Here is a 71,771-nt window from a genome sequence, read left to right as displayed (position 1 = left end):
AAGATACTACACTACACAAACAAACACCAAAACTAATGCTGGGCAAACTACAAAACAGGTAGAAGTCTAATCTAGCTACACTAATGGCAAAAAACAGATACTTAGCCCACACGTGGTCAAGAAGAAAACATTACATTGTTGAAGAAGGAATCAGGGCATTTCTGTTTACAGATCATTTCCTTTATAAATAAAACATAAGAGGAAGTTGTTCAATGCTTTTGTAAGTTACTAAATTGATTAAATTGAGGAAGAGAATGCATTTGAGTCATGTTGTAAACAATGACATTTATCTGACTGAGAATGCGGAAATTGTGCTTACTAGCTCAACAGGAATTGTGTTTCTCTGAGCCTTCTAACAAAGAATAAAACCAGATATGATAAAAACCACATCCTTGTTGATATCATCAACCTTTGTTGAAAATTAAAATGTAGTTAAGACTAAGTGTTGACTAAGACTCAGGGTTGCAGCTGGGTCAGTATCTCTGAGAGGGAATGTGATATTTATTAATTTATTAAAGTATTAATATTTATTAAATATAATAATAGAATTATAGCAGACTTTTAATTTTGTAAACTAGTAAAAGACTGAATTTATTTAATAACGTTAATAAACAAGGAGTTTAAAAACAATTGAAATGGTGCAGGGCCAAAATGCTGGGATCCAGCAATACCTGGATATGGCCTGCAAGAACAAGTTAGATAATGTTGCTTGGCACCCGCCTATTCCGTAAGGAAATTATTCCATCTGATGTACTCTGAAATAAAATAGCCTTTATGTCTCAAGCTGCATCATGTTGACACTGCGGGAAGCATACTGCTTTTATAAAAGCTTTGGCAGGCATGTGGAACCTCATTACTGTCTTTTTAATGAGTTGTCAGCCCATTAGCATAGTTTTATGAGTGTACCTCTGATCAGTTCTAACATCTCAAATACAAAGTGACAAGAGATTAGGTAATAGTTGTCTTCATTGTTGACATACTCTTTGAATGTCAGACGTAGTGTGTGTGTGTGCGTGCGTGTGTCTCTTTGAGTGTGCGTCTGTGTGTAGATACTTCTCTCTAAAGTAGAACAAGCTCAGGATACAATAAATCACTGGTGAAACACTATACATTAAACTTAGACTGTTTCAGGTCACTGTATCCCAGCTCAACAAAGATGAGAAAACATAATAATTTACCATTTGAAATGTGAAAGACATAATAATGATCTGCCATCTGTAATTCTGTTTCCTGTTGTTTTATGTGAGAGCACTTGCAAAAGTTTTGGATAGTAAATATGCCATCCACCATGTTAGGGGTTAGTGGGTGATTCTCCTTTTCCCACAGAAATAACTACAACGACCACAGGCTGTAGCTCAAATCAAGTTTGCACAACCACACAACAAAAAAACCATACATGAGTTATTTTATATTTCTTCCCCTTCTTCCTCTGTTAAATTTTCCTGCTGACTACATCACCAGAACCACACCAGTACAACTTTATTCAATGGGGAGAGTTAACTTCATTAAATCTTCTCATTGATCAATACCTACTTCAGCCTATAAATGAAATCTTTTCCTGTTAGCTCCAATCAATAACAACATCTGTTCATTGAAACCACAGATTTGTGGACATATCAAATGATATTTGACCATTCCTCGATGCAGAATATTTTAAGATGAGTACTTGTGGACTGCCCTCGTCAATTCAAACAGCACATTTTTGAATGGTCTGATTTTAAAAATGATGGCCACTACAACACAGTAATTTTATGGTCAGTTTGCCATTTCTTTTGTTTGTTTTTTGAGATACGTGTTGGATCATTGTCTTGATTTATTTTATTTTTATTTTTTGCCTCCCAAGCCATCTGCCTCATTTTTCATGGGGGCAAAAATTGATAGGTTTATGACTGTTCTGATTGTATAACTGTTCCAAGTTTTAAACTAATGAACTATTGACCTAATAATGGAGAGTGGTATCTTTTGTTTTTATTCATTCGTTTGAAAATCATCTAATGACTGGGGAAAGTCAGCAACCGTTTATCTTGCCCAGTTCTTTTCCATTCCCCCTGGTGATAAATGAGACATGGGTTTTACATGTGTCACAGTATTAAGGTATGTAACTAAATGAAGGGAACACTAAAGAGAGTATTCCTCTCTGTGAAGTCCTTCACAGATGTCCTTGATGTAACTGCCCACTCTCACCCTAGATTGACATTTGCAGTCAACTAAGGCTCGTTATGTTTGGCCTTGTATCATGAACCAATGCACGGACATCATGATCAAGGAATATGCACTTTCAAACACATTAGCTCCTAGTTCATGTCACTCTCTCTGACTTCCATTCCAACATCACCTTAGCCACTGTACCCTGTAAAACATCAGCAAGTCAAGAGTCTTAGCCACTGACTTGCCAAACATGCCCCAACAACCACTCTCTTTCAAAGTCACTGAGATCTCTTCTTTTAGTCATGGTAGCCAAAATAATGGCCAACTGGGCATACCCAGCACTTTTGTATACAAACATGAGAATTCTGGAATGATAACTGCATAATTAACTCACTGTGTGGATGCACCTGAATTCAATATGTTTTGTTTCCCTCATTTATTCAAGTACTTCCTTTATTTTTGCAGTTATCGGGGGCTCATTAACTGCTTATTTTATATAGCTGTCTTTGCTAATCTGGTGTGAATACCTTTGGAGGGCACTATAAGCTTTGTCTGTATAACATTTCTTTGCTGAAAAGAAAGTTGCTTAGATTTTTGCTAAGACTCCATATATACCTTTGGAAAATGTTCATGGGAGTTGACTGGATGAAGCAATTACTGTAATTATGGGTCCATAAGCCATAGCCATAGTCTTAGCTGTAATTTAAAAGGAAGCCTTTAGCCCTGGGCTGTGTCAGCTGCACAAAAGAGTATGTTGTCTTCAGCTTCTTCAGGGTTTGGTTCTCTCACTCTCTAGCCAGGTCCCATGTCCATTCCAGTCAAACTACAGTACAGTCAGTATCCTGTTGACTCAGGGGTGTCAACCTCTGTATTTCAGTAGGGCTTACTGTCATTCACATACCAAACCCCATCCCAGAGCATTCCCTATCTAAAAACACTTTTATTCTCTGATCAAATAAGGTAGTCATACCAATCCATGAGTAAGATATTGTAAGATAAAGTGTCTTTTTATCCAAAATGAGGGGTACACCACATGCCACTTTATAGAATACACTGTTACCCCCACAGAAAAACAGACTATACTGAAGGACAAGGGGATGTGATTTAAACTGCTGAACAGAGCTGTTACAATATGATAATAATCCTAAAAATGTATTTTTTTCTGTTGAATCTATAGTCTCTAAGCCCGGAGTGTCCAATCTTACCCGAAAAGGGTTGGTGTGGGTGCAGGTTTTTGTTTTATCCCAGCACTATGACACCAGATTTTAATAATTAACTAATAATCTTGAATCAATTGATACATTGACATTGATACGGTTAATAGAATCAGGTGTCTTGGTGCTGGGCTAGAACAAAAACCTCTACCCACACTGGCCCTTTCTGGATAACGTTGGACACCCATGTTCTAAGCTGACAGTGATATGCTTTTCATCTGTCTCTGGATAAGACTACGAGACTAATACATAAAACACCATTGCTAAATTAAAAAGATATTCACACAGTTTAGTAATAATTTTACTATTAAGTGCAATTTTTCTCTTAAATAAGAGACCAGTGTACAGAAGGGAAAGTAATATGCATTATCAGACTTGTATTTGGAGCTTTGAGGAACTATGCTCAAAGTCTGGAATAAATTATAAATAACTCTTGCATGATGTGAGAGCTTTTATACAGTCTATGTGTGAGAGCCTCTCCCCAAAAGCATGAAAAAATGTTCCATTTCGTGAATTCAAGAATATGGAAGGAGTTATTTACATTTTATTGCATTGTATTAGAATTTAATTCCAATCCATGTTTTAAAAAGGGGACTGTTTACAAATCATTACTGCACTTGCCATTCTCCACAATGGCGTTAGTAAAGTTATTAATAGGTCAGGCAAGTTTCCACAATAGAGACTCTAATGCCCACATTCCTGAGAATAAAGTAGGAAATATTGGCGTGGGAGTTTGTATCATTCCAGTGGGAGTCTACAGAGAACATTTCACATGTCGGTACAGAACAAGGCCCTCGGCAACATCAATTGGTGTTGCTATACGAACGCGAATGGCTACACAGCAAACAATCACACAACTCTGTCACATTAAATCTGTGTCAAACACAAACATATTGGTCCTCAACTGGTTGGACCCCCCAGCAAAGGGGCGCGGGAAGGTATTTTGAAAGGCGGAGATGAACATTTCACAAGGTAATGGTGAATTTCATCATTTTTTAGTTCCTTCTCAAAGTGTGGCCACTGCAGGGACCCTTAATCTTTTTTTAATGAGGCCAAATTAAGAGAGAAAGGACAGACTGAGAGACGAACGGCATATTTCCTGCTGCATCTTTTGCCACTGTTTCTAGACCGCGCCAGGACTGCCCGCTGGTTCACCAGCTCCTGTAGCCTGGTGCTAAATGACAACATATGAGGACCAGACTCAGACAAAGCCCACAGGGCCTCAAACAAACAAACAGACAAACAAACCCGGCAGTGCTGGTGAGTGATGACTGCGCGAAGCTGTGGATACGGAACTTTCCGAGCCAGTTTAATTACTCAAGACGCCGTGGCTCTGTTAGTTTCGCAAACGACCCCATGTTTGCCTGCCCTGGTTATTTATGTTGAGCATAAAGTAATTGGTCTCAAGCAAAGAAGTGCTACTTCACAAGCGACCGTGAGGTTCCCAACAAGCCCTTTACAATGTGATCATAATCCGGAAATGAACTCCCTCGCACTAGTGACTAGCATTTCATTTAGTCAACCAGTACAATCATAGGGCTGTAGCACTGAAGGCGTGACTAAACCACAAAAGTTACCAGGTCAAATAATAAACAAACATTCACTCTATTTGAAGCGGCCTATCTGTCTCACTGTTAAAGAGAGCCTGGAGGAAGACACTGAAGGAGTCCTGCCAGCTCATTTTTTGAATGAAAGAAACTAAGCAGTGCCCTAGGCATGCTTACTCAACACAACGGCTATGAAATGAGCCTACTCTTCACTGTTCAGTGGTATGGAGGTCAGCGAGTTAGTACTTGGGCCCTCACAGCGTCAGTGAAACACAGAATCTCTTTATTACAACCTTCCGACCGCTTCCAGGAACTGAAACAGCAGGCGTAATCATCGCCGTGTTATTAAACGTGTGCATCACCCTCGACAGCCCCACCGCAGGATGTAGACCTGAAACCACGGTAACTTCATCCCATGGCATAACAGGCGGGGGGGGGGGGGGGGGGCGGTCTCACAGAACTGACAATGGAATTAGAGTGTGCATTCTAGATTGATACAGAGTCAAAACAGAGTGCTCCCTACTGATCTGGAAACATACTGTTTGCAGTGAAGGCAAGCCTAATATAGTTTCATTGTGAATGCATTTGTGTTTGGATTGTACAGTAGCAACATAGCATTAAGGCTGTGTTATCATTGCTCCCCTTTTTCTGTGCCAGTTCTTTATTTAGCAGTAATATTGCGTACAATTCAGCTTCAGCTTATACCAGAACATGTGAAAACATTAAAGGTACCAGCTGAGTTAGACAATATTAACTATCAACAAAAAAAAAAAAAAATCAAAAGCCGTGCATATAACTTTTTTTGTCTCACAGGCTCTGTGACCACATGACCTTGCAATGGAAATGTGTCTCCTGTAGGTTTCACTGGACATGGATGTGAGTAAGGCCATGGCAGGAGAAACACACACACACACACACACACACATATGCACACATGCATGCACAAATTTGCAAACACACACATGCATGCATGCAAACACAGACACTCATGCACACACACATGCACACACACAATCAGATTACAGAGAGACTATTTTAACAGATTGATAATTGCTGTTTTTATTCAAAGTAGAATGAGCGAACAAAGCAGAAGCTTGGCTGTCCTGTCACTGCAAGCCTGCCAATTTTCTATTGTAAAATGCCTCCTAAAAAGCTTTGTGCAAGCTGTATCTGAAAACAGCAAATAGTGAATTGGCATGCTCAAAACTGACAGAGAGGGGAACCAAAAGGAAGAAGCATGTTTTTTACGCCTTCACTGATCATTCCTACTCACTGAACACTTCGATGACCTCTGTTAGAGAAACTGATAGCTTTTCAGCATCGTTTAAGCCTCATGATAAATCCACTCATTGAAACTGGCTCTTCGGCAGTGTTCAGTTGTCTGTCTTTTGCCCACCTAACAAAGGCTACAGATTAAGTAAAGACAGCCTGAGAGAGGTCATAGAAAGTAATGGAACCGTTTTAGCCTTTCAATCGGTGAGACAAAGCAACTTTATGACTGAAAGCAAATTCAGATTAGCTGCCAGCCAGTAGACGCACCAGAGGATGCACATGCTCTTGTCAATTATAAGGAAATGAGAGTCATTTTTGTCCCTCGTGTGAGAAACATTGTTCCAGTTTCACCTCAGGGTGTGTGCATTAACATTTTTAAGCATTTCTTACAGGCCATCTGTTATTGGAGTGGAAATAAACAACAGTCTGCTTGTTTATTGTTTTCCACACCAGGCTCGCATTGTGTTGTTAATTTGCAGAATTATATTTCCTCTTATTGAAAGAGCCCCTTTCTGGGTTCAGCTCAGAGCCACTCACAGTCTCACAACCAATCAAGTGCATGGGTCAATGAGGGAATTCTGAGAGCCAAATGTAAATATCTGCTTATGACTGGAGGGGCAGCTGAAAACGTAGCAGGGGGATCAATCGAATGGGATACCTTGTCCATTGATTGATTTTTCCATTCTGCAAAGCTGTGCAAAGCCATCAGCTTCAGGAACCACAGGCTTTGGCTTGATGCAGTAGTTTAGTGAACACTGCTGCAACATTCTGAGGCTCTCCGGAGACCTTGTTGCCCTTTCCTGGGGTAGTCTCAGGGCAGCTCCGGCATCAGCCAACAGAAAGCCCCATCTAGCTCTAATGAGCGTGTCAGCTCTTTGTGTTTCTCTCATTAGTGTGGAATTCCGGCGCGTACGTATTCCGTGAGTCTCGCCCACCGGCCCGCTGTTCGAGGCACGGAAACCCTCCCGCCTCGCTTCGTTCTCCCAACCGGCTCCAAAGCAGAGCGCCGTCAGCTGCCAAGCGGTGTACGGATGGCACGGCACCGCTGTTGCTGCCTGTTCCTTCGGCTCTAATGAGCACTTTGATCTCCCACAGGTGCAGGCTTTAAGACCAGCATCCTCTGCCGGTCCACAAACTGCCCGTTTCCACGATCGGAACAGAACAGTCCACCAAGGCTGCGTTTATGTTCTGAGACATTTGGGGATAAAGAACCAGATACATTACACCAGTAAGTGCTCAAGGTCGAATTGCGTCACGTGACACAGTCAAGGTGTTCAGAGTGCGGTGGTCAGTTTAGCCTAATTCTCGCAACGTACTGAGAACTCCAGGCAGGCCTAGTTCATACTTAAGCAATAAAGAACGAGAGGCAGTGCTGTATCGTGAATACAGTCACGGCTACAGGGGAGTATTTAGGCATGACGCAAAGTGGAATGCCGGCAACCCCCTGTAGCTGTGATTGTATTCATGACAGCCCAAGGCCTTTTATAAAACAATTACAAAGTATAGAAACAATTAATTGATGAGACATTATTTATTTTGTAATTTTATTGCATAGAGTGATAGGGTTTACAAACAGGCTGTTTGAATAACTGTGACTGTATCGGATTTAAAATCACTGTAGAGCGCAGCCAATCAGCATCCAGGATCGAAACAACCTATTTTATAAATCGGAAATATTACATACATACACCCATACTCGCACATGCCACACCTGGCATCCTATCTGCCAAATCAACCTTTGTCCACTGTTCATGGAAACGAAATGTGCTGCTTTCTGAGTCTCTTATGTTGGCCAGTTGAAGCGAAGCTTTGGCATACGTGCTTTGACAGTCCAGAATTAGTTATATAGAACCAGACATTTTACACTAAATATGGAGAAATTATTTGACTGGACCTGACTAAAGCAATTATTCAAATACATAACAGCAAATAATATGGAATATGGATTGCTCAGATACAATGTATTAACCCAGAGCCTTACCAGATCTGCTGGGAAAACATTAAATCTTTGCCAAAAGCAAAAGTCCGGAGACCCTATTACTGAGTACAGGGGGAGGATGGGGAAAATGTTTGCATGTTGGTTTTGCAGCCGATAGTGTCAGTGTCTCCTTGTAATTGAGCATCTCTGCAGGGTGCTGTACCTCTGAGCCCACAGACCCAAAAAAAGTATAATCAATCTCTCCATACTGTGTCACCACCATTTGGTTTACCCTTGAATGTCATTTCATCTACTGCCTGGGGGTCAGAAACATGGCTGTTTCATTTTTTCAACACTGAGATATTCTTCTGAGACTGGGTGTTGACCACAGAGGCTGAATGACATAATTGCGCTTTACGTAAGTACTGCTTATTTTAGAGCCGACGCACTTCCTGCAAAGAATGGGATGGGTGCGATAATACAAATTCAGGAGATACGGTTCTTATTAGTCTCGGAACATGTATTCCATATAAATAGGTGATATCTGAAAAGCCAGAAAGATTCTGATACCGACTTAATTATGCAAAATTGATGTTTGTAGTATTCAAACTTGAGCTTTGCTTAAGATATAGTTCACAAAATAGGCCAGCCAAAGATATACATCTGGAACACTCTGTGAAATGATGGATGTGGCCAAGAAAACCGGATTGGCGGGCAAAGCGTGTCACGATTCTGGATCTCAACACTTTTCACACTCTACTGACAAGCTCAAGAAGTCCCTTGTGGCAGAAATATCCCCGAAGGCAAGATCCAATAAATTTAAATGCTTTGGTGTACTTAGGTTGTCCAGTTTACTCAGTTCAGCCCAAAATAGCACCCCCAATTAATCTAATTACAGCTCAAACAGCTGGGATATTAAATGTTAATTGGATTTTGTGCAAAGTGTTTGTGTATTTGAGGAGGTGAGGGGGTCACGCAAATTCCTCTGCAGCCTGAATCAGCAACCAAGAAGTGTGGATGAATGTGGAGAGCCACTAAGATAAGAAAGCCTAATTTGATTATAGTCCCACTGCCCTTAAAAAGGACAAAAAAAAAAACACTCCAGTACCTGTCTCCTTTGCCACATAAGAGCTTTTTGCATTTGGCGAATAAATTCTAATCTAATGTAACATTTTGGTTTGAGACATGCTTTTCCTTTCGTTTTGTTTGACATTGGTTGAATGCAATCCCTATCTTTGAGATGCTGCTTCCATATTGAACTATAAATCCCAAAATTCTTACCAGTTAGTGCACAAACTAATATTTGCAATGGCTTTATACCAATGACACATTTTTAGGACAAAATTTCACATTTTAGTAGTAACAGGAAAATGTACAGGAGTCTTTTGTAGCATCGATTTTTTATTCATTGCAAATTTATTGGAGGTTCTATAATGCAACTTTACACCAATCTTGAGCAGGCTGGACTGCAATGCTCCCTGTCCCGAACATGATTGCTTTTTGATTGCCAAGATACTTCTCTGGGAGCGAGCTAGAATTCACATTAGTCCCTGTATCTGCATTCTGAGTGCAAATGGAGGCCTATTTGAATTCTGACAATACATGTGAAAGGCCACTTGCTCCCTAACTATGCTGATGCATGAATTAACAAAATAACAATTGCAATGACGGACTATAGTCATGTTGCTTAAGGGCATCTTGCATGCAATCAGTCATGTATCTCAGCAACCCAAAGTTATCTCATCATCTTCACCCAGTAAAGAACAAGGCTAACACTTTCAGCCATGGAATGAATAGTCATAGTACTATTTATTTTACAGCAAGCCTGTTCTCAATAGTAGAATACTGTGGCATACAATATGGAGCATTAAGGTACGCTGTCATGCCCCCATTACCATTACCTCCTTTAGCATTCATAGATTTGCACAGCTATGTTCCTATGGTGTTTTACTTGTTTGCATTATGTGAAGGTCCACACACTTGATAATAGCTCACAAGGTCATCTGTTTTTATGAGTTTAGGTTAGAATAGTCTCTTCTTGGTCACAATGAATCGCAGCAGGGCATCACATAAGCACAATTGTTTTTAATTTCATAAGAAAATGAAAAACAGCTCTAAAGATATATTGATTTCTTCTACTGTGACGGGGGGGGGGGGGGGGTGTTCAGTTACAATAGGGCCCTTGGCAATGCTGATTCTGACTCCAAACTGAATGTTATGTATTTGATTTATAAGTATGTTTTGCTCTGTAAATCCCCAGACAGAAATAATCCCAAAACTCTTTCAGAGGATTAATCCCGTTGATAAAAAAATGCCACCAGCAATGTCCATGTATGAATTTTAAACAATAAAATAATAAAAGACAGTATGAGAATTATCACAGCAAATATAGACTCATGAGGAGTCATTAAATTAGATTACATGGAAGCAGACTTGTAAATAGTACTTATGAATCTGAAAATGTCCATCTACCACAAATATCCCCCACCAAATGAACGTGTGCTGTGTTTCTTTGGGTTTTGCGTGCAAGATACACTCAACTGTATAGCAATATAGATCTCAATGGAGGCTCTATTCTAGGCAGCTTGAGGTCAAACACGCAGTTATTTAGCCCTGCCATGGGGTAACAACCAAGAGCAATCTACTTTATGTTAGAGGTGCTCCTGGGTTGAGTTTTATTTTTGTTCTGATTCAAATTCTGCATTACTTTCTTACGCTGTTAAAAGAAAACATTCTTTCTGGGATATACAAGGATGCAGTCACCATTCTTGTTGACACATAATTCAATGCACAGCTTTGAAGGGAAGGCTACATCTAGTCATCGCTGGAGGACATATTAATAATGGGAAACACATTTAAAATGAAAATGAAATCATATTTCTGGCTGGAGGGAAAATGTTTACTTCCTTTATTGTAAAATGCAAAGGATTACATGAAACTGCTATTGATACATCAAGCATACTTCCCATGGTGAAACTATATGCTTTATACTTTTGGTTAGAAAGAAATATAAAGTGATAAGAAGATATGAATGTCAAAGATGTAATATAGCATAGAATATGCTGTTTTAAATCATTCTTCTTAATGCTTTGGTGTTTTTTCAGTGAGTTTCCATTGTGATTTATTCTGATTTAAACAACTTGCCCAACTATCTTTTTTACCCATTGGTGAGCTGTCCTTCAAAACTACTGTCGACTCAACAGCAATGAGTTTAGCCTCATCCTCATTTGCGCCATTAACCTACATGTGTATGAGTGTGCCTATATCTAGAAATAACTGCCAAATGATATTTCAAGTGGTACTTATGTCAAAGGCTTCAATAATTTATTTATTCATAAGCATTACAAAATATTTACAGATTGTAAAAACAGTTGGCTATCTTAAATACAACTCAAGCTGTGACTGGACAGGATTTTACCTCTGGCATTAAGTCCACATCTACAACAACAAACAGTACCTTGGTGGCGGCTCACATTATACACCAGTGCTGGCATTCAGCCTCAAACCAATGAGTTGTGTTATCTTTTCAGACAGCCAAGGGAACTGACGTGGTTTTATTATTCTTGTGATTCTGCAAAACCATTATCTCTCTAAGCTATTATCCTCAATGCAGCTGTTTGGTAGAAAGGAAAATAAAATAAGTCTGTCAGACTTGTTGGTGCTGGGCTAACTTCTGTTGATGCTACAGCCTATTCGAGCATTCACATATTCCTTAGATACAAAGAACGGCTGCACCGCAAACACTAGCTACAGAAGAAGGAGGTTCAATACTGCATGTCACATAAAGGACAAATCCATTTCTCCTGACCCTGGGGTCATCTGAAAGTGTTCCTTTGTTTGGCCACTTGCACCAGATTCCCTCTTTCTGAAAGGAACCTTAGCTGGGCTTCGACAGTTTTAAAAAAAGGTTGACTCTGCAGGTATCCCTGCCCATAGAAGATAGTTCATCTCTTCTTCTTGCTGTGTCTGACCATCTTCTTTCTCTTCAGAATCATTTCGTACAGTTTCTCTAGGCCGTGCTGCAGGCCCTGGCCGTCGACTGCGCTGCAGCCCTGCGTGTGGTGCAGGGTGGAGGCGCTCAGTTCGTGGAGGGCGAGCACCTTTTCCACCTCCGCCACCGACAGCGCAGACGTCAAATCCTGCTTGTTGGCCAGCAGGAGCACCGGAACCCCCTGGTTCTCCGAAGTGCGGGTGATCTTGTGCAGCTCCACCTTGGCCTCTTCCATGCGCTCGGCCTCGGTGGAGTCCACCACGAAGACCATGCCGTCCGTCCGCCGCGTGTACGACTTCCACAGCGGGCGGAGCTTCTCCTGGCCGCCCACGTCCCACACCTGGAAGGTGATGGCGCGCGAGTTGCCCACCGCGACCTTGATTTTCTCTGTGTTGAAGCCCTTGGTGGGGATTGTCTTCACAAACTCGCTCAGCTTCAGACGGTACAGCAGGGAGGTCTTGCCTGCGGCGTCGAGGCCGATGACCACCACATGCAAGCACTGGAAGTTTGGCAGGAAGGGAGTGTTAGGAGCAATTTCCGTCAGCTGGTTCCCCATGGCAGACAGGGTCTTCTGGCCTTGTTAGCAGTGAGGTGGCAGCTTCTTTTGAGGAAGGTGATTCTATTTATTGGCTCATGGCATTCACACCTACTTCAAAGGTTGTGCTGGCAGACAGGGGGTTAGCTGGCCGGAGTCACCGCAGACCTTATCAAAACATAAACAAAACATTTGGTTACACATTTCTAATATAGATTAAATGTAATCATTTCAATTTGTTGGGAGGGTGTTATCGTTAAATTAACAACTAATCAACATAACACAGATTTGCCTGAAATGTACTAAACATGAAAAAAAAATGGTAGAATTATAAATGGGAGCTGATGGTTATATACAAATGTGAGATAATTAGCAAACAGTATCTCTATAGAATAAAGTTATATTGCACTGGCATCCTATATTATCAAATGTAGCCTAGTCAATGGCTGACGGTCTGACAATTAGACACCGTTATTACAGTATCTTAGGGATTGTATTGTTACAGAACAAGTGGGCATCTGCAGTGAACATACCACTCCGCTAATGTCAAGCCCCTTCACATTAATGCATTGAAAGGACAGATAACATTACAATACGAAACACCCTAGTTCTAACATCTGCGAAAATATAATAAGCCTTTGCCCACCCGTCATGGGTACTAGCACAGAAGATTAACAACCTGCTGGTATGCGCAACTGCACCACTTTGATTATTTAATAAAATATTTATTAACTTAAGAAAATATGTTTACAGTTCTTGACATCGTAAAATTTGCGCTATTTTAGATTAGTAGTTTGATTGTTTACATTTAGAAGACCCTTAGTTGCTGTTGTCGCTTTTAAATTCAGGGGAATCCGCTTAGAACACTAAATCGTGAGGGATTTATTGCGGGAGGAGACTGATGTCAAGACAATGGTTTAAACTGCAAGGATAGACCTTGTCTCCGAATACTCATAACTGATTTTGGGTAGGCTACCATTTGTCACACAATGCTCTGTCTGGGTGCATTTAATTGCCTTTGAGAACACTGGAGCGATGATAGGATGTATCACTACATCTGTACGCAGTGAACGCAGAAAACATAAACATATTACCACTCAAGACGTCACCACAAATGATAGTTAAAGCATACTGATCATGCGTTATTTCACGCCTTGGCTGCCTGGCAGTGCAGGCTACAAATAGTTCTTCACTTCATATTATTATTTCGCACAATCCGAGTTTCAGTAGATCAGTCCTCAAAATTGAACAGATTTGTAACTTTATTAAAGCATCTGTATCCCATCTATACACACGACAACATATTTTAAGCCAGGGACCGGATAACATAATGTTAGTGCTTTTATATTTTCGAAAATGATGCTGGCTGATCATAATTAAACTGAATTTACCTTAAGATGTATCTCGTCTTGACCAACACAACATCGTCTTCTACAACGCGATTAAATATCCATGTATGTCCACGTTCACAAGTAAATCCAAATTCGAGTTCGGCCGATATTGCGCTCGCATCCTGTCCCCGTTATCTTCTGGTGAGGTGTGAAGCGGAGAAGAGAGGACACAACATTTAGAGCACAACCCCCTAAGTGACGTGACCCAACACGCTACAAAGAATCCTCCGCCACCTCCAGCACCTAGGCGGGATGTTAAAGGGGACGCAAGATGTTTATCTAAAGTCAACCTTTGTCATATCTACTTCCAAAAATAGCCTTGCAAAAGATGTTTTGCTTTGCATAATTAATGGAAAGATCTCTCCAGGACATAACAGTAATATCATCGAGCAGTTTAAAGATAGGCCTACTGACAGTGTGAAACAAATATAGGCATACAATATGTAAATATTTTTTTCGAAAAAGTTAAAAAGTTTATGTAGTTTTATTAGTAAAAAAAACAAATAAAACTACATAACGCAGCTCAGATTTGCTTGTTATAATATTGCAGAGCTGCCATGGCTACACTTCAAATTTGTATTTTATCTGGTGATTTAGGATAATTCTAATAATGCAACAATGCATGTCCAAATTGAACATTCTGAGCGTCCTAATCTTGAGGCTTAAAGTCTCATGTAGTTGCCCAGCTGTAATTGAAATTAGGAAATTAGGCGTCCTGCTTAAAAATAGCCTACCACTGATGTAGCAAGGCTGTAAGTATCTGATGAATTTTATATGGTATTGAAAATATTCGGTGTATCTCAGTGATGTGCACTTGTGGGCACATCACATAGTGCCATTTTAGTGTATGGGCTACCCAGATAACAAGCTACTCCGGACCGAGATCTGCGCCAAATCTGACCCGAAGTCAGCACTGCCGGCCAGGTAGTAATCGGTGGAAATCTGGGCCGGAGTCACTTACTATCTGGGTGAGGAACAGGGAGAAGTAGTGAAGTGCCCAGTAGTGTGAAAAGACGAGATGTAGGCTTTATAGCACACGTTTTGTTCACTTTTATCAGATTTTCTCAAGCATGCCTAGTAGACAGGCAGCAGAAATGTAGCTTTTAATTAAAAAATTTTGTTTCCGATATTCTATTCAAATAGACTGTCACTACTGTGGAACAGAAGCAAGCTCAAGAAAGTGCCGCAGTTTCCTAACCACTGAAGACATACGAATAACCAATGACGTGCCAAACTACAACAGTTATACATAGGTAAAGCTTTTCCTCACCTCAGCTGGATGCAATTTGAAATAGCCTATAAAAGAGAAAAAAAAATTGTCATAAAAATCAACACGATAAAGCATCTAAATTTATTTTGTATGATTATTTAGTGGTGACATCACCTCTAAAGTTCGCTGCGCTTCTGCACCCCCCTGTGGTCTTGAAAGTGGTTGTCCCATTATTTTTAGTGAATAAATAGCCAGCATACCTGGATGCATTCTGTTTTTTAATGCTGCATTTTACGCTTTCAAGTATTAGTTCACATTAGAATATATGGTGACTACTGTAAACTGAGAATAAAAAGCATTTAAATGTCAAGTTAATATTTAGTACCAGTAGGCGTAATAGATTTTAAAAATCTGATTTTAAAATCTGGCTGACGTAAAATAGTAGGCCTACCTATCCTATATTTAATGTCAGCGTATCCCCACAGTTTACAGTTATACTTTTAAAATTCAATTATGTACTTATGTCCAAAGGTCTTTTAAATTTTTTATTTGTTGCATTTCCCTCCCAATTTGGAGGACATCAGTTGTGACTCTAACATTTCATATTATGCAGATAATGCTGTTCTGAAAGGCTACAGCATAATTTGTACCATTTCTTTTGTCTTAAACAGTAACTATTTTTCAGTTCAAACTGGAAGGGCCTTCCTGGAATCCTCCAGGACAGTGGGTTTGATGGTGGGATCATTCACCATCAGCCCAATTAACGCTAGACTCAAGTCCCTCTTGAAGCCCTTGAATGTTTCAAGGACACTCCGTCACATTCAGTTCTCAGCAGAGAGGACTGAAACAATTAGGGCAGCAGTGCTGACTATTGTTTAGTATCTGTCGTGCCAGGCTGAGATGGGTGCTTAGTGTAATGACTGGAATGTGGTGGCATTTATCTGGGGGTGTATAATTGTCCACAGGTCTGTGGAACAGTTTGCTGACAAAATGTAGAACCCCCCCCCCACTCCTCAAGACATGCTCCAGTGTCAGTCATGGCATGACATAACAGTCAACCTCAGAGAGACTGTATGGCATTCATTTTGTCCTCACTGTGGCTGTCCATGTCCCACAAAGAAAGACTTTGGCACAAAAGTTACCTAGGCAATGTGCAGGCAACACACTGAGCTTAAGGTATGATTTCACCACAACAGCCAAATGGAACAGAAATAAAGGCTTCAGGCATACTCTTATACACAATCACAAGACATGAGTGTTTGTGATGTTTTCCTTCTGTGCAGTTGAGCATCTTACAAGTCTGTACTGGTCTGTGAGCTGTGCTCAGAGATATCCCCTGAAACTCCCAAAACCAGCAACCAGCTCCCTTTCATACAATAATTAAATGTAACAGTAATAGAAATAACAGGAAATGTGACTGATCATCCCCTAATAGAGATTAGGCTCCAGGCTCGTTTGCACCATCTTGCTGCAGGTGGTTTTACAGTGCTAATTATAACACCTATAGCATTATTCTGTAAATACGAAACAGGCCCTGAATAACATTTCTGGATTTGGGAACTTGTTAATTATTTCCTGTAAATTGATGTGAGTCTCCCTCTTGCCTATGTGAGAAGTTCAATAGCAGCCCTACACAAAATGAATGGTTAGCTTCCTTTGAGCATGCTTCTCGTCTTATCGCCATGGGGAAAGGAAACCGGATGAGAGGTTGGTGAAATGCAAATGGCCTCGTTAGGCCAATTAGGATCCTTTTCCAGCAATTCCGGCTGCAATTCCTAAATGATGAAACCAAAATGTATAAAAATACCAATTCATAAAAGCTGAGAACCTACACTTTAACCGCATGTAAATTGTTTAATTATAAATCTACAATTGTTGAGTACTAAGCCAAATCAAGAAGAAGAAAAAATACATTTTTTTGTCCTAAACATTATGGGGAATCTGTATATGTTCCAATGAGATCCCAATTACTGGTTAGGATTAGTTTTGATTAATTGGTGTTATACATATAGCTACAAATTGAGATTTGCTTTTAAAATAAGGCCATTGTAATGTGAGTAACAATTCAAATAAATAAAGAATACAGATTCTAAAAGGTATATTCTTTAAAATCATGGCATTAATTACCATTCAAAAAGCTGTACTGAAAATAGCATGAGTTAGCCTACTTAAGGTTCTCTTTCTCTCAGAGGACCTCAGAGGAACAGAAGCAGCCTATTGCATCTATTGAGACACCAGGTGCATGCACTTTTCCAAATCAAGCATAGGTAATTTGTTATCAAACAAACTCCTGTCTGGAAGATAAAGATAATGTCAGTGTAATAATTCAGTGTCTCCCTCCATGTTATTTTGTATTTGCACGTGAAGATTAAACACACAATGCATGTGTGGGTAGCAGCTGAGATCTAAAGTCCAGTTGAGAATCTCACTGGGTCTTAAGATCTTACACTGTTAAATTGAATAGGCTTAAATTTAGTGGAGAAATCACTTGGCTGTATATTGATGACAAAGTATGCGGGGAAAAACTGAAGTAATATAAAGATTTTATTCTGAATAACTAAAGTTGCTAGTAATATATAGTCTCTGAATTAGCCTTTCGGATATTTATTCTTTATGGTATGATAATCCATTATTAACATAATGAAAACAGTTTGGAGTCATAGCAATTGCACTCCAAACCCTTGGAAGTGTGTGTAAAGTATTGATGCATATTGTTTGTGGAATTTTAACTGCTTGTTCAAGCTGGCTTTGTCATACCATCATTCCATAAAGAGAAAGTGATTAACCCACTGTTTGTATAAGTACCATTCATCTATTTGCTAATTCGGCTTTGTAATCTAACAACAGCCAATAACTACTTGACTACATAACTGCATCAGCAATTCTCATTTACAAAGTCAACAATGGGTTAGCCCCAATGGACACATGCCAATGCTTTCCTCAAATGGCAATCGGTTAACCTGAGCTAAACCTGCACTTCTGATTGGCTCTTCTCCTTTTGAGCAAGACATTCATTAAAAGCTGGCTGCAGTTAGGCAGCGTTCAACTCCACTGCAGCAGAACCTGTCACACCCAGCTGCTTACGGATTAAAGAGGCGGGATGTTAAATATTGAAGACTCCCAAGGCTACTCTAGGGCTGCTATTCAGATTTAACGTGAGAGTCTGGGATTGGAACACTGAGGTTGTAGAAAGGAACAGCCAAGGACACAATTTTTATACTGTTACATGGATTCTGAAAAGTCCTTCAAGTCTAAGCACTTGGCATACCTCTTACGTGACATTCTGTGAGCTGGAACCGGTTTGGAGGCATTTTGTGACTAGAACGTTTGCTCCGCAGAATGACATCAGCCCTAACGCAGATGTCAGACAACACCACACTTAACCAATACAGATCAACACAGAAGACTGGTTAGCATGAGTTTGTATTGTATGACAAATAAGATTAATTTCCTCATAGAAAACCTTGATTACTGTCAAACAGTTAAAGAGCTGCTATTATTGAAGGATAACTGTATTGAACACAACATACTGGTTTAATGCCTACCCAATAGCCATTCATAAACAAGGAAATCAATCATTCATTTAAGTGGCATATTTGTTTGCTTATAGAACAAATATAACACTACCATATAACCATCTACCATTTGTAGAAAAATGCTATGAAATGGTATTTAATACAACAGACACAGAAATGCCCTGATTTACACCCTCAGTACTATGTTTGAATTAAATAACAAAAAATCCAACAAATTCAGTTGGAATAATGTCTAATTAAACCTAGTGCAGATTTTGTGTTAATCCCGCTAAAAGTTATTTGATAAGGGAATATTTTTTCTGCTCGCCTCTGTTCAAAGTGTAGGCCAAATCTGGAACTGGTCAATGAACTTCCATGAACTGGTCAATGCTTACATAGAATTTGGTTAAGGAAGAGATTGCAATAGGGTGTGATAGTTGGAGGATGTATGCAGGATATCACATAGTCTACCATCTGTGAATTCCCATCCATGCTTGGTGCTGCTGTCGTGACTTCCAAAGGCACACAATTCAGTCCACTGGAAGTATGACTTACATGGCAGTGACTGCTACAATGGCAAGATCAAGAGCAATGAGCATTCCAGAAGGAACATCTGAGCTGCCACTGGAATCAGATACAAGTTATGCAGCCTGTCCATTCTAGTACTTTCCACCTCTGATAAATCTTATTTTAAAGAATCCTTGATTCATCCCAAACATATATTCCATGTATTCCAAGTCATATGCTCCAGACATATCCTCTGTACCTGTTTGAGTTTGGGTGGAGTGCCTGCAGCAGCAACACAAAACAAGTGCTACTTCACCATTTCATTCGCTTCAATAACCTACAATCCTAGGGATGTTCTTACTGTGAGATAACTGTTCTGTACAGTGGACCACTATCCTGCCCTGAGAAGGAAAGCCTGCTTGATTGCAGATTGTTGCAGTTTTCATGTTCTTCCCGTGTCTGCGTGGGTTTCCTCCCAGTACTCCGGTTTCCTCCCACAGTCCAAAGACATGCAGGTAGGCTAAATGGAGTCTAAATTATAGGTATAGGTATGAGTGTGAGTGAATGACGTGTGTGCCCTGTGATAGATTGGTGACCTGTTGTAAGTGTACTCCTACCTCTCACCCAATGCATGCTGGGATAGACTCCAGCCGGCCCCTCTGCTACCTTCAACAGGAACAAGCGGGTTTGATAATGGATGGATGGATTGATAGATGGAGGAACTGAATTCGCTCAAAGGTGACAGTCACAAAAGTGAGAGGAGATCAACAGTAACATTTTTAATGGATGCCCGTTCATTGTTTTCCCTTCTTAAATAGCGCCTATAGCACCTGTGATGGCACAGAACAGCTCTTCCGGCACACAGGCATTCAGGAATTTGCGCTCAATGCAGCCTCGCAAGAACAGGCCCGAGTAACCTCACAGCAAATGTAAGTGGCAGGTTTAATGTCTACTGGGGAATGAACAAATCAACATTCATGGGCTGCTGGAAGGCTAACCCTGCTAAGACAATGGGTTACGTGTGTGGATGCACCCAATCAGACTGCAACAATGCTAACATCAACCGCGACCCTACAAGGCAGCGCATAACAGTCCGTTGCATCAGCCCGGGAGAGAGGATTTCAGACGGCACGCTTGCCCTCCTCTCACTGCACATCAGTAATGACTATTCTGGTCAATCGGGTGTGACCACAGTGGATCTGCACCAGCTGCTCATTAAGCGTACTTCTCTGAGCAACAATTAAAACTCCGCCCAGTAGGTCGTGGAGAGAAAAGAAGCAGTACCTGGCAGCCCGCACATCATGTTATTAGTAGAAAAAAAACATGAGCACTCCAGCACTGATAGCAGACATATCAGCAATGAGACCTAAAAATGTAACAGGGCATTGCAAATTGAGAGAAAATAAGAAAACAACAGGGTGAACAATTGGTTTAAAAAGAAAGGAAGTCAATACATAGAATTATTATGTTATTATAACATAGTGACTATGTTCCTAAGACATCTACCTGACATCAACATTACAACTTCACATGAAACAAAACAATCTGAAGAGGAAAAATTAGACAAGAGGCAGTGCCCAAGACTTCATATTTAATTATAAAACCATAATCACGATTGGAACATGACATGTTACACATACTGAAAATCAACACAGTAAAATGATAAATGAAGCATAAGGTATTCACAAAGACACGGTAAAGTGCATACCCCTGAGGTAAAACCAACCATACATAAAACATCCCTTTACCACGCTCATTTCCATAATATCTAGAAATGGGTGTCTGGTATCTAGTAAATATTCAGTATCTAGCCACGAGTCTTTTATCATACTAATTTCCAAAATATCTAATATTTTTCAGTGGGTTACGATGAATTCAATGATATTTCCCAAAATGTGAACACAGACAATGAAAACGTCCCTTTCAACAATAACAAAGTTGTTTTTACTTCCAGCTGCAGGGTTTTCATATTAAAAAGCCACACAGAGCTTGATCCCCACCTAGTGGCCGATGGCTTAGAGTAGCAATCACTCCCATCCGTACATGAGTACTTCTCAGTGGGGAAACACGATAATTCGGTTTCACTTCCTCAGAGACTACACTCACGGCAACCAGCTGTAATCCCATTTTTCATTAAAGGTTTTGAAACTGACCTTGTTAACTGTGGTGTCATGACAACCGCATATTCAATTAATTAACAAAATGTAAATCAAACTCACACTAATATAATCTGGGGAATACCAATGGTCATCTTCAGGCAATATGAATATCTGTATAAAATGCACCATCTGTACATTGCAGAAGCATTGGATGAAAAGACATTTACTGTGATATGTGTACAGAAACACCAAAATTGAACTTGTTAGAGTAATATATTCTGGCATTTAATAGTTAAAGTCCTTGCAACATCCACTGAATAAAACATTTGAAATTATCAACTGCAAAGTGGTGCAGTGTTTGTATTAATCCTACTAAATATTACTCCTTAAGGAAATAATTTTTTATGAGGAACAAAAGTGAACCATTTCATTAAAAAAGTCAGATCCCATATATCTTATTCATATTCATTTAAAAGGGAAATGAGTAATGAGAACATGCATGTACATTTTGATCAAAGCAGAAGTGAGTTCCCTCATAACATTTTCCCTTTTAAAAGTGGGCAAATACTTGTTAGTGCATACATACAACCTGACATCCAACATCTCATCCACCACGCTTTACTGCTATGATAACCTCCACTCTTCTGTGAAGGCTTTATATGAAATGCTGGAGAATTGCTGCAGGGATTTCCTTCCATTCAGCCAGAAGTGTTAGTGAGGTTGGGCACTAATTGGGTGATTAGGCCTGGTTCGCAGTTGGATTTCCAATTGATCCCAAAGGTGTTGGATGAGGTTGAGGTCAGGGCTCCGTGCAGGCCAGTCAAGTTCTTTCTAAACCGATCCCGACAAAACCATTTCTATATGGACCTCGCCGAGTGCCTGAGGGCATTGTCATGCTGAAACAGGAAAGGGCCTTCCAAAAAATGTTGCCACAAAGTTGGAAGCGCAGAATCATCTTAAATGTCAATGCATAAGATTTGTTTTCACTGGACCTATGGGGCCTAGCCCAAACCATGAAAAACAGTCCCTGAACAAGGTGGCCAGATACTTTTGGTCATATAGTGTATATACACAGTGAGCTCCATTATGTTTGGGACAAAGCTATAATTTTGTTTCCATACTTCATTATTTTATATTTGTAATCAAACAATTCATAAGTGATTAAAGTGCAGATTGTCAGCGTTTATTATCACATTTCAGGGCGCTATAATATTTGGGACAAATGGCCTCACAGATGTTTCTGATTAGTCAGGTGTGTTCAATTGCTTTCTTAGTACATGTATAAGAGGGTTTTCAGTATCTAGCCTTGATTGTAGGCTTTTGATTGCCTTTGGAGTCTTTTATTGCCATTTGTCTACATGAGGTCCACAGTTGTGCCAATAAAAGTCTAGGAAGCCATTATGAGGCTCAGAAATAATAAAAAATACATAGACATAGACAGAACCTTAGGCTTACAAAATCAACTGTTTGGAACATCGACATAGCTCAGGAGGTAAGAGCAGTTGTCTGGCAGGCGGAGGGTTGCCACTTCGAGCCCCGCCCTGGACGTGTCGAAGTGTCCCTGAGCAAGAGACCTAACCCCTAACTGCTCTGGTGAATGGTCAATTGTAAAGCGCTTTGGATAAAAGTGCTATATAAATGCAGTCCATTTACCATTAAGAAAAAAGAAAGCACTAGGGAGCTCAGTAATCCTGGTAGGCCAAAGAAGACCTCTGCAGTTGATGACTGAAGAATTCTCAATTTTTCAATGAAGAAAAACTCCCAAACACCTGTCTGACAGATCAGAAACACTCTTCAGGAGGCAGGTATGGATGTGACAGTGACTACTGTCCATAGAGGATTTCACAAACAGAGCTACAGAAGCTACACTACCAGATGCAAACCTCTAGTTAGTTGCAAAAACAGAATGAGCAGTTTACAGTTTGGTAAGAAGTAACTAAACAGCCTGCAGAGTTTTGTAAAAAGGTATGTGAACAGATTAGACCAAGATTCACTTGCATAGGAGTGAGGGTAAGAGCAATGTGTGGAGGTCAAAAGGAACTGCCCAAGATCCAAAGCACACCCCTCATCTGTGAAACATGGTGGCGGGGGTGTTATGGCTTGGGCATGTATGGCTGCCACAGGCTGCCCAGCAGAAGAGGAGTCCCAAAGCTCCTCACACTGGCCTCCAGAGTTCAGCCCTTCAAGAGTCAATTCACACCCACGGCGTGCTAAAATACCACGGTCTCGGGATGGAGGGGCTAAGCGATGTGGGGGGTGGTTGAGTTATTCCCGCAATCAACGTACTGGAACGTGTCCATGGACAGCTGCTCGGCGTGTCCCAGATAGAACACCTTCATCGTCATCCTGCGGAAGATACGAGGACAAAACTGGGTGTGTTAGCCATGGACTCGGAGCATCTGCACACACGCTCACTGTCTGTGTTGCTTTACGACTCAGCGCTTACCAGGTACAGCATATTTATGCTCTTTCTTTCACGGTGACAAGGAGAGGCTTTGCAATCAAAAAACTCTGAACTCGCTTATGCATCGGTGTTAACAGTTTATGGTAAAGGGAGGGTTAGGGGGGGAATAAAATGGTTACAGTGTAACTTCAGGTACTGTTTCAGAATTGCATGTTCCAGGTTGGCTCACAACATGCAACATGTGCGATCGACCCACACTGGAAAAGCTGGACAGAACAGCCAGTTACATGACAGAGATCCTAAACGGCTGTTTATTTTCAGCCTCTCAGCAGAAATCTCTTTGTTCGCCGCAAAAGGTTTGATTGATTACATAAGGGGCAGGGGCATTACAGGCATAAACCACATCACAGTATTTCTGGACCTCTTAGGAAGATGATTATTATTATTTTAATTTGTAAGCCTCTGACCTCTCTGTACATGTATCAGTCATTCTCTTTATATGCATCCGCATCAGTGCCTGTATGGTCTCATGTCTAAAATATTTATTTGCCTGAAACGCACTTCAGTTGTACATGGTACTATAGGTACTATGGTGTAATTCAATGGTTAATGCCAGATTAAATGCATGCAAAAATCATCCAGCTATAGTTGCTGATGGCTTCTTTTGTGATGCAACTGAGATAGACTGTGAAGCATTTTACTAGGAAAAACAAGCTGTGTTTTTGGTTTGTTTCTGCAGAGAAACAGCTGCCAACTGTTGTTCTTCTGATGGCAACTGATTAACAGGAATCCACAAATATTTCCAGGCTCTACCCGTAATGGATAAAAGGGTGGGCAGTAGCCAATAGAAGTTTAGCATAGTTTTAAGAAAAATAAAAAGGTTTACTCACTGTAAATGCAAAAACAAGGTGTGAATTCTGAAGGAGGTCGACTTGCAGTAATTGCTGTAAAAGACAAAGAAGTTTCATTTATTGGGGCAAGAGGACCTGACTGGTTTATCGGGCCCAAAAAACAGTGGTCTCAAAGCAGGAAGCCAGGTCTTGGCTCAGGGCCTATGCCCCTACAACGGAATGCATCCACAAATGATTAACCATCTTTCTTCCAAATAAACATTTTTATGGCCTTCTACATGAAGTCAAAACCCTAAAATGAACGGCAAGGTTGCCAGGGATTTTGCAAATCTCTCATCATTCAAGGTGACCTTATCCCAATGTCTTTCCTGAGCGTATCTAATGATCCTTCGAGATCATGGCAGAAGAACAGGCTTCAGCCTTCCCAGGGATCTCCCATCACTTCCTTAGCCTAACATGGAGATGATGATTATTATTATTATCCCCTCAGACACAACAAACAAGTACTTACTTCAGGCCCTGGTCTGCAATTGTAATGGGAATCTCGTAAGTGTACTGCAGAAGAGAAAATAATAGGTGTAAGTGATTTCGAGAACTTAGATTTGTACAATTTTTTTCGTAGTGCAACAGTTTTACAGTGGATCCCTAGTAAGAAGATGCAGGTTTCTTTACACGGTGGATACCGATGGTTACTATAGAATCGATTTAGCCTTCCAGTGTTGTTGTGCTTTGGCTTATTTGTCAGTGTAAAGAGAAGCTGTGGAACTGCATTACTATAATAGGATACAGCAAATACAAAGGCATTGTTTCACAATGAGACTACAGGATGCCTTGCAATAATCCAACTGCTCAAAGTATCAGAAATAGGTTTACGGAGCAACAGAGCAGCGCAACAGTGTGGGGGTCCTCACCACTTTCTGAGAGCGTGGTGTGATGGTGGTGACATTGGCGATCTTGACCTTTCCCACAATGGTGTCCCAGATCAGGACCTGTAGGTCCAAGTCACAGGCCTGGACGGCAAGGAAGTTCTCATTGGTGATGTTCAGAACATTCTGGAAGGAAGTGGGTGAACAGAGCACAGTCAAATGGGAAGGAGGGTGAGAAGAAGAAGAAGAGAAGACTTTTATGCCTTTTAATATGATTACAAACGGTAATCCGTTTTAATACCGTTCTTTCAATTTGCTGCTCTTTTGTGCGAAGAGAGCATCCATCAGATTGAGCTGTGCCTTAACCTCCCTCTCAAAGGCAGTTAGTCTCATTAAATATCATGGGTAACAAGCCCTGCATAACTTTCCAGGCTAGAAAAGTTCTGTTTATCTGAAATCAGAGCCCACATCAAAGAATATGGGCAAAATAATCTGCCACTGAAACTGCTTCTACTGATCTGATATTTGTAGAAAAACTGTTTGTTTATTAAACTGCTACTTGAAACCACAGCTAAATCTTCTATATTGCCATAGAGATCTAGAGAGTCAGTTCAAGCTGGTGAATTTCTTTGCAATGTTTGTGAGTATGCTAGTTATTCTCTGAAGCTAAAAACCACATCTGGAAATGCATATAATGCCTAGATTTTCATTTTTCCTGACATTGATGTATGTCACTGTAAAATAAATTTTATTTGTTACCAGTTTTGTATCTCATTATGATGCTCTAAACCAGAATCGATTTCCTCATGGCTGTACCTCATGACATCATGTCATATCCATTACCAATCCCTGCCTGACACCCACCGTGAGATTCATCTGGATGGTTGTAGGCAGGAAGAAGACATACGATGACTTGAGTGCCACGGGCAACAACGAGACAGTCCGGGGGAAGAGGAAGAAGAGGATCAGCGCGCAGATGAAGAGGCACAGCACCACCGACACGCATACGTACAGCTTCCTGAGGGAGGGTATGGACATTACGTCATGCTCACAGAAACAGAGGAAATAAACACTCGCTCTGCTTATTTCATGTAGGCGAATAATTGACTCTATTTTCATTTTTGCTGGGGTATGTTGGGCAAAGAGACAGTCAACACAGGAAACATATCTTCTGGGACACTTACGTGCGTTGGGGCTTCAGTCTTTGGTCGCTGCAGGGGATGACTGCCACCAGCTGGCCTTCCTGACCTGTGAAAACGACAGCAGACAGCGCTACAGGACAGCTCTGATCACCACTGGCTAACACTGCCTCTGTGCAGAGTCATGTGACCCTAAAGGCACTGATGCAGCCAATCATAATCCGAAACATCTTCACATATAAGGAACAGTCAGATGATTAGCAAAACATTTATGCAGACATGCATTTAGATACATTTAGATGCATTTAGGCACCTCTCGGGATGCGCCCTGTTCCATGACAAGTGGGGCAGTCGCTGCAGCTGTCATTACTGGTGCTTCCATAGTCCTTCCGGGAGAGCTTCCTCTTTTCTGAGTCCCTGGGCAAGATGTCCTCCTCTTCCTGGGTCTTTTGGCGATGCCCCATTGACACACCCATTGGCATTCCCTTCTTACCTGGGAAATACAGTCAAAATGTATCCTGGGATTGTTTGTCATCCATACAGCCCAGGGATCAGGGTGTGTTTGTGTGTGCTTGATCATGCGATAAGCACCGTGTGTGGTTCCACAAAAAATACAATACTGGTTTATAAATATTAAATTAAAGGTGCAAAGTAACTTAAAAAAATCATACATATAGTTGCAAGTAGGAATTATAGGGTTCCAAGCACACATCACAAAAATAAACAGAGAAAACATTATGAAACACAAACAAGATAGACAGACAGACAAAAGGCAAAGATTTTGTGAGGATTAGACAGGCAGTTGGTACGATATGGCTAATTTTGTGCTAAGCTACAAAAAATCTTTCTTTTTTCCAGCAACTTTGCTGTGGGACCGTAGTTAGTGTGACAACTGAATTTCCATGTGGGATCATAAAAATCATCCTGCTTGCCCTGGCAATTTGTTGTGGTCACTGACTGCTCATGTCTTGGACATGGCAGTTTAAGAATTTGAACCAACAACTTTGTGTTTCAAAGGCTTGATCTTTATTCACTAAGACACACCTCTGTTTAGTGTGTTGTAAGGGGCTGTAAGGGGTGGAGTATCTTGACAGTTCAAGCTATATTGAAATCCTCAAAAAGAATATTCTATCTTTATTAGTCCCTTCCATCAGTCAATTTAAACATGGCTTTACAGACATCATCTTGAAAGTCCTGGCATCATAAGTCCAGTTTGATGAATATTGATCAAATTATACGTGTTTTCAAATTGTACACGTGTCATTTGTGAATGAGACTAATTGCTGTTTGTTGATTGGCTTAGGCCGCACCCCTCACGTATTTTGCACCTGTGTGTACTGTTTTTGTATCCCCTGATGAAGGCAGTTACTGCCGATATGCGTTGGGTTAGCCCAGAATAATAAAGAATTTTTTAATTGCTAATCTGGAGATTGGGATTTTTTCTCTCTTTCTTACATTGATCAAATTATATTGAAAGTTTCACATTGTCGATTCATTGGACCAATTATATCTGGACATTTATATGTGTGGAATGCTCTATTTTTGATGTATCACGTTTGACATGCTTAAGACTGAAGACCATCAGAAATAATCTTTTGTTAGCAATGTAGGTGGACAAAACCATGAGATCAAATTTGACAATTACATTTCCATTTGTGGGATCAATGAAGTGTGACACATCTTTCCATTAATCAACCTCAACATTGTTTTGCTGACAAATTGTCTGGATTGCGCTGACAGGTTATGACAATAGAGATGCTCACTTTGGGACTCAAACTGATAAAAGCCTGACCCTCAAATACTTTAATCTGAGAAAAAAATGAAAGAAATAATTTAAAAACAATAGGCTTCCAGCACTACGTGCTTGGAATCCTTATAATGATAATGATAATGATAATGATAATGATAATGATAATGATAATGATAATAATAATAATAATAATGCCTTGCATTTATAAAGTGTTTTTCTCTCTCTTCAACCATCACCAATGTGTAGCACCCACATGGATGATGTAGCAGCCATTTTGCACCAGAACACTCACCACACCTCAGTGTGAGGTGAGTTTTGTTTTACCCAGTTAAACTGGGGGGAGGATTAAGTAGTTTAACATTTCAGTTTAACATTTAATTTGAATGACATTTTAAAGACATTTTATAGGACACAGAAATGGTGAATAAATGCATGGCTATGCCTTCATGTTTACTGCACAATAGTACATTTTAGCATGATCGAGGCAGCAAAAAACAAAAAAAGTGGCCACACTGAGTACTTTTAAACAGTTGTTTCAAGCACATAAATATTGTCTGAACCCTATATTCCACCCTTTAGCAATCTACTCATCAAAATGATTCCACAATTTTTGGCAAGAAGTTGGACTTTATGCAATTAAAAAGCTTTAACTTTGGGAACTTAGTCTAAGTACTTCCACAAAGAGTAGAAAATAGCCAAAACACAACTGTCCTTAATCAGATAAGTTTATAATAAGAACTGAAACATACTGAAACATACCTTGACTAGATAATTCCAGATAATTCCAGGAAAGTTTGGAAAGGTGAACGTTCTCACCACGTGTTTTCTAAACAGTTCTTTAATATTTGTATAGCAGAATCGGCCTCAAAGCACTGAGTTGTCAGACGTTTGGAGACTGTCTAGCAAAGTTATATCTCAACAAAACGGCCATTAACTAGCATCTTCTCCAAACTTTCTGGAAACCATTCTGTTGGTTGATAACGTGCACAGTGAATACTTTTGTATTGTCTTTGTCATTATGGCAGCATTATGACAACATGTCCATTAAAAAAAATCCGAGCTGACACTTCTAGAACCGTTTCCAGGGACATATTTTGCATGAACAAACCAAAAGAATATGAGATACAATAAAAATAATATAAAACGGAATTGCGCATTGTTAAACTATTGCGAAATTAGATACTTACCCGTTTAGCGCATCAAGAGAATTTTATGCCGTCATGTAACATCTCGTCCAACAACAAATGGAGAAAAATAAAAAACCAGGAAGTTGCTGTTTCTCACACCAGTGAGTATGAACTGCGCGAGAACAGGCTATTTCTTCCGCGCTTGGTGAATATAAGTTTCGATATCCAGTAAGAACAAACCCCTCCTACTTAAAATTGCTACCCATTCTCCGCGCTAAGATTCAATACTGCATTTTGATTAAACAATTTAAAAATAAATGGAAATTTTGTTTACTATTGTAAAGTTTATTATGTTGCAGCTTTGAGATCTGAAGGGATTCCATTAGTCGTTAGTTTTTAGAGACAACATCTTTCTTCAGAGGATATTTTAATTATAGCTGAGGCAAAATGTACTCACTGAAATGGGCCTTCAGTGCCTTCTTAGTGATAGACACTTTTGTGTTCCTGAGACTATAACACCGTCTTTCTCCTCTTTTGTGTTTTTTTTTTTTTTTTTTGCAAGTTGCTCAGCATAAATGCACCAAGCGATTATTATGTAACTTTGAGAATGTGTATTACAATAGATATCAAACAATGGCAAGATAAATATAAAAACAAAAATAAAAATAAAAAAAACATACAGTACAATAGACTGAGAGGACAAATGCAATCACCATCAAAAACCTTGTTTTAAACGCAACAGGACTTACTGTTAATGTTGTAGGGCAATGGGGTCTTACAAAATCCCGTATAGAACATCCATCTAAAATGCGCTTATTGTACTTGAGGTGCTGAAGTAGGCTGAACCTGGGCAGAAGCCAAGCAGCCAACTGAGCATAGTAGTTGGTATTACATGAGGCGTAAGGAGTAAGAAGCCAACCTCCTCGAAAAGGCTGTGGCCAACAGTGCACCACAGCAGGGTGGCTAGCCAAAGACAGAGAGCACTGGTATTTTCAGAATTCATTTCCAGGTCATGGGGTGCATAGTTGCACCAAAGTATCTAAACAAACAAACCCCCTCACATCCATTTTTCACTTGCTTTTATCCTCAAATAAATCCACACAACTAAACAAAGCAAAGACAAATTATCACAGAGATGATGTAATTATTCTTTATTAAATCATATCAGCAACAAGTTTTACACGTGTGTGAAGCGCTTACCCTATGTGATACAGTAAGAGCATGATTGCTGTTCTTCCTATTCTCCCAAAGCAAATACAAATGACTTGTTGCCACCAGTTCGGCCGTTCCACGATCCTTTGTGTCGGAGGAGTTATTCAGTGCTTTCTTCCATTCACCTGTGAGCTAACTCACTTACAAAATCAATCAGGCCTAACCAAAAACAGTGAAAAGCAGGTAAAACAAAGCTAGAACATTTCAACTGTAATCAATTTCAGTGTTACCAATAGTTCCTCTTTCTGGATACACAAACATTAAAGGACTCTGCTTGCCGGTGGAAAATGTTACTTCTAACATTCTGTGCAGGCCATGTCAAAGCTTGTGCACATTCAGTAATTCTACAGGAAATTCATGTCAATATTCCATACTAAAACAGCATATAACATGGCATCTTTTGACAACGGCCAATATGAACCCTGTTTCAGAGAACTAATGAGGTATGAACACATCCATTAATGGGTGGGTGGGTGGGTGGGTGGGTGGGGGGGGGGCTCTGCATGTGCAAAGCTGAGAGAAGAGGTTGAACTGAAGGCAATCTTAGTTTCCCTATAGGACCAGAGAAATGTCTAACAGGCCCATGGGCACCTGGAAAAGCATCTTGATTTTCCAGCCATTCTACTGCATTTACTGTAACTGAGTAGCAGTTACTGTATGCTTCGACACAAGGAAATCATGATTTAATCTTCAAAAAATATGTTTTTTTCCCCCCGCAATACATAAATAGATGTAATACAATTGTACTGTTTTATAGTATCACATTTTCAAAGTAAAGCTAATATGATCATGTGCAAGTTTCTTCAAATTCTAAATTATTCTTCAGATACATTCATGGTTTTTTCTCTGACATTAATCTACAGAAAAACAGAGCACCTCCAGGGCTTAACAAATGCCAGGTGCGATAAAAACAACGAGAAGCCGCGTTAGTCGCCAAATAGCTTACGTCTCCCAGATTGCTTATTCAACTCTCTTCACAAACCCAGTGTGACAATTAAAATAACCTCTCCCCTCCCCTGCCACTATTTCTGAGTTTCTAAATTCCTGTAATAGCTGGGATCAGAATTTAAAGCAGAGGCCAGTGCATTTTGTTGCACTGCAAGTCTGAACACTCACTGATAACAAAAGGAGGGGGGGGAAGGATGTGAGATGGACACTCATCAAGCTGACAAAGGGGGAAAATATGAGCACTTCCTCTGCTTATATAACCCCACTTCCCTTTGCTTTTGTATCTCTGAAAAAAATATATAGTTGTTTTTCTTAGCATTTCAGCAATTTCTTCCAGAATACATTAACTTCCTGTGTGTACATTAACTCACTGTGCATTCAGGGTTTAAGTTCTTCGGGCAATTCAGGCTTTCGGAGATAGAACTGAACGCCTCGCAGAACTGCCCAGATCTCAGATTTGGTCAGTTTCAGCACACAGAGGTAAGGAAAGAGTCAAACGCGAATCCCAATTTAGCGGCACTGAAGTGGCACCTTTAAGCTCTCAGGCAACATAAGGAGGCTGCATGCATTCAGTTTAAAGGGCTGTTAAGATGTTAAGTGTCCTATGCCCAAAACGTTGAAGACAAGTTCAAGGAGCTCTTGTGCCAAACTGATTCTATCCAGCTTGCTATTTTCTGTACTTAAGTGAGCAAACAATAGTAAAACTGAAAAGAGGATGCATTTTCAAATTCAGAAAAAGCAGGAAACAGTGCAAAAAAAAAAAAAAAAAAAAGTAGAATTTTTTAAAAAGTAGAACCCTAACCCTAACCCTAACCCTAACCCTAACCCTAGCTCTAACCCTAACCGCAACCGAGAGGAATTTAATTACTACTTTCAAACATTAAATCCTTTATTTTCCTAATTTCTTTCTGAGAACCAGGCCAAAAAACTAACTCTCTCTATATAAAACTAATACTTCAAAACCCATTTACAAATATGGCCCTAAAATGCTCAGTCATAACTTGAATATATTATTTACCAATATAGTCACTGCACGAAATGGCTTAATAGCCAACGATGTTCTCTTCAAAAAAAAAATTCTACAGATATGTGGGAATGTTTATTTTTTTCTGTCAAGCACTGCAGACATTTTTTTCCCTTAGATCTACAATAACACGCTTTACCTTTGGCCCTTTGTGGATAAGGAACGGTGAGACAGCTCAGCATTGAGGTCAGTAACATTCAGCTGGCTGTCTCACATTTGATCCCTTGCACGTCTTTACACCACCGTGTGTCCGTTTTCTTCAGAATGGCTAGCAGGTGACAAAGGAAGCTGGTTTCGATGGTACAGATGGTCATGCAAGCTTTTTGCAGGAATTATCGACTACTGGTAATATTGACGCATTGTCAATTTGCGAATGGCTGCAAACTCTTGCCGCTACCTCAGTTAACATAATGCTATGACACACTGTTTCAGCAGATATTCAAACAAATATTCTGGAGGGTATAATATCAATATAGGCTTTCCATGCCCCCATGTCATATATTTTTGTTTATATCTGCTGTTTGCTCATATGGTACATTCTTAAAGCCATCTTGAAAAACTGCAGTTGTGAAAGCACTTTATATGAGCGAACTATTACTCGATCAGAAGTCGCCCCCTTCAGTTTAAAAAAAGGGGCGAGGGGGGGGAGATGGGTATATAACGGCCCCCAAACAGTGAGAGATGGCCACCAATGCTTCCACACAATCAGGTCAGTTCGGGTGAAGCCAAGCTGATCTACACTATGACAGGAGACATTTTCCTATAGGACAGGGGTGGGGGGGTGGGGTGGCCGGCACAGGTGGGTTCGCCCCCCTGCAGGAGTGGTTCCCTCCTCCTCAGTAGCGAGTGGCGTACCACTCGTTGTCGTTCATCTGAACCAGCTCGTTGACCACGTCCAGCAGGTTGTAGCCATGCTTCCTCAGGAGCCGCTGGTTGAGTTGCCGGTTGCCGAAGCCCATCTCCAGCAGCACCGCCATCATGGTGGCCTCCTGGCTGGCCGCGTCTACGGGGGGCTGCACCAGAAATGCGGGTAATAGGGGTCAAAAAGTGCATCTCAGCCCCTTCCAAAAATCCTCATGCAGCCTTCAACCGACAGGCATGTCATGATACTAGGATGCATCTTGGCAAATCACGGGAAGGGGTAACAAAAGAAGTTCACCTACCACTGTCACTGTAAATATTTCCTCTTTTTACACATGCTTTAAAAGCCTGATTTTGGAAATGATACTTGATACACCAGGGCTGCTCAACCCTGTTCCTGGAGATTGACCACCCTGTTGGTTTTCATTACATCCCTAATTTGGCACACCTGATTCTACTAATTAGCAGCTCAATGAGATCTCTATCCATTGAATGAGGTGTGCCTGTTCCAAGAACAGGATTGGGCAGCCTTGCTTTAGACCAATTAATTAATTACATATTAAGGTTTGGCCCTGACAAAACCATAGACATACAAGCCATGGAGGGCCAGAGGAGAGCATCAATAGAATCTCTATCACCCAGCAACAGACCAATAACATCATCCAAGGTCAGAAGCAGAGACTCCATTGGCTGCTCTTTGGTGAGGACTGACCTGCGTGGGGCCTGGCTGCCCGGTGAAGAGGGCCTTGTAAGCTGAAGCTGCAACAGACAGGGCTCCCTTAACCAGTCCCCCGGTGATGCCACCATGTGTCCTGTGATGGAGAGAGAGTGGAGGGGACAATCAGCTGGATGCACTTGTACCAACACAATTAATAACACAAAAACTAACGTATATATGGCATAAATCAGGGGTGGAGAACCCTGGCCCTGGAAAGTTTTCACCTTAAAATTAGCCGCCAATTTACACCCATGAAATCATATACAGCTGATTATACAATTAATAACAGTTAATTGCATAATCAGTTGTAGTGATTCATAAGTTAAGTGCTGAATAACTGTGTACACCAGCAGACCATACGGCCCTTCAGTGTAAGGGTTGGCCACTCCAAACAAAGAAGAACATAGCCCTAGGAATGTAACAGCAGCCTGTTACAATACACTCCAGATAAACGATTTGCCTAAAATCAGTCTTTATGTAAAATGTAAAACACACTGAGTATTAATATCTGTCAAGGTCTGTATGGTTTACAACACTGCAATAAAAAATGAAGTGAAACATAAGTACATACACCCAAATTCCCCAAATAATTTTACAACATCCAATGTAATGTGCTATGTATTGTTTTTTTTTATAAGCTTTGTATTTAATTTACACGCCTATGAAAAATTGAAAATTCTACAAGGCCATAAATGGGTCGGAGGAAAGTCAAGCCACCATTGCAGCACACTGTGAATGTACAACACGCGAGCTATATAGATATCTCAATATGCTTTGTAATAGCTCAGTTCACATTCGTGTAGTACAATTTAGCTCCAGCTGAAGCCTGCTGTTTTCATTTGTGTACATGAGCTAGCAGCATAATTTAAGAGAAAATGGTAAATAACACCACCCTTTAGTCACCATAACAACGTGATTTCAGATCACTTCCTTTTTTCAATTACCAACAATGTGTAATGTAAAAGTCCTTCAGTGAAATTTGACACAAGTTGTGGGACAGCATATACAAACGGCATATAATTATAGAACACTTCAGACAAAGCAGTAAAATGAGTTAACCACCAACAGTAGTCCCACAGAAGCTTTTGCAAATCGTGTGGTTTTTTATGGCCGAGGTTACAGCAGGTGGTAAAGTCCACCACCTGCCAGGGAAAACCAAGCTTTCTTCCTGACTATAGTTACATTTCCACTCCCTCGCACTTACACTTTCCTTAAATACCTTTTATAAGGGCTTCTCCAAATGGTATAGCTTCACAGGAGACGCAGCACTGCTCTAATCGAACCAATGGAGTAACAGCATTCTGAACTTTGATGTGACTTCCACTTGCTTTATGATGTACTTGTTCTTGCAGAGCAACTGTCCCATGACTGACCTCATGACATGTGGATCAGCTTGCTTTGGCTTTCAGTTATATAAGAGGCATTCAAACTGTCCTGGGGGGGCCCACTGTGTATTCTGGTTTTCTCCGCAACAAGTAGTGAACTGGTCTCAACTAGACACTTTATGCGTTTATCGAAGGATTTACACGCTTAAGGCCACATTTCATGAGACATGCGCATGGCATGAAGAATAAATGTCTCACAATCGCATCCCAGAACTTTGAATCAATTGGATCAAAAAATGTTCTCATTTTCTGTGACGTGATCGATGGCAAACAATTCCTTTATAAACAGCCAATGATCTGACTGATTATAAACAGAGAGGTGAAATCACTGGGATCGGAATTGCTGGAAGTGTGAACGCTCATTGAAACTCACAGATTATTTCATTGAAATGAAATAATCTGTGGAAAACGAGCAGCTCAAAGACTGCTGAGCAAAAGGTAAGGACCCAAATCTGAATTGTGTTAAAGTAAGACTAAGGGGAAAATTCTGGAAGAACTTAAAACCCTTGTTTTCAACAAGCTCAATTGATTAAAAGACTGGATGTAGAAAATTGAGCAGTGGCCCAAATTTGGGAATCCCTGATTAAGATGGATCATCAAAGCTCTGCAGGTACTATGAACTGGGAAAGACTAAACAGTGTTTTAGGTCATTCTTGATTTAAGTCAAAAGTCATGGAGCCAAATCTTAAATCATGCATTTGGTTCTAACATCTGATCCCTATATATGCAATTTCAGTGTGCTTCGACACATGACATTACAACAGCAAATAAGACGGTGCTTCTGCATACACCTCTTGTGTTGTGAGCTACCCCGTGGTCCACGGTGCCGGACGTCCCACCTGAGATCTTGAGAGGTCCGCGGTCGGGAGTCACAGGTCTCCGAGGGCCTGGCGGGACCCCGTGACTGCACCGGACTGAACCCTGGGGTTACAAACAAGAATGGCGGTCCAGAACAGCAAGCACAAGTACAGGACAGGAGAACAGAGAAACGAAAGTGCTGTGGCCTGCCAAATGAAAACACTCCAAACAGAGAGCGAACAAAACTTCACCAGTGAACTGCAGTGAATGTTCTCACTTACTCACATGAAAAAAAACATCACACATTTTAAGAAAAGGAAACAGGAAGGAAGCTACTGAAAGTAAGGCATCGGGTGGCAAAATTTAGACGAATCGCTTCATAAAACAGTTCACTCATCTCCAGAAATAGCTGTGAATAAACAACAGGGAATCCTCGTGCTGGCAACCATACATACGGAGTAGGAACAACCGTAAAAGGGGAATGAAGCATCTGGAGCGTGCTCGTTGTAAACCTGTGCCCTGACGGGTGGTTTCCTGCCGGCCTATAAGACAGAACGCCAGCGGTCGCACTTCCCTTTTCTACCGCAAAATGTATAGACATGGGGGTCACAAGGGAACCAGATCTTGTCAAGCTGGTCTTTTCACGACTCTGGTCTCGCTTCCTTGTCCTGAAAACAAGGCTGGCCACGAGGCCGCGCTCTCCGCGACGATGACCAAAATATCAACCGAGATGGAGCACCCCTGGAGAGATGCCAAAAAGCCAATCTGTTCAAGTCTGGCATCAATACCTGCTGATTTTCCATTTTTTTAAATATACCAGCACACTGTTCTTGAAGGAAGCTCATTGAAGGTCACTGTAGACACTGTGGTGCAAAAGCACAAGGTTCTAAAATGAGTTTTATTTTACCAAAGTGTCTTTTCTCATGATAAAGTCTTGCTTCCAAATGACTGGTTATGTTTATTCGATTCTGGAACATGCCTTTTTGATTCAGCACTTTCATTGGGTTGATAATCATGCTATGATAAATTTATATTTCATCGCACGAAACTTTCAAAAAATGGCTTTTGCCATTAAGTGATACTATGTGGGGAGGGTTCTGTTATCTCTATGGAAACACGACGCCAAACTCCTGACCATTTGTTTATATTTGCAAACTGTCCAATTACACTGCATGACAAAGTATGACAGCATCGCCTTATTTAGTTGTGCAAATCATAAATGAGGCTTCACTCACCATTTGCTGTCTGCTCGGGTCCAGCTGGGTCATTTATGCTCAGGGCCTCTGCTGCCATCTCCATTGCACAGGGGGCCTCAGACCTGGGACAGAGCAAAGCCAGTGTTGAAAACACCTTTAACTCACACTGAATACCAGAGAAATCAACACCAAATTAATCAGCATCATCTCGCCTTCACAAGTGGTTTCTATGGGTTTTGTCAAAAGTGTTGAAGCGTCTGAAACAAAAAACGTCACATAATAATAACAATAATAATAAATAGATTGCATTTATATGCCACCTTTCACAGTGCTTTACAGTGACCCACCCCCCATGTTTAGCACACACCGGAGTGATGCACGGCAGCCATTTTGTACCAGACTGTTCGCTACACACTAGCTTAAGTGGAGTCAGAGGGAATTACTGATCCAATGAATGCGGCCATTTTGGATGAAGGGTCCGTGGTTGGCCTACCTAACCACGTGGGCCGAGGCAGGCGGTGGCTGCGACGGAGGGGAGTGGACGGGCACCACTTCAGGGGTGAGGGGCACGGCGTCCAGGGTCTGGGAGGCGCACAGCATGTCGTTGACGCTGCTCGGCTCGGGCGCGGCGAGGGCGGGCGCCACGCGCTCCTCCCTTTCGCCCGTAGGCGCGGCCCCGCCCAGCAGCTCCGGCTCCGCCTCCAGGTCAGCCTCGGCGTCGGTCTCCGCCCCTCCTTCGTTGCCGGGCTGTGACATGGCCGAGCTGTACATGGACTCGCCCAGGGGCCGGCTGGTGTCGAAGCAGTCGGGCAGGATGATGATGTAATCCTCGGAGGACGCTGACGAGCCCTGGCTGCGCACCTCGTCGTGCTCCCCATCTTCCTCCTCCTCCTCCTCCTCCTCCTCACACGGGCTGACGGGGTCCTCGGCCGTGTTTTCAATATCCGACTCCGCACACTCCTCTGAAGAAAGCGCACAGCAAAACGTCAACCATCAATTCTTTTCTGGAAGTTTCCAACAAAATACCTGCAGCATTTGCGTCTGGAAGGTCTAATTTAGACCTTCCAGACGCAAATGTACACTCTGTAAGGCAAGGCAATGGACCGATGAAGAAGCCAATCCCTCTGTGCACTAATTCGCTAAGGAAGCCAAATTTATAAATGACTCATTCCGTGAACGGCAAATCTGGAAAGTATAAAAACGGCGCAAATGGACAAATGATGTGGGCGGGGAGGTCCGCTCACCTGGGATTGCCGGCTCTTCTTGGATATCCTTGGATGGGGCCAAGGCTGGGGCCGTAACTTCAGGGGGGTCTTCGGGGTTCCTGTCTCCTCCCTCCACGGCTGGCCCCCGCCTCGCACCCCCCTGCTCTGTCCCAGCTCTCTCCAGAGGTGGGTCCTGGGCTGCAGTGAAGCCAGCTGGGAAAGGAAGCCGAAACAGGACTAATATTAACCATCTCAGGTCACAGAGAGTCAGACAGGACTGATATTAACTACCTCACATCACACTGTATGAAACGGCTTGCGTATAAAAGAACCACAGCTGGGCTAAACACGGTCAGTGAAAGGGCAGCTGCAGTGAGGTGAGAGGACGGCGCTGGGCTGAACACGGTCAGCGATAGGACAGATATGCTGTGGCGACAGGACGTTGGGCTGAACACGGTCAGTGATATGGCAGCTGCACTGTGGCGAGAGGACGGCACTGTGCTGAACACGGTCAGTGTGCAGCTGCGCTATGGCGACAGGACGGCGCTGTGCTGAACACAGTCAGTGATAGGGCAGATATGCTGTGGCGACAGGACGTTGGGCTGAACACGGTCAGTGATAGGGCAGATATGCTGTGGCGACAGGACGTTGGGCTGAACACGGTCAGTGATATGGCAGCTGCACTGTGGCGAGAGGACGGCGCTGTGCTGAACACGGTCAGTGTGCAGCTGCGCTACGGCGACAGGACGGCGCTGGGCTCTCACCCTTATTACCGCCGGGCCGGGGCCGTCGCAAAGGCTTGCGGTCCGGCGCTTCCTCCAGGGTGAGGGAGCGGATGACCGTCTCGCACACGAACTGCGTCCCGCTGATGTCCTCCTCTCCCTCCTCCTGGGCTGGGATGCCTGGTGCCTCCGCCTGTCCCGCCCGCACCCCCCCTGCAGAGCACAACCGAAAAACGGCGGTCGCGGTCACAGCCACGAACGGGTCACCGTCACCACCAGCTTCCCACGATCCTGTCCCTCCCAGAACGCTGGAACGGTCCGAAGGTGCTCTAGCAACGAAGGGAACTATGAGGGTATTTAATTGGATCACTGGAAGCAAATTAAATTTGGTTGTGGAATCAGTCTGCGCAAACTAATCTTAGTTTCAGTTGAAAATGCAATTCCTTCCGAAAAACTAAAAGGTTTAATGAGCCATTAATCTAGCTCTCTGAATTTTTGACAATGTGGCAATTATATTTGTGATAATTGATCACCACAACACAATCTTGCACCATACCACAATCTTGCACAAATAATTAATTAATTTTCAGCAACATGTTTTCTGTGGTATCTTACTGTCTGAAAAGGAACTGAGACAAATATGATCATCTGACAGGTGAACAAACAGGTTGAATTGCTAACCCTACATTCAGATTTAAAGCAACTATAAAAACAGTTAAATAAATGTTCTCAGTGACTTGGAACAAGAGGTGGCAAACCCAGGTTTTCACCAAGAGCCCAGTTTGGAAATACAGTATCTTTTTTTGTGTGTGTCACAAGCAAAGACCACAGAAAAAAGTAATGAATATTGCTTACATGGCTTTGTATAATAAGCCTGTATGACTATGAGAAAGGGTGACACCTTGTGGCAAAAAGAAACACCTGCAGTATTCACAATGACAACACAAAACAGTATTGACAATAACTACAATGCAGTTTGTCTTCAAACTTTGAAAACAAGAACCTTAGCATGAATTTTCTTTTATCAATTACACAGTGCAAACTGGAAAACTGGACCACTTTCCCACCAAAGCAGAATTCCCCACAAAATGACTTGTTCTTTCTTCTTTCCCTGTCAAACTTTCCTCTCAGACAAACGAGAAAAACCACTGGAGTTGTGGCATTCTTACCCAGAATGCTCTGCACCATCGAGGCCTCAGCCTCTTCCTTGATGAGCCCCAGGCCCGGCTTCTCCTGCGGGGGGCCGTCGTGGGGTAGAGGGGACATGCAGGGGGTCATATCTGGGGGATTGGGGAGAGGTTACACAGGAAGTGACATTCCGGAAGTGACATTGCACAACATTTCAGGTATCAACAGCGCACCTCCCTGCTTATTAATGCTCCCAGGAAAAAATGGAGTAGCAGCAGAAAGTGTGGGTTGTAGTTTTATTACCTGGAAAGCTCTCTGTAATATGCACTGACAGCCAACAATGTGTCAGAAAGAGATGTGCCATAATTTCTCATTGGCACCCCTACAGTCACCAGCTTTTAGGTATCTTTGGCCATTCCCTTACCCACTGGGGTGTTGTGCGGGACTCTCTCCAGCTCCTGTACGATATTGATGTCCAGCAGCTCGAAGGACAGCAGGTCCTGAAAAGCAGAGCGGGTGGATGCGTCAGTGGCTGTTTCTCCCCCCCCCTCCCAAACCCCTCCCCCTCACCGCCACACGCGTGACACGTCGGGGTCGGCGCACACCTGAGCCGTGAGCAGGTCCACGGAGGGGATGAAGAGCTCCCGCTGGCAGTCCGTGGGCGGTGGCGCCGCGTGGCTCCTGGAGCTCGAGCAGCACGTGTCCTCCTTCTCCTGCAGCCACAGTGTGCAACGCCGGGGTCACAACGGTCACTAGGAGCTACGCTCTTAAGGGCACTCCCACACTTTTATACAGGGAAATAGTCATTTCCTATTCATGCTAATGTTCTATTCACTTCTGTCATTTCTAAACATCGGAGATGGAGGTCTGACGTGACCTGTCCTCTCTGAGTAGACATTCTCTATCACTTCTAATAGGTAGCACTGCTGATTGGATAAAATGTAGCATAGGTTAATAAAGTATGTTAGTTAAAAATAATGTCAGTTATCCAAATAACCAATAATAACTCCTCTTGCAGCAACAAGTATATTAACTAGTTCCAGGTAAAGAGCAAAACAATAAAATCTGCTGCTGTCAGTATGAGAAAACTATTTTAATCTCAACTGAATAAAATATGCTTAAAATCATAATACTTGTGTTCGTTATAATTAATATAATATAATATAATATAACATAATATAATATAATATAACATAATTGCTACAAACTACCCTGGTTTCGAAAAGACAATATCTTCAATTAGTGACAATTGAAGAGGTGGAATTATAAAGGACGAGGGCAGGGGTGGGGTGGTGGGATCTTACCTGCAGGGTATTGGGGGGAGGGGGAGGCCCTCCGTCCGCAGCAGGGTCCACCACGATGCTGCACCACACCCTGGGGCCGAACTGCTCCCCGCGGTGCGCCAGGCGCCAGTGCGAGGTGTAGGTGCCCTCCAGAACGGGCGCCAGGAAGGCCACGCTCACCACGCCCTCCTGGCCTGGCTGCAGGAAGGGCACGGCCACCTCCTTCTGCTTCTCGCTGGAGGCCAGGGCCAGGTTCCCCCACATGAACTTCAGCTGCGGGGACAAGCAGCATGAATACGTACACATACATACACACACACACACATATACACAGTCATACACACCTCATGCACACACACACACACATACATACACATGCGCACACACACACACGCACACACATACACACGCGCACACACACACACACATACACATGCGCACACACATACAGACACACACACAAAGCACACGAACGCACACAGAAGCGTACACACATACACCAACACACCCAGACATACACACAAACATGTACCCACAAGCACACGCACAACCGCGCACACACACACACACAAATACACATCTGCACGCACACACCCACGCACATACAGACACACATAGGTGCACGCATGCACGCACACACACAGACACAAAGCACACGAACGCACGCAGGCACACACAAGCACACACAAGCACACACACATACACCAACACACCCAGACATACACGCAAACATGTACCCACAAGCACACTCACAAACACACACACACACACACACACACACACACACACACACACACGTATATAACACAGACACATGCACATGTATTTCTTAACAAACCTAGGTTGACGAGCGGTTTTTAGGTGATCAGCAAACTACGCTTTTGAAGGACTAAGGTAACCTGAATGTAACGCTCTATGAGTCAAAGTACATTTTGACTGAATCCAGAACTGATTGCTGAGAAGAGGGCGAAGGTGCGGTTCCTCTCCAGGTTCGTTACCTTGGTTTCTGTGGTCCAGCAGACGGTACCCGTGTTCCTCATCTTCCAACACTTGATGAACTTAGTGCCGGGCTCCAGACGGGTCCCGTCCGGCAGGTTCTCATCCAGGAACAGGGCGGTCATGGTGGGCACCATGGAGGGGCAGCAGACCTTGGGAGTCCTGGTCATACCACACAGGTAACTGGTAAAATAGCCAAGCCACCTGCCAGTTTCACCATCACAACATTGCTGTTCTACCACATATTATCTCAATATACAAAGCAGGTTCTTCCTAAGGTTCACTTCATATAATAAAGTACATTAAATGGGACTTATTGGTCATTTCTCAGAGAGTAAAGTTAAGTTCCTTCATGCTAAATAACGCTTTTCTCAGGACTGGGCCTACACAGCCTGGACCTCGCCTGACTGGCTGCCCCCTTGCGCGGTGCTCTTACTCTGGGCTGTTGGCCTGGGCGCCGCGGGGCTGGAGTAGGGCGAGGTGCGCGCTCCCGTCGCCGGTGCCATTCCGCTGCGGGCCTCTCCTGTCCATCCTCAGCTGCTTCTTGATCTCCTTCACCTCCGCCTTCAGCAGCCGCTTCTCCGCCTTCAAGCGCTGCTTCTCCGCCTTCCGGAAGCTTCTGTCTCCCCTCCTGTGGAACCTGAACCAGGAGACACCCGGGCGTGAAACACAGCCAGGTGAGAAGGGCTACCAACCATAAAGGCTAATTAATTCATCCTAAAAAATATATTTATTTAATATTAGCTCTGATACTTACCTTGAACTAGTGTACTTTCTTAGTGATGACAACTACATTTTACCAAACCTACATAAATACCGCATGATTCATATCTTAAAACAAAAATATGAATTTTATCTTGACAAAAGAAACAGTCTTGTTTAACGTATACTGTCTGTTCTATAAACATATTCCTGTTCTTTCAGTAACAGAAATTCAGACCCCCAATATTTTGTGGCAGTATTTAAAATTCTTTGACACAATACACACACTGAACAACAAAATATGTTGCAGTGAAAATATTTTCAAGAACATCATTGATATTATTTTTATCGAATGCCCCTACAGCAGAGTGCAGTATATGGTTTCTGAGATTAAGACCCGAGCCTCCACAGGGGACGCGGGGTTTCTCCGTAGCGAGGAGGAGAGGAGGAGACCTACCTGGAGTGCTCTCCGGCGACTCCGTACTCGGGGATGGAGAGGGGCGTCCTGGCCCTCACCAGGCTGTGGCTGGGGTCGTGGCTGAAGCTGCACAGCTCACACAGGGTGCAGGACGGGCACACGCTGGAGGGAGAAGGCAGGGCCCGAGCAGTGAGGGCAGTGAGGCAGCTCCCACAGCTAACTGAACTCAGTGCGGCGGAGAAAGGAAACCGAAGCACCCGAAGCGTTTCTCAACCGCTGATGCCCAGAAACAAAAGCAAAAGCCGAGCCTCGAGCCTGAATTCCCCTGGCCACAGGCAGAGGGGGAAAGTCCAGGGATAAGAAAGTAAAAGTCCGGTTTTCTTCCACCCATGAACCCAGCCAGCTGATTTCACTAATGAGTTCGACCACCTGGCTGAAGAATTATGCATATTAGCAAGTCCAGGTGATCGGAACAAAATACTGGAAAGACTTTTACTTCCTGAACATGGATTTTCCACCTCTGGTCACAGGTGTTCCTGTATTTCTGTCAAACGGTCGCATCTGTTCTCATTCTAGTTAGCGACTGAAAGCTAGGGAGAGAGAGAGAGGCCTACCTGCATCGATAGCCTCCCCCTGAAGCCGGTCCCAGGCAGCTGCTGCAGATGGGGGCAGGGGCGGGGGCGGGGGCAGGGGCGGCGGCTTGCAGCAGGGCAGAGCCGAACTCGGCCGCCTGGGTCTGGGCGGCGACGGGGCCAGGGCCGGGAGCCTGAGGGGGCGCGTGGACGCAGCACTGTCCGGAGAACTCACGGCAGAGCTTCTCCACCGTCTCCTTCACCACCTGGTCTTTGAACTGTCAAAGGGATCCCATTAGACCAGCCACTCAGCCCTGCAGCTCTGCATTTCCTTTCAGGATCAAATCTATATTGGCAAATGTATCTTTTGTTCTCAATTAGATTATCCAATCCAAATGTATTTATAAAGCACATTTGAAACAACAACAGTTGACCAAAGTGCTGTACAATCAAAAATGGCAAAAACCATAAAAACAACACAATAAAAACACAAACACCAGTTTAAGACAAAAGGACAATAAAATAATAAAAACAATAAGATCATAAGGAAAAGAAGAGCAACTCTCATACTAAAAGCCAAGGAATAAAGATGTATTTTAAGATGGGATTTAAAAACAGGCAGTGTAGGGGCCAGCCTAACATGCAGAGGCAACTTGTTCCAGAGTTTGGGGGCTACCACTGCAAAAGCGCAATCTCCCCTGTGCTTCAGCCTTGATCCTGGGACAAACAGAAGCAACTGGTCAACGGACCTGAGTGACCGTGATGGGACGTGTGTCTGTAAAAGGTCAGAGAGATAGGCTGGAGCTAGCCCATTTAATGATTTGTAGGCAAACAATAAAATCTTAAAATCAATCCTAAAATGTACAGGGAGCTAGTGAAGGGAGGCCAGTACGGGGGACATGTGCATCAGCATCAACATCAACAACCATTTTGGTTCCATAAATATTAACTGTTTTCAAGAACAACAACCTGAGCATGACCGCAAGGGTGAAATGTCTTACGACAGTTCCACAGTATGGTTAGAAAATAGTGCAGATGATAACTGCCCATCGCGTACTAAAAATATGCATTAACAGCATGTAGTATGCTTAGGCCAAAGGCTGATGGACACAGCCGATGAAACTGCAGCTTTTGATTTGTGGTTAACTCACTGCAATTGGGTGCTGTGTTAAAAGCCGGCAACTGGATTTGTTTCCGGAGTCGAGATCTGCATCATAAAAGTGAGCAAATCTACAAGTGTAGCATCTTCAGCTAATAAGAGGAGTTTTCCACTAGAAAAGGGCCATTAAAGATCTAATTTCTTCCATGTAAATGTAAACGAGAGCGGAGAGAATGGTGACAGTGCAAGCATTCTGTAATCAGTCAAACCACTGATAATACAGAAGCCAACACAAACGATACAGGTGCAGCAAAGTTGCCAAAACACCAAGTCAGTGTGGAACTTGAACCGACTTGAGGACCATCGCTACAAACCATGGCTTTATGAAAAAAGCCAAGGAGTGCAACCAATCCATAACTAAAGCTAAAGATCTCCATTAGATAATGACACTCCTAAATACCCCAATCACAGAGCAGTCTATAAACAATGCTGTTTTAGACAGGTTGTTCAACAAAACGTTAAATGTTAAACTAACATTTTATCTTCTAACGTCCTTTTTCATAATTTTCTGGTCTCATGTTCTGTGATGTCTCTGATGCTTTTAACCAGGCCTACTGATGAAGCCAAATGGAATTTATAATGCCATTTACAATTTACATAATACAATTCTGACCAAAGCCGTAGGGATGCACTGCTGCTTGTAGGCAACACAACCAGTCAGTGAAGAGAAGCAGGGCAGAAAGGAGTTTCATTGAGTTGCCTACTCTGTACACTGTACACACAGTGGAAAAATTATACATAAGAAAACAGAAGTAGCATTTTACACTGGTAGCATCAGGGCCATCTGGGAGGGCACCAAACTAAGGAAAGAAAATAAAAATAAAATTCAGCCGGACAAGCCCTCCCTCCCCCATCCCCCAGTCCGCGATCTCACCTGCATACAGGCAAGCATCCGCTAACATAACAGTGTTGAAATATGGCACCATTAGCAAGAAGAGCAGCTTAGCATAGACAATGAAAGCTGTACTCAAAACAGTCACCTGCTCCATGTAAGAGGTGAACCAAGCTGGGGTCTTATCTTGCTCCTTGGTTCCCTTGACCTCCTTTATAATCGCCTACAAACCGAAGAGAAACAAGTCACACTGACAGAACATGATCTTCTCAGCTTCGCACGCGCGCGCGCGCACACACACACACACAGACATTCACACACACACGCGCACACACACACGTGTCTGGCCCCGAAGCCAGTGTTTCGACAGGTCTTACCGGATCCAGCTCGGGGGCGGTGACCTGCGTTTCCCGGTCTACGGTATTGACCATTGAAGGGAAAAGTGGGAGTGGCCTGATTCCATTTTTCACTTCTTTGGCCTCCTTCTTCACTGCTCCTCTGCTCGCCAGGCCTTTCACCTTGTAAACGTTCATCTGCAGCTGGTTTCCCTGCTTCATCGCACTCTGGAAGGAGGTAGGTGGGGAGAGGGCTGTCAGTCACTTGTCTAACCACTCTACAGTCTACAGATTTACAGTCACAGGGACATACATGTAGATATAAATACTAAATAATGAAGGTAACAATGCCTTTTTTGCACTATAATGCATAGCTGGAGTTCAACCCAAATTCCCACCAGTGTCAATTCTACGGAAATCTCTTTTACTTAAAAACATAACAAATAATTTAAAACCTAACATATAAGTCTCCTATCTCATCAAAACACAATCAAAGACAATTTCATGGTGCAGCTATTTAGTCTGTGATTATGCAACCCATTCAACTTCTTTATCAAATAGATGCTAAGGTGGATGAAACAAAGTTAAAGTTCTGCTGTACCTTTAAAGCTTCTTGGTATTCCTCTGCAATTTAAAAAAGACATTATCAGTTATTACCACTAATGACTCCCACATTTTGAATAGCTATTCAGACCTTCACAAGAATTCAAACTCATAAAATGAGAATATAAATGCTATGAGTCTTGTTTGTCCCTTCGCAAAAAATAATTCAGATCACTTACCTTGGCTGTTGATGGACACCTGAAATACAAGGACAAAACTTAATAGGGAGGGGGAAGTTATTCACCAGTTTGGGGGGGGGGGGGGGCAGCAGGAGTCAGTTGGTAATTTTACTACTATATTACTGTAGCCAGTTACAGTAAATAAAAATAAAAAGCCAGTTACAGTAAAACAAAAAATTTTAAAAAAGGTTACAGAATTGGTATTGATTTTATTCATTGTATTTAAAATAAGCTAGGATATCACCTGGTTCCAGGAAGCAGGACGTGAAAATAAAAGGTGTTCCAAAAATGCTGAACTGCAGCATTCACAGAATTACTCCTGCTCAAGCATGGAGATGAAATAACCAGTGGGGTATTTCACAAAGCTGGATTTAGATTTAATTGCTTTGCTATTTTCTTTAAACCCTGTCCCACATGGCCTGGTTAACTCACCTCCTCATTGTCCTCATCAAAGTATTTCACTTGAACATTGCACAAACCGAAGGAAGTTTTCAGCTGAAAAAAGAAGCAAAACTGATGTAAAACACCCCCAGGATCTCTTCACTAACTTAACTGAATTTGAAATTCAGAAAAAAGTACAGAAATAAAAACTAAATGAAAATAAATACAGTCCTGTGTGTATAGCTATTCACAACACTGAAAGAAAACCGCAATTCCACACAAAAACTCCTGCATAAACACACTCTGGGATTATTCAACACCCTCATTTAATTGTAAATGTCAATTTCTAATCAAGATTGGGTCTGGTGATTTGCCAACTTTTAAGCAAGTGCAGTGGACCACAGCCTACAGTAACAGTAAGCCCATACTGGCACTCTTGGTGGTAAAAAAGCGAATGTAGTGAGCCTACATTGTTCAAATCAACCTCAAAGTGCAATCGCCGTGGTTTGCTTGTGAGCTGTAATTTATGACATTAAGATGGGCAGTCGGCAAGTCTAAGATTTAGACCAGATGCAATTGATACTCTTCGTCGGACAAATACCAACAACACGTGAAAAACATAATTGTCTATGTCATGTTACCTCTTCTGTGTCCACAAACATGCTGTCAGCTGATTTGGCTCAGCCTTTCATTTCTTACAGGTGTATTGAACAATGCACATAACTTCAGAAGAGTAAATTTAGCCGTTAAATCTTGGATGAAGTCTGCCTGCTGCTCAGCTCTGTTTGTATTTTTTTTTTCTCCACCGACAGAAGACTCCCCCTCATTGATTAATTCAGTCTGCAATTGATTGCTTTTGTCTGTAAATGGAAGTCTGGTTGTTTTTGTTTTTTTCTGATAGTATGGATTTGTTGCAAACTGCGGAAAATAAATAGACTCCCGTCAGTGTGCAGCATAACAGGAGGATATTGTACAGACCTCTCGCGCGTGACATTCCGTCCATGTCACATTCCTTCCTCTACCCGGTGTATCAGCTTTGTATAATTAGCCAGACTATTACCACAATCCAATGCTTGCAGTGCCCCAAGGGGATTTAGATGGTAATGCAAGTTTAAATCATGCTGTCACCGGTGTCCCAAATAATAATGGAATGCAACTTTTTCTGCATTGCCAGTTTGACTGAAGTGCCTCATACCCTCTGTTTTTCTAGGAAGGACTCATCACCATGGGAACAATGTAAGCCACTTCAGCTTGAGGATGCACATCATTCTCTCAGAACCCCCTTCTCTGTGTTTCCATGGTGTAGACCAGGGGTCTCTAACCCCACTCCTGGAGGGCCGCCTCTGCCAGGTTTTTGTGATTTCCTTTCAATCAGCAGGATTTCGTGATTTCCTTTCAATTGGAAGCCAATTTAGGCCTTGGAAATGAAGTGTGCAGATTCTTTAGCCAATGAATGACTTAAATTAAGTACTTAAGAGGAGGAACACATCAAAGGCCCACAGATACAGCAGCCCTCTGGCCTTTGAATTTTAGATCCATGGTCTAGACCAGGGGCAGTTCTTATTACTCTCCAAAATGAAGATCTCTCTCCTTTCAGATAACTGCATTCAAAAGATCTGTCCTGACCAAGCAGACCCTACCACTGCTGCATACAAAACTCTTAACCATTTCAAACTCAAACATTAAACTGGGAAAGAGGATATAAAATATACCATCTCATTTCTGGAATATGTTGTATTCATGAGACAGTTCTCTGAAATGTCCTTGGCTTGGAGTATTTGTGTCAAAATTCAATTCTGGACAGCCACAACAGCCACAGTGTGTTCTAAAGGTGTTTTAGCTCCAATTATTCATTTAGGTTGTTGAATGGCTAAATAATTCCTGTTCTTAAAGCCTTAGGGCCTGATTTACTAAAGCTTTTAGCACATACAAAATCTTTAAGCATGTGTGAAACCAATAACATGACCAATGATTGGTCAGGGTATTTGTTTTGCAGCACTCATTGGTCGGGTTATTAGTTCTGAAAGTGGTAAAATGGAGTCTTAGCAAATCAGGCAATTAGTTGGCTGCAGACTGAAAGGAAACCACAAATACCTGCAGACCCTGTGGCCCTCCAGGACCTAAATTTGACACCCTTGCCATACAGCAATACTCCCCTGGCAGCACCTGTTCAGATATTAAATCACATTTTTCAATATATCACAAAAATCACAACTTCCATGTCAGCACGTAGCTGATGGAAGTAGCTATGGATGCAACAAACATTTCTGGAGTGCTCCAATGAAATTCAGCCTTCAGGCAGGCTTTTTTTCATGCTGTGATCTTATTTATAATTGCATACACATAGATCCTGTTGGGTAACAGCAATGATCTAACCTCACAGACTTCAGGTCTATGTACTCACAAGACAAATGTCTAATGAGACAATTAACAGATGAATACAGAAAAGTTCCCCAGCTAACTACAGAATGGAATCTAGCTCTTATTTTCAGATCTGAGCGGTGATATTGGCAGTCGACACAATGAACCCAGTATATAGATTTCAAGTGTTAGATATAATGTAAAAAATAAATTAGGGAGTACACAAACAGACAATGAATATCATGCCATTGTAGACTTTATGGTGACATCATATCTTTATATCTTTTATTATTAAGATAGATCGTATGGTTTATTTTCTTAGCTTCAGAAATGTCTTTATAGCTCAAGAAATGACTCGAGAATGACAGCTCCTTTTGCAGATCTGATTAGTCCGTCAAAAAGGCTCCACAACACTTCATTTCGAAATAAATGGAAGTCTATGGTCCAGGCAGATCTAGCATCGATTCTGATAATCTACTCTAATACCAAAAATATTAATAATAATTTAATTATTTCCAAAAAAACAAACAAAAAAAAAAAAACAGTAGCTTGGAGGCTGTACGTAAGATTATAAATATATCCATAATGACATAACCTCTTCAAACATTTCATTATCAACCTTCATAATCCTGCCTTATTACATTTCATCATGCCAATTTTCTAACCATGTATCCTAATATATTTGTGCGGCTTTTATGCCCATTGTTCGTCAATGACCAGCTGCTCTGCTGTATTTGTCGCGACATAAAAGTTGCTTTGTAGTATAGGAAATGACACACGAGTATAGCTAGATGAAGACCAAGACTATATGAGTTGTAACAAATAAATGAAATACAAAAAAAAAAAATTTAAAAATAAATGAAATTATAAATAATACACAATCCTTACCACGCTTACTGTATATAACTAACATTTCGCCAGCTTCACAGGTTGACGTTGCAGGCTAATAACTGGGTGTCTAGTCTACGTCAGCTGCCTGCTCTGTTATCAGCTAAGGTGACCATGCATTCTCCTCCCCTAGCAACAAACGAATAAGACGGCTGCGTCATTGCTTACAGGCTACGACTGATCTGTGCGTCATTCCAAATCTCATGAGTTTTATCAATGTCTAATGCCGAATGTTCACTGTTCAAGTTAACCAGCTAGCAAGTAAACTGCTATATACTTGCAAAGGACGATTTTTCAGATTGTACCGAGCCCGTCGCTTTCTCAAAACAAATCAGCGACAGTGAAACAATCTTTCTTCACAAAGAGGTGCTTTAGGTCAAAATAATCGTAAACTTTGAATTGTTGTACGGAGTTCAAGAACTATGAAAGGGCCTTCTGCTATTCGACGACCGTATTGCGATCTACCAAATTAGCACAAACATTAGCGACTCACCATGGCTTCCACGGACTCCCAGCTCGTCCTTTCCGAATCTGTAACTAGGAAAGTCTCAGTATTTCCCCTAAAATTCACCTTCAGATTTACATGGAGGTCCATGACTATTGACTACTGTCAGATAAAGGGTTTCATCCAAAAAGTGATGTTACTCCTATAAATATATATATATATATATATGTATTTGACTGTTAGTCGTCCCTAATTTTGAGCACGAAGCTTCTTTCCTAATGTTTACATCAGCTGCGATGTACCCGCCCCCGACAATCACGTGACAGGATACTGTTATACATTCGTAGGGGTCAGCAAACTGGTGTTATGTGCGCAGAATCACCGATTGTGTAATTACGTGCACGGTTTTTTCTTATCTGTAGCATAAAATGTAGCCGATCTATTCATTTTAAACGTTCGTAATCTGCGCAACATTACCTGTTTTGGTATTTATTGAAAAAAATGAACAAAATACAGTGTAGCCTACAAACGAAATAAAACTGGACAGTGCAAATTGTGGAATGTTAACTTTGTAGCCTACATTGAACGTAACATTGATTGCAATAGTATTTGATAATTCTGCTTCCACGTGTTATTTACTTTATACTGATGCTCGTGAGGTAGCCAGGGTGATGTAAGTCGCGAGCAATTCCATTTTACTTTTAGGAAATGATAGTCAACCATTTTTATTTTTATTTATTTTTGGGAGGGGGGTGCTCGAGGACGAAACGTGGGTGACTATCTTAGTTTTAATCTGGGTTGACTTTTTCATTGTCATCCGATTGGAAACATTTTATACAATATTATGTCAGTTGATCTGAGTTTTTAAATAAATTAAATAGCTACTCTTGCCTGCCTTTATTTTTATGAAACTTATGACATGGAAATGCTGTTACTTATTTTTACTCTGCAAAGTCAGAAACTGAACAGAAATGAAAGGTCATCAAAGGAAATAAGTTTCTCCATCAAATGTTGGATGTTGCTAGTTATTTTTATGCCAGTTTGGTAAATTGATCCTTCACAACTGACCATGATATGCTCATGTAGGCTAAAAACTGTATGTCCCCAATCTTATGGCCACAGCAGCTAAGGTGACTTAATCAGTTGAATATTATAGTTTGTTGAAAATTACAACCAAAAACAAAAACAAAGACACCAGTGCTTCTGTGAAGAAAACAGTGCTTGGATACAACTGTTCATATCAGTTCATATTCAGTTTCTTGCTATGTGAACCTGCAAGTATTGCAAATTATTTTGTATTATTGGAGTATATATGGACAACTTTCACTCTTCCCACTAGATAGCAATCAACTTATGCAATTCAAATCCAACAGAATTTGTGGGTTTGTGCTGTTATCCAGCTAACTCAGTAATCCTGCCTTGTGAAACACTCCCCTGTTCTGATTTTTTTTTTATCCTGGCAGGATACAATATCTGACAATGCTAATTTGACCCCACCTTCAATATCACAAAATATAATGTAGGTGATCATTCCAAAGATAGATGTAAAAGGGAGGCGGCACAAAAAGAGTAAGCAATTTGATCTATTATGGCTTATTTCTCTCCTTTGCTTCAATAAAATGTGTTTTAAGCATAGTGAATAGTAACATAGGACAACCTTTTCCATTAGGCTAATGTACTTGATTTTAAAAATATATAATATCTGGTGATTTCCCTTTAACAGTTGACAAAAGGCATTGTGTGTTGAAGGCTTTTCTGGCTTTCTCCAAACATAAACCCAGACTCATCAGATTTTTTCTATTGCTCAGGGATCCTGATTTAGTGCATCTTACAACAGGTTACACATCATTGACCATTAATCTTGTATAGAGGTGGTTTTTGAATAGTGGCCCTGCCATAAATACCAGCTTTGTGAAGCTTCTCCATACATACACATTCATATATGTCTATCTGTCTGTCGGTATGTATGTCTGTCTGTATGTATGTGTGTGTGTGTATGGAGGAGCTTCACAAAGCTGGTATTTATAGCAGGGCCAACGTAGCTGGCAGCTATGTAGCAGATATTTGTAAGGACTGGTATTTGTCTGACTATTTAAATGAAAATATGATTTTAATTTACCTTTATCATAGTTTAATTTGAATAGTGCGACCTATACCAGTCCTAACAAATATCTGTTACATAGCTGCAGCTATCCTATTTTTGCACTGAAATGTTTAGCTGTAGCTTACAACAATGGCCAGTTTACTCCGTCATTCATCTAATTTCTATGTGGAACGGATCTAATAAGTTCTCAAAAAAACCCGAGCCATTCCTAGCCAGTGATGCCAAATTAAGATTTTGCCATGCGACATAATTTATACATTTTTCCAGAACAAATTTTATTATTTCTATGATACTCGAATAAAAAAACACAACACAAACAGAACCATATTTTTAAAGTTAGGGAATCCATCCAGGACATTTTTTCTTATTTTGTCGCACATTACATACGTCATCTCTTGCTTCTCAAGCACAGAACTCTCAAGTGAAACCTTGTGGCTGATAGGAGCTGAAACGAAAAGCCACACGGTTAGACTTCCCAGCTGTAAAAATACTTCGAAACCGTCCGGATTTGTCACAGAATAGAATGTCTTCACTTCTCAAGGTGGACAATGAGATCAAAACCAAGGTAACAAATCAAAATGTTCAGATACCGAAGCCAGACGTGGACTGGCATTTCGTCAGAAATTTGAGCATCAAGGCCGGAGAATCCAGGTTGCTAGTTGCTTTAGTTAGCTAGCATTAGCCTGTGTAATCCACGTTTGGAGCTGATTTAGCTTTCCCGCGCGATACTATGCATGAAGCTAGCTAGTATTAAACGCTTCTTTCATTTTAGAAGAATGAAATTGACGTACGTTTCAGTCATATAACTTGCTTAGTTAGCTACACACGATTTCCCCTCAGGGCACTTGACTCGTCATGGTTCCGTCTCCAACCTAGCTACCACTATATTACTAGCTTGCAGGCTACCTTCTTGTCCGCATTGGTACCGGTGAGGGGATGTTAACATCGTGCTGTGCCTCCTCATGACTAAACCAGTACTAGTAGTGCTGCCAATGATCTAACCGCATTATATACTGTCTCTGCTTTACTACGGTTAAAATAGTGTGTATGGGTAGCTATCTATAAGGTAGTCTCGCGCATGCACCTTGAATTCAACTTATTGCTAGCCTCATAGCAGGCTGCTCATTTTGGCACGTGCCAAAGATTTTGCGAAATAACGTTAACTCATGTTAATTTACCCGACGTTAGCTCTTCTCTGTGTACGCCGACACAGTTTTGCTTATTTTGGTTAGCCAATTGGAGAGAAAAAACTATTTTCAAAAATGACAGTTGAGTTAGTTAATTAGCTACAATTCACATCCGAATCGTGTTGTCTAACTAATGGATATTGTTGTCTAACTAAATAACCAAGTGTCGCAGACTGTTCTCACTTCGACTCGTTAAGTAACTGGTTAGACTAGCTAACTGTCCGGCAACCTGGAGTGATGCCCTACCCGTCAATTAGACGAACGTTAGTGGTTAAAATTTTCCTCTCAAAATATATTCGGCACTGATGTAGCTAGCTAACATAAGCGATACATAATGGTGACGTTAGTGCCTTTGAGTGTGTATCGCTTGCAGAAATGGCGAATTTGACAGTAGGTTGACTAACGCTAGTCTAGCTAGGTAGCCTATTTTACTTTCCCTTCCAAATTGACGAGCAGCAACGGGTCACTTAAAATGGCACCGTAGTTTATTGTAAATCTAGTCATCCAGTTGCTTATTTAGCATCATCTATTTATACAGAACGTTAGCTATCTTAAACGTTAAATTATAAGCCCGTAGTTGCGTTAATTGACAATGGCTGAACATTTAGTAACGCAAACATACATATAGAAAGCTAGCTGACTTTCGTCCTGTTCATCAGACAGTTTGGTCTGGCTAATTTGTTGTGCATTTGGAAGTGTTGTAACAACTCAAAAACGGACTTTAATTTTGTCAGCATGGGATTGCATAAAAGGAACCTGAATGCCTTTAATTCTCTGAAAAGTTCAATTAAGTCAGTGTATCATGTCTGTATTCTCTGATAGCGGTGCACGTCGAATTAGTATGTGCACATCACGATAAGGCAGCGTTTTTTTTTGTGTCTGTGCAGGTTGATGCTTTCAGGGAACGGATCACAGGAGAGGTGAGAGCAATTTGGCTTCTTTGCATAAATAAATAAGTCTGGGTCTTTTGTCCAGTCTTATCTTTGTGTAATTTTATTTTTAATTTTAGGCAGAAGATTTGGTTGCAAATTTTTTCCCGAAGAAGTTATTAGAACTCGATCATTTCCTCAAGGTAAGCTACATTTTTTTCCTCTCAAGTAAAATGTTCTTTGAAATGGTCATATTTGAGTATGAGCATTGTGACTAACCCATTAAGGTGTAATCTCACAAATACTGATTAGAATGTTCTTAACTGAATATTCTAATGCGAATGTAACAGTTGCTACTGGACATTGAAAGCAACAGGGTTCTAGACACTGACGTAGAATTTTGAAGAAAAAAAAAACACCCTAAAAACCTACACTTCAAAGGGCTCCTAAGGTGGCTTACCTAAAATAATAAATCACGTAAAGTAGGTGATTTGTATTTGTCAGATATACAAATCACCTACTTTTGAGTGCTGTTTACTAGTGTCTGTTTCTGGTCCACACAAGCCACCACTTTATTTATTTTTTTGTCATTTTAATTGTTTTTACCGACTCAAGAATAACGGTAAAGCGCGGTGTACTTGTTCAGTCATAACCGAAATGTCAAATCTTCAATTTTATCAATTTTAAAAGGTGAAGCCAGAGGTCTGTCAAGGCATTTGGGGTGTTCTTTCTATTTCTCAATTTTTGCTTTGGCTACGGAGGATTATGCATTTCCCTTTATAAAATCGAGACACAAGGACCACTTTTAACAGCACTTTTATGTAAGCAGCCCTGTTTACTGTGAAATTTCACACTGTTGCAGGACCCGATCTTAAACATCCATGAGCTGAAAGATATCCACTCAGAGATCAACTTGACAGTGCCGGACCCTATTCTTCTCACGAACAGCCATGATGGGCTGGAGGGGGTGAGTCTGCTAAATGTTATCTCAACTGAACCTTTCCCAGGACTAAATGGTATTTAAAAAATTGTGTTTTTCATGACAGGAGTGTAGTGTGATTTCTGGATGGAGGAAGGTGCATAAGTGATTACTTTAAAAATAAATAAATCTAAATCTAAAAAGTTGCTGAGAAGAAAGTAGAGGGCATTGTTAAGTGATCATTTGGAACATGTGAGTGCAAAAAAAAGCACATGGGAGCATAAACAATGTAATTAGCTGGAATATTGATGTCAGGGACCATTATTCAGAATACTCTGAATGTGTTTGCAGTGTGTTACTGAATACTTGGTAAGGAAGTGGGCTGTTGTTGCGATAAATATGGCATCTTTGTACTAGCATGTGTGTTCATCAGTAAAAACAAGATTTATGGCTAATTAGCCGCTGTTTGCATCACAGCAAAATGCCAAGAAGAGGAAGCTGGAAGATGCTGCAAGTGAGGACAATTGTCAAGGTGAGTTTTCTTGTGATGAATTTAGCTTTGTAGAGCACTATTTAATATTTACATATTAAAATGCCAATCCTTCATTTTTCAGTTGTGGTGGATTTGGTGATTCATATGATGACACAACAGTTTGGTGGTCACAACAGTTTGTTTTCATACTCTCTATCTCAGCAGTGCTTTTGAAACAAAGATACATGTTATACCCTTCACTATTAAAGAGATCCTCACATAGGTTGGTTCATCTGTATGTAATAGTGTGTTTAAGAAGGAATTCTATGCCTTTAGAGTTTTTCATCATCTTATTTTTATGGGGTTTTAATTGAGTGGACATGGGTCTCCTGGCCTGACAATTACATACTCCATGCAGTTCCTTGATGAAGCTTATCCTGTCTCTATTCTCCTCTTCCTCACACTCAGTTGCTGGCACAAAGGTCTTCGTCATGCCAGGTGGGATGATGAAGAGCAACAACAAGCTGGTGGACCTTATTGAGAAAGTCAAGCCGGAGATCAGGACGCTGATCGAGAAATGCAACACGGTAGGCCCTCCTCGCTCACTACGTGCCTCATGCTTAAGCTAGGTGTATACTTGATATGAAGGTGAACTCAAAACTAAACCACAGATTAAAGACCCAAGAATCTGGTACACTTCATCAGACTGTCTGGGGCACCACACGCACACACACACTCACGAGTGCAGGCACACGGTTAACAACTATTGGTATCAATGGCAATAGTTTGGCTAAGAAAATAATGTCAAGCCCCATTTCCATTTTGATCCTCATTATTCAGTCATAGTAAATACTAATTAAGCTCGCCAGAAATGAACAATGCACACACAACAATGAGGCCTGCCAAATCGCACAGATTTTTCTTTGCCCTTTACTGTGTCCAAGTGTGACTTCAGGTGACAAGCACACACAGCATTAACGTTACGCGTACAAGCGCAAGCACAAGTTTTGTTTTCGTAAGGCAGAGTAGATAGGCAAGTTCTGAAACAACCTTTCACATCATTATGACGATCATCATGAAGCAGCTGGAAATGACAAAAATAAAAAGGTGGTTTTATACGCTTTAATCGCCTGATCGTCGATACGGCTCGCGCAGCCCTCCTTCCAGGTGTTCCTTTAAAGGGCAGCCATGCGGCGGCAGGCTGAGAGGTTTCCCTGCTGGTGTCGCTCCCAACGTGTTTCCACAAACGTCTCCGCACAGGGTGTTTGCAAGGGCGTGTCCCATGTTTTCAATGAAACGGTGAGAGCTTTGTTCAAAACGGACAGTTAACTAGTATTTTACATTACAAATTCTTTTTCAGACTATTGTAATGTGCAGATTAAATACAATGAAATACCATTGAGGACGGTATTGAAAAACCACATACTTTTGCGTGAATTCATATAGGTATACCAAAAAAAGCCCTGAGGAAACAAATTAACATTGCATTGTTGTGCCTTCACATTTTGGCTGCTTGATATGTTGGCAGACTCATATCTTGGCTTTAACAGCAGTAATTATTAATACAACATAGTAATAGTTACTGCTGTTATTTGTTGATGTATTGACAGCGTTATCAAATTCTAATGTTAGCTATTCTTACTTTATGCAACCAGCGTTTTAATAATAAAAAAACGGAATTATGAAGTTTGCAGTCGGTAGGAAATTGTAATCACTTCAAGTGTAAAGTACAGTCACACATGTTGCAGCTCTGCCTGCCCAAACTTATTCAGTTTGACAACCACAGAACTGTATAATATATTAGTTTTGTAGTGATCACAGATGGACCAGGGTTCAGTGACCCTCCGATTACCTCATATGAGTGGAGTTGGTAGTGCCCTCTATCTGTGGCTATAATTTGTTTTTTCACATCAAATGCAGAAAACTAGAATGGCTGTGATGAAGAAGCCGAAACTTAAGCAGAGGATGGTTTAGAAGTCTCTTTATTTTATTTAGTGCTGTTAGGGTTCCCTTAAAAAGGTCACAATACTGTCCCATGTCCTTAAGGTTTCTAGCTGCCGTTTATGACTCCATCGATTTGCAGCAGTGGAATTGATGAAAGACTGAAGAGAGAGAGGTGCAATATGGTGGTTAGGTCACTCAAAATTGCACCTTGCAGTGTTGTAAAAAAAGAAAATAAAGAGTAGATGGTTTATTTATCCGCTCCATAAGATGAGGAGACGGGATGGAGACTAATATGCTATTTTCATGAAATGAAAGATTAGTTTTCCCACAAGGCAATGTGGCCACCCAGGCGATATTTTTCCAGGAGGGATGTGCACACTGCACTGGCCAATGTGGCAAACTGCTTTTATAGCATCTCCCTCTTGTATACAGTTATGTCTCCTCTAATTGAAAAGGTCTTGTGGTCTCTTGTTCTTACTCTGCCTTTCTCCTTTTGTTCTCTGTACTATGCTACAGGTCAAAATGTGGGTCCAGTTGCTAATCCCAAGAATAGAAGACGGCAACAACTTTGGTGTTTCAATTCAGGTAAGCCTTCATTTATGTGCCTTTTAAAGTTTATTGTGAACTTGCGGTATTTCTGTCTTGAATATAATTAAGTAAAATAAGGAAATTTAAATGTTGCTTGCAGGCAAAAAAAAAAGATTTTTTTAAACAAATACAGATGTGGTCACTTAGCTTGGTTAGTTTTAAAACCCTGTAGAGGGTACAAAAGTCACTAATTAAAAAAGAGTGAACTAAATCCATAATACCAGTATAAATATACAAAGTATCAAAGTCATAGCCCTCATAAATTGTCTGTGGACAGCCATTAGCTTTGTTTACATGCCACTCGCAAACATAAGCATAATTCAGACAAAGAGAATTGGGCATCATGGTTGTTCCCGCTTTAAAGTTCCACGTTTATATTTCTGGTCTTCCTGGTTCTTGATTCTGCTTTTACACATGTGGAGACATGGTGTACATCACATCCCTGTACAATTATTCGCTGTTTACTGCTCAAAACCAAGCAGATTGCTCAATTTTGGAAACCTAACTTTATTTTAAAGGCAAATGCTAGCAACATATACTACACATCCCAGGCAGTACTCAGTAAACAATTGCCCACATTCATGTAATTGTATTTTTACAATTGAAACAAATTAAGTCCATTGTGATGCAATGGGAGGAAGGGGGGAGGGTGTAACTGATCCAGTAATCCTGTGGCAGAATAAATTTGCTTTTCACCAAACAACCAAATTACATGTAAAAGGCAGAGTGGTGCAGGACCTTTCATAAAGGAGCTGATGAGAAGTTATATAAAGGAATATATAAAGTGATGGGGAAGTTCCTAGCCTAAGATACAGTGAACCAAACATCCCCTTTAAAGCAAAAAAAGATGGAAACAAACATACTTGTGAAGGGGATACACATCCTCATGTAAAGGTTGTAAAATCAGTTGTTCCTTAATAAGGGAACTTCATATTCATTTGCGACAATGGAAATATTCTGCAATATCCATTTTTTTTTCTTAAACACTGCTTTCCAGTGCAAATATTTTGACTGTGCTGAGTAATACTTGGTATGAAAGAGAAGCATTGTTCATTGGGTTTGGGTCTACCAGACTGGAGCAACATTGTCTCAAATTGGCAACATTGTGCATGCTTCGTGTGAAAGTTGCCGCTGGGATTCTGCAAATTGACTCTTGCCTCCATTTGAAAGGGTGGTGTCTTTTTGGGTTAATTAGAGGGCCAGCTGTTCTGATTATTGCCATTCCTGAGTCACTGTAATTTTTTTTTAACCTGCAGGAGGAGACAGTAGCAGAGCTAAGGACAGTGGAAGGGGAAGCGGCGTCTTACCTGGACCAGATATCTAGGTACGGTCCTTCACCACATCCATACCAGTGAAGGCACAGGTACAAGCCCAAAAGCTAACACCCTGTCTTCTTCCCCTGTTCACTCAGATACTACATCACAAGGGCAAAACTGGTTTCCAAAATTGCCAAGTACCCACATGTGGTAAGTGTGAATATTAGAAGCACATATGTGTGCGTGTATTCTGTTCTTTGTTGTCTGGTGACGCCAGAGTCTGTTCAGGCTTCATTGCTGAGTTATAAAAGGTTATTAACTGCTGGTGAGTTCGCTTGGTTCAGATTGCTTAATGAATGTGGCATTGGTTTGTTGAATGCTAGGTAGCTCTTATTTACTGACAAACATCACAATAGCAGTCATACTTGGTAATTAGCATACATTGATCCAATTCCAGAGAATTATTTGCTCTGCTACCCATGTCTGTGAAGCCCAAGAATTCAAAAAAGCTATATTGTTGGACTGTTGCTAACATACGTAGGATAACATGCGTAACATACTTTGGGTTAAAGTTATTTAGATACCTAATATTTAATGTATGTACTACATAAGCATGAATTTTAGCACAGTCAAACAATCTGACCTCTTTATTGATAGATTAATTTCCTCTGGCAGGTGTTTAAACAAATCTCCCTTATTCATTCTTTTATAATACATTTTCATTAAATTTGTGAATTAAATACTTTTAATGGGAAGCTTATTAAAATTGGTGTAGCTTCCTGGCAATTATATCATATCTATAACTGCAATAAGCTAGCTAATGTAGGCCAACAAGCTTCACATTTATCAATAAGCTTACATGCAAAGAAATGTCAATATGACAGCCAAGCCAAAATACACAACTTTGTTTTGATTGAGCACCAAATGCACTGGAGTAGTCAAAGTAATATTAGTCAAAGTAGCTGACCATTTAAGAATAATACTGTAAAATCTGGGGCAACTATTGGGGTTTATTATAATGCAGAAATGTGATTTGTCCGCTAACTGGTCTTATTATATATATATAAATGACTGAATAAGTAGGGCCCCTTCAGGTAGCATGTTCAGTCAGGCTGTAGGTCACAGCTTTCAGGTATGTCATCCACTGTTAAGGGCAATTCATATTTAAGGGTAACTGTTAATGCCTTGCCCCCTCAGTATGTTATGTCTGCTTCCAGGAGGACTATCGGCGCACAGTGACTGAGATTGACGAGAAAGAATACATTAGCCTGAAGATCATCGTTTCAGAGCTGAGGAATCAATACGTGAGTCTGCGCCTGTCTCGTCTCGACCTGTCCTGTCATTACGTTTTGAGCTTTTGAAGAGGTGATAAAGCCATGATAATTTATTCTTATCGTATTAACTTAACCACCCATTGCTCAGACTACATTCCTGGCTCTGTGGAATTGGAGTTATTATTTGAGTTTCTGAAGGTTTCTGAAAAGCCTCCAGTGCTTATTAGACACCTCCACATTTAAGGCGAGTTATAAGGCCAACGTTAGAATGGCAACCATAGATCTTTTGCTTCTCCTGAACACAAAATAAAACTTGTTCCATGGCACAAGCTATCACTGAAATTACTCTGCAGACAATGAACCGAGTCATTGTCTCAATGCAACTGAACCGTTGCGTCGCAGGTCACGTTACACGACATGATTCTGAAGAACATCGAGAAGATCAAGAGGCCGCGGAGCAGCAATGCCGACGCGCTGTACTAGGACCCCCAGGAAACGTCTCATCCACTCCCATTCCAGCCCCAGCGCCCCCACCCTCCCCCTCCCCCTCCACAGTGCTGTCTACATGGCTGGAGCCCTGGTTCGGTTCTGGTGAAGCGGACTGCTACGACCGGGTCAAAATGGACCGTCATGTGACAAAACCACATGAAATAATAAAGCTTTTTATGTTAGTATTTCAAAGTTTATCGCCATTTTAAACCTCATTGAGGATACTTCAAGTTCCAAGTGGCAGAGCAGGCCTTATTCTGGCCCAATGCAAGGTAAATGTTAAATTGCATCCCCCAGAGAAGTTCTCTCACAAAAAAAAAGACCATTTTTTGATTTGTGAAACAATACTAACAATGAAGTTAAGTCTAAATGCTGGATTTTCCTCTATTTTTGGTCAAGCAGGCTTGAATCAGACAGAATTTATCAGTTTATCTCCTGCATTGCAGAGGTCAGAAGCACGTAGGGCAGTTTACTGCATTTCGTCAGACTGATCCTGTTGACATTTTACTCTCTTTGGTTGGCAGTCTGCGAAGGGACATAGCTATTCAATTTTCTTTGAGAGAGAGAGAGAATTTTTAAAGTCCATTTAGCTCTTAGTTAATGAAACATGCAGTGTTCTCGTTTTGTTTTCCATTGTCCTTTGGTGTTTGTGCGTGTTTTGACTGACATTTGATGTCTAGTACAATTCTCAAATAAGGAAAACTTCCAGAAAGAAAAGGTAAATGAAACTCCTGTTTTGAGCAATCATTAACTTGAATGTAAGGCCGAAGTTTGTGGCTGCGTTGGGACAATGTGATGTGTGAAGGAAAGGAAATGCCAAATGTTAGGAACCACAATTGGGTTAGAATTAAATGGTGGTGAGATTTTGATCTCGCTTCTGGAAAAGTCCGTTTTTTTTTCCTCCCTCCCATTACTTACTCCCACATTCACGGCAACATTCATTCCCTAAAAGAAGCTGCATTGTTAAGGTCCTCAAAAGCATGTGTTTTGTTCACATAACTATTATTTTACTGAATAAAATATTATTTTTAAAATCATTTGTAAATTTAATCCTCCCACCCAAAAAGTTCTTATTTTATTGTGGTCAAGGTGAAGGAGATAAAGAAGCGTCCAGCTTCATTGGAGTGCCCAAACTTGACCAGTGAATCATGTGCACATCACCAAGAATTAGATAAGTTTGCTCACTCGAGGGGAAAAAGTCTCTGTCCATACATAATTGTTGCCTTAAAGGGCAAGTTATTCAGGAGCAGAACCATGTACGAAGTCTGTTTACATAATGACATCTGTATACATTTTTATTTAATGAGCATTTTACAGTCTTGTCACTGAAATGGTCATTCCAGAGACACTCTTTTCTGAACTCTCCCACACTGTCAGACTGGGTTCAATATGAATTTTTTTTTTTTTTTTAATGAGTCAATGACATTCATGTAATATGAAGAGGTAAAAGGAATGGGTCTTTGCTGAAATGGTAAACAGTTTCCCTCCTCTAGATCTGTGCAATTCATATTCATATTCCCCTGTGTGCAGATATTTTAAAACTACTCAATTGTGTGTCTGTGGTGAGCTGTTCCCAGCTTTCCACCCGTTTCAGGCTGTGCGTTCTTGGCTGACTGCCATTCCGATCTATGATGGTTCAGGTTATTCATTTCCCTTGCAATACCTAACATTACAATTTGATGATAATATAGAACATTATCTTGGGCGTCTCTTGACAGACTTGGCTAAGGAATGAATTTGTACGGTTTCTAGAAATGGGAACGGTTTCTAGGTTTCCTGAACGGCAGAATGGGGGAAACTGATCTGATAGACACTGAATTATTGACTGGGTTAAGAGCGTTTGGTTCAGGTTGGGTCACTGAAATGCGTGATCTTAGCTCTACCAGTATACTGGTTCTCAAAGCCTCATTTTAAAATTAGCGGTAGCTCTGAGTCTCAAGAAAACTCATCATCTCCCGATAATTTATTCACTTTCAAGGTGGTCATGCTGGCGAAATGCGAACATTTAGAATTCAGAATCATTGTTTCCATTTCATATTTCTGACATACTGTGTATTTATTTTCATTGCCATTTGACTTTCAGTTACTGGTTTAGTGGTGGAAAGGCAATTGCATGATCAGTAGCCTAAAAATGAAAGAATGTAATGAATTCAGGATTACCGGTTTCTGAATAATACTTGGGGTCCTGGGAAACACACTAAAAGTACTGACAGCATGGGCACCCCCTTTGCAGAGTTCTTTTTATCTGTCTTTGAATGGACTGCACCAGGCAAGCTATGTATGAGAATTTAAATCTGTTAAAGAAAGATGAGTTATGTAAGCTGTTGCCCGGAGTAATGAAAATCGTTTTGTGCTAAACGTGTATTTTGCCCAGAGATTGGAGAAAAAAAAAATGTCTCAACTGGATTAAGTGATCAGACTGTATCCTTTAAAGATCTCAGTGCATTTAAAAGGACCGGTTTAAATTAAACTACATGTGAGAAAAGATCACTGGGACAACTTGCAATTATGATGTTATATTTAAAGGACAGCAGAATATGCAAGTACAGCTTAATGTCACAGAATGACAAATGAGTGTATTGAACAGTGAATTAGAGCTGAATAATTCAATAATTTATCCTGACCAGTTACATTTTTATCTAGCTAAAATTTGTATAGCAATTGCCATACATTACTATAATTTCTTAGGCACTTAATTCATAAATTTGACATCAGTGAAATGGTTTTTATGGCCCATTCCCCGTGCTTGTACAGAACAAAGGAGTTTCCTGAGGTTATGTCTTTGTCTTCTGTCGACATACAGAGTGTACCCCTCAAATCATTATTTTTCATTGTTTTCTTGACATTTTTGAGCCCTCTTCTCATATCCTGTGTGGATTATGTGGCTTATACACCGATCAGCCACAACATTAAAACCACCTGCCTAATGTTGTGTAGGTCCCCCTCGTGCCACCAAAACAGCTTTGACCCATGGAGAGTTTTTAAAATCGTGGAAATAATACACCCTCTAACAATATCTTAGCTTTTTATAGCCCTGTAGCAACTAATAATGTAATAAACAACATAATAATAATACCAAGAGTGTAATAACTCCCAATAATGTAATCCATTTCAAATTTTTTATGTAATAAAAACCAATAATGTAATAAGTAGTAGTAGTAGTAATGTACTTTATTGATCCCAGGGGGAATTTGCATTGTTGCAGCATGAAAGACAGCAAAGATACAATCAGATACAAATTCACAGTAGATACAAAATATCAGATACAAATATACAGTAGATACAAATATATACAGAAATCCAAATATACCAGAGGACACCTTCAGAGGTGGAGTCCATGCCTCGACGGGTCAGAGCTGTTTTTGCAGCACGAGGCGGACCTACACAATATTAGGTAGGTGGTTTTAATGTTGTGGCTGATCGGTGTAAATTGGTTGTATACTTTCAGTTAAAAGAAAGATGTCTTATTTTGTAGGACAAATTGCTTTTGGCACTAATACAGCTGTTAAAACATTATCATAACCAAATATTTTAATTATTTATATTTATAATTAATCATTTATATTAGTAAGTCTTTGATATAACTGTAAACAATATGGTTACTTGAAAGCAATTTCTTATTTTGAATTTGGGTGTGTGCAACTTTGAGCTCTGATAGTGGCCATTCTCTCCTCTGGCACTTTGCTGGTATGACAAGTCTTTTGGGCTCTTGCATCTGTGGGCTGACCACATTGGCCTGTATAGATAACCTGCTGTCTGTGCATGGATCAAAGCTAAAATATCTCATTTTATTTTGAGTGTAGGACTGTTGGGAGAGAAGTAGGCTTTTGAACAGTGTAGTTACATGTATAACTTTCTCTGGCTTTGCTGAAGAACTAGTTGCTGCAGAGCATTAATAGCACAGCTTCCACTGAACATGAGATTTGTCTTAAGAGGCTGCACCATTTCAAATACTGCTCGTGGCATGCTTATATTTGAAATAACCTGTTTTATACACATACTTCTAATTCCATCATTCTCCCTGATAACAATCTACAGATAAGTACCCCAGTATATTTCTGTTTCTTTTCACTTCTACACTTTGTGTATTATAGCGCTGATACTAATTCCTAAATAATTTTACAGACTCAAATTTAATTCCTAAAGTTGCTGTGGATTGAAGGCAGTGGTTCGATATTCAAGAAAAATTAGTTTGAACGATTTCAAGCACACAATTGCTACCCTGAAACAGTTCAGAAGGTGACTTGCCAAAAGAAGAACACCAATATAGGGGTTTCCATTTAAAGTACAAAAGCTGTTTGTGAAAAACACAGGAGTGCTGACCTCCAAAATACTACTTGTTTTGAGATGTGCTCTATTCATGTCTTTGTTTATTCATAAAAATGAGGATAGACTATATCTATTGTGAGACCATAGGCAACAGAAGATACATAGACAACTGTCATTGTTGTAACAGTTAGGATACATTGGATCTTACTGAGTAAACTTAGACGGCTTAAATCCACGTTTCCTTTTGGCTTCAATTTATCAGAATCCCACATTTGCATATGATGATCACCATCCCAAATTCCCTTTTATCAAATACAGACTGTCTAGGTTAATCTGTAGGTACTATAGTATCTCTGTGAATGTGACCTGGTCATTTCAGTGCTGTGTAGTGATTTGTATGGCATTAACAATCACACTCAGACCTGATCTCTGGTAGTTAGTTGGTTGCAATGTGTGCTAACCACTAATCTGGCTGCCAGTTGTGGACTAGTAAAGCCGCACTACATTTCTATGACAGTATTACATCCACCAGTGGCTATTGCTGGCAGCCTGAAGGCCCAATCAGATTCCCAAACATAGTCTAGAGTCAACTGTGGCTGGGTGAACTACCAAAATTTCTCCAAAGCTATATGCACAAAATTTGATTAAATATATCACTGGCTCTCCACAATGTACTAACAATCAGTACATTAAAATATGAATAAATATAAACTACAAAGTGTAGGTAGGACCAGCAGTGTTAAGTCCTGGGGTCAGAAAGTGAAAATTGTCCTATGTTTTGTTCCGCCCATGAACTCAGCCTTCTGATTTTACAAATTAATTATTCCTAATTGTGCTAATTAGCAAATCTAGGTGTTTGGACAGAATACTGGGGAGGACTTTTAGTTAAGTTAAAAAACATAAAAAGAAAGTGGGAGACAGACAAATAAAAATTTACCAATACCTCAAAATATTTCTTACATTGGATGCAGCTGTTAAACTACCATGTGACCACTAGAGGACACTAAAGACTTACAAGTGCTTGACAGGAAAACTTCACTGAGAGGCAGCCCTAAATCTCCATAAGATAGGCACCCAGTACTTCCTCAGGGTTTTGTTATGTGCGATTGCATAAATACATTTGGCAATAATTTCTCTGTAGACTGTAACAGCAGATGCTTTTGTCCATAGAGCCACTGAAAGGCTGAACTGGCTCCAGTCATTCAGGAAGGTGATGTTGAACATCAGCAGAGATGAGAGAGTAGGCCAAAAGCCTGAACAATGTAAGGGAGATGCAGGAGGGCTCAAGTCCAAGTCCTCTGGGGCATCTTAGGACCTTATGGAAGCAGGTGCCATGAGAGCAGTGGATTCTGGGTCCTGCACATGTAAGGCAGAGGAAGGCATCAGCAGCGTGGGCCTTCTGCTTGACATTGTGCTGCCTTGTACAGTGCCTGAGAGCTCACTGGATAGTGTCTGCAGATGCAGGATAGGTGAGGGCCATCCCATTCACTCCAAGTGTGGCAGTTTGGTGGGCTACTCTATGTTTACCAGAATCTCAGTGGGCTACTAAGTGGAAACAAGTGTAATGCTACAAGTGTAAGGCGTTCCTGATTCAATACTCAAATGCAATAATTAAGGACCTTACATTCATAGGAATATATGAACATAACAGAATTTTAGGACGTGATTTATTCTATCTCAATTACTTTTCTGTTTGCCTTCATGAGAAATAAAAACATTGATTTTATGGTGTTCATCATGGAAAAAATTAAAGAATTGTTAAAACAGAAACAATATAGTCAGAATAAAACATAAATGGACAAATGAATTGATTACTTGTTGATGTGATATTCTCACCAAAGTGGAGTCAGGACAGTAATAAAATAAAATAAGTATGCTGTAAGCACAGGAAAGAGGATGCTGAATAAAAGACAGCTACCGCGTAGCGGTCTGAGGAGGTGACCTGCGACACCCTTCACCAGGGAACCAGAGAAAGTAGCAGCATGGTTGGGAAAAAGGCCAAAGTGTCGCATATTAAAAAGCCTTCTTGTGTTGAGAGCGGGCGCCGGTGCCTTGGAGACCTCCCACCTTAACACGCTGCCATTAAGAAGGCTCCAGGGTGACCGGGGTTCGATAAGTGACGGTCCCTCTCGCCACAGGTTCGACCTTTCCTTCCTTTTAGCCTCTTGCTATTGGTGGTGTCCCAGAATGTTCTCTCCTAATCAGAGCGAGGAGGGACAGCCTGCCAGGACGAATCTGTTTGACTGAAGTGCTTGCTTTGAAAGCTGCCTCCACTGAATGAACGTGTTCGCGAATAAGAGAACAAATGGGGAGTATTTTTGAAAGGTAACTTTGTTTTATTCTGGGGGGGGAAAGGTGTACTTAGCCTCCCCGTGACATTAAAGCTCCTGTGTGTCATTGGGCTCGTATACACAGGTAAGAACAGGCTGAGGGCTGCAGACAAATCTTTGTTTAATGCTGAGTCTAGAAGGTTTCTATTAAACTGCAAAAATCCCCAGGGCAAGAATTGGTAGCTAAATTTAATCAATTGAGACCACGCATAAGTGAACTGGACTACTGCTTAAGGTCAATTTGTTCTTGAAGAAGAAGCACTTTTAGATCACAGCGGTTCACTGGATCATCAAGTGATTCACCCAAGTGCGTGTAACACAAGCTCTTTGAGTGAAACAACTTTGTATCTCAAAACTTTTTATTTGACCCCAAACCATTTGCCTCACTGTGCAATATGTACTTATGTCCTCTACCACTTTTCTTAATCATTGACCTAGTTGTGGAATGTGGTATCTTCTAGTGTTTTCTTTATTTGTTTGTAACATTTCCAGATTTCAATATTGACAACCCCTTTTTTTTCCTTCGGAGAGTTATTTCCTTTTCCCATGATTATGATGACACATGGATTTTAAATGTGTTACCTCTTTTTTTTTACAGATAATATCGAGTGGCTGTTCTCAACATTGCCTCCTTCAGCAGAACAACAGTTAATGTATTTTGCCTGGGGCAAATCTGATCGGGTCAATTGCAGTGTGCTTAGCTGGAATTTAAAGCTCAGTTTTAAACCATGGACTGTAGAAAAAATATGGACAAAGTGACTGTGATGTCACCCATTGACTTTCCATGGGCTTGTGAAAAGTGTTTTGAAGCTGCAGAAGTGCAGTTTTTGCATCGCCTTCTTGTACAAATTAGGAACAGTAGGAAACAGCTCAACAAATTTGTGAAATAAGGATAAGCTGTTTCAGTTTTAATTCAGTTCCATGGGCTGGGGTTTAAACCTGAGGTTTAAATTTCAGCTAAGCACACTAATTTGACTCTAAAAGATTTTCCCCAGGCCCTCCACCCCAATACATTAACTGTCCTGCTGAAGGAGGCAATGTTGAGAGCAACTATTTGATATAATCTCTGCTGCTGCTGCTACTACTACAACTACCACTAATACTACTACTACTAATAATAATAAAAACAATAATAATAATGTGTTATTGTTTGGCTTGGGCCTTTATCCATTGCCTATTACGTGCCTGGTTCAGGGTATTCTTTTGCTCTCTGTAAACTTGTAACTTTCTATTAGTCTTAACATTTCTATCAGTCTTGTCTCTTCCATATTCTCGTCCATTAATAACAGTATAGAGAACAGGAGCCAAAAGCATTGGGATAAAAACGATCATTACTTTAAGTGGTCCTGTCCTTTTATGTACAACTACAGATGTAAAAGTTGCAGCAATTAGCCATAAGTGATAGGCAAAGATGTAATGTACGGAGATAAATCTTTAATTGGTGTGTGCTGCTGCTGGTACTGAAGGACTACTATAATTTCATACTTTTAAAACTATGACAAGGAGGAACATACAACAATATATTAATTATACATAATATATATTTTTTTCCAAGTGCATTACGAAGCCATACTATTACAGATGTTCCTGAAAATGATCATGCCATATCTTATCTTTAATTACCCAGATGTTGCCGTGAGCTTTGAGTACGCAATATATATGAACATTTGACAATAAAGAAAAAAAGCACATTTCCAATAAAGTTTATAGTGTCATTCCCAAAACTGGTGTGATAATTACTACATCTCAAACATTGCAAAATAAGTTTGACAGTAGAGAAGTATAAGGGATGATAATCAGTTTATCAGTGGAATTATTGAAATTATAAACTGGGTGCATAAATCAACAAAATCCATATTTTGAATGTCATAGGCCCTTCCCTGTTTAAAAGTAAAAGACTGAGACTTCCCAGTGAATTATCGTGATGTAATAGATGAAACATGATTTAAGATCATGTGGAAAGAAAATTACATAACTGCAACATAAAACAATCATTGTAAATAAATCAGAAGCTGTCTTTAAAAAGAGCCATCAATCATAGGAAAAATAATGTTCAAATCTACTGCAGATTAGAGAAGTGAAATATTGTATCTCACATCTACTGCTCTAGTCATTGCACCAGTCTAAACCAAGCTATAATTATCAAATGAAATGTGTACAAGGGATGTTTGTACGTTCCAGCCAATATACACTCCCCGGCCACTTTACTGGGTACACCTTGCTAATACCGGGTTG

At 41.0% G+C, this 71,771-nt stretch overlaps 4 protein-coding genes across 6 annotated transcripts; 1 reads left to right on the top strand and 3 right to left on the bottom strand.

The window, feature by feature from the left end:
- Positions 1–10,984: 10,984 nt before the first annotated feature.
- Positions 10,985–14,199, bottom strand: arl4d (ADP-ribosylation factor-like 4D). The gene is made up of 2 exons (XM_035402669.1): positions 14,017–14,199; positions 10,985–12,793 (listed from the first exon to the last, which is right to left on the bottom strand). The coding sequence occupies exon 2, from the start codon at positions 12,644–12,646 to the stop codon at positions 12,044–12,046; it is 603 nt and encodes a 200-aa protein (XP_035258560.1). The 5' UTR covers positions 12,647–12,793; positions 14,017–14,199; the 3' UTR covers positions 10,985–12,043.
- Positions 14,200–22,508: 8,309 nt separating this feature from the next.
- Positions 22,509–29,697, bottom strand: tmem106a (transmembrane protein 106A). Its single transcript, XM_035406575.1, has 8 exons — positions 29,545–29,697; positions 26,921–27,100; positions 26,653–26,716; positions 26,333–26,486; positions 25,514–25,654; positions 25,114–25,157; positions 24,642–24,695; positions 22,509–23,693 (listed from the first exon to the last, which is right to left on the bottom strand). Exons 2-8 carry the CDS (start codon positions 27,087–27,089, stop codon positions 23,588–23,590), a joined length of 732 nt encoding a protein of 243 aa, XP_035262466.1. The 5' UTR covers positions 27,090–27,100; positions 29,545–29,697; the 3' UTR covers positions 22,509–23,587.
- A 923-nt stretch (positions 29,698–30,620) lies between these two features.
- Positions 30,621–52,154, bottom strand: LOC118220731 (next to BRCA1 gene 1 protein-like). 3 transcript variants are annotated; one of them, XM_035404897.1, is made up of 21 exons: positions 51,884–52,154; positions 48,193–48,255; positions 47,761–47,779; positions 47,580–47,602; positions 47,021–47,206; positions 46,792–46,866; positions 44,695–44,930; positions 44,120–44,242; positions 43,397–43,600; positions 42,963–43,122; positions 41,986–42,237; positions 41,287–41,394; positions 41,106–41,181; positions 40,723–40,833; positions 39,596–39,766; positions 38,871–39,044; positions 38,120–38,588; positions 37,666–37,748; positions 36,424–36,553; positions 34,242–34,341; positions 30,621–33,681 (listed from the first exon to the last, which is right to left on the bottom strand). In XM_035404897.1, the coding sequence occupies exons 1-21, from the start codon at positions 51,983–51,985 to the stop codon at positions 33,505–33,507; spliced, it is 3,042 nt and encodes a 1,013-aa protein (XP_035260788.1). In that variant the 5' UTR covers positions 51,986–52,154; the 3' UTR covers positions 30,621–33,504. The 3 variants fall into 3 exon arrangements, with proteins under 3 accessions (XP_035260788.1, XP_035260789.1, XP_035260790.1); XM_035404898.1 differs by having other exon boundaries at positions 36,472–36,553; XM_035404899.1 differs by lacking the exon at positions 51,884–52,154 and adding an exon at positions 51,391–51,451.
- Positions 52,155–54,331: 2,177 nt separating this feature from the next.
- On the top strand, positions 54,332–65,343 carry psme3 (proteasome activator subunit 3). Its single transcript, XM_035407222.1, has 11 exons — positions 54,332–54,504; positions 56,014–56,046; positions 56,136–56,198; positions 56,858–56,962; positions 57,392–57,446; positions 57,855–57,973; positions 59,847–59,915; positions 61,175–61,242; positions 61,330–61,384; positions 62,392–62,478; positions 62,851–65,343. The coding sequence occupies exons 1-11, from the start codon at positions 54,463–54,465 to the stop codon at positions 62,929–62,931; spliced, it is 777 nt and encodes a 258-aa protein (XP_035263113.1). The 5' UTR covers positions 54,332–54,462; the 3' UTR covers positions 62,932–65,343.
- Positions 65,344–71,771: the final 6,428 nt, after the last annotated feature.

Source organism: Anguilla anguilla, chromosome 2 (genome assembly GCF_013347855.1).
Source record: "Anguilla anguilla isolate fAngAng1 chromosome 2, fAngAng1.pri, whole genome shotgun sequence".
Taxonomy (NCBI): Eukaryota; Metazoa; Chordata; class Actinopteri; order Anguilliformes; family Anguillidae; genus Anguilla; species Anguilla anguilla.
This window is presented reverse-complemented; position numbering and strand designations above follow the sequence as displayed.

Excerpts from the sequence above, each read along its gene's own strand:
- LOC118220731 (XM_035404897.1), bottom strand. The coding sequence starts at position 51,985 with ATGGACCTCCATGTAAATCTGAAGGTGAATTTTAGGGGAAATACTGAG. Across the intron at positions 41,395-41,985 it reads CTCCCCCCAATACCCTGCAG|GAGAAGGAGGACACGTGCTG; the intron begins GTAAGATCCCAC and ends CTGTGGCTGCAG. Across the intron at positions 37,749-38,119 it reads GCCTCGGCCCACGTGGTTAG|GTCTGAGGCCCCCTGTGCAA; the intron begins GTAGGCCAACCA and ends GCTCTGTCCCAG.
- tmem106a (XM_035406575.1), bottom strand. The coding sequence starts at position 27,089 with ATGCCAATGGGTGTGTCAATGGGGCATCGCCAAAAGACCCAGGAAGAG. Across the intron at positions 24,696-25,113 it reads ATTGCAGACCAGGGCCTGAA|CAATTACTGCAAGTCGACCT; the intron begins GTAAGTACTTGT and ends TGTCTTTTACAG. Across the intron at positions 23,694-24,641 it reads ACCTTGTTTTTGCATTTACA|GATGACGATGAAGGTGTTCT; the intron begins GTGAGTAAACCT and ends TATCTTCCGCAG.
- arl4d (XM_035402669.1), bottom strand. The coding sequence starts at position 12,646 with ATGGGGAACCAGCTGACGGAAATTGCTCCTAACACTCCCTTCCTGCCA.
- psme3 (XM_035407222.1), top strand. The coding sequence starts at position 54,463 with ATGTCTTCACTTCTCAAGGTGGACAATGAGATCAAAACCAAG. Across the intron at positions 57,447-57,854 it reads AAGTGAGGACAATTGTCAAG|TTGCTGGCACAAAGGTCTTC; the intron begins GTGAGTTTTCTT and ends CCTCACACTCAG. Across the intron at positions 57,974-59,846 it reads TGATCGAGAAATGCAACACG|GTCAAAATGTGGGTCCAGTT; the intron begins GTAGGCCCTCCT and ends ACTATGCTACAG.